This window comes from Toxotes jaculatrix, chromosome 13, assembly GCF_017976425.1.
Source record: "Toxotes jaculatrix isolate fToxJac2 chromosome 13, fToxJac2.pri, whole genome shotgun sequence".
Lineage (NCBI taxonomy): Eukaryota > Metazoa > Chordata > Actinopteri > Toxotidae > Toxotes > Toxotes jaculatrix.
The window spans coordinates 17,302,768-17,373,981 of record NC_054406.1 but is presented as its reverse complement, the minus strand read 5'-3'; the positions used below and the strand labels follow the sequence as shown (position 1 = coordinate 17,373,981).

General features: G+C 41.4%; 5 protein-coding genes across 5 annotated transcripts in view; 3 read left to right on the top strand and 2 right to left on the bottom strand.

Annotated features, from left to right (window-relative positions):
* The window catches only part of fndc5b (fibronectin type III domain containing 5b), a 13,513-nt gene extending 3,152 nt beyond the window's left edge, over positions 1-10,361 (top strand). Inside the window, exons 3-5 of the mRNA XM_041053672.1 lie at positions 2,081-2,279; positions 6,950-7,039; positions 10,222-10,361. Coding sequence (XP_040909606.1) covers positions 2,081-2,279; positions 6,950-7,039; positions 10,222-10,361 — 429 coding nt within the window. The remainder of the gene's footprint in view (positions 1-2,080; positions 2,280-6,949; positions 7,040-10,221) is intronic.
* Positions 10,362-23,215: 12,854 nt separating this feature from the next.
* ldlrap1a (low density lipoprotein receptor adaptor protein 1a) lies at positions 23,216-37,229 on the bottom strand. The gene is made up of 9 exons (XM_041054173.1): positions 37,072-37,229; positions 30,705-30,847; positions 30,246-30,358; positions 29,968-30,082; positions 28,752-28,824; positions 28,420-28,515; positions 28,019-28,146; positions 27,712-27,746; positions 23,216-24,227 (listed from the first exon to the last, which is right to left on the bottom strand). Exons 1-9 carry the CDS (start codon positions 37,154-37,156, stop codon positions 24,083-24,085), a joined length of 933 nt encoding a protein of 310 aa, XP_040910107.1. The 5' UTR covers positions 37,157-37,229; the 3' UTR covers positions 23,216-24,082.
* A 2,564-nt stretch (positions 37,230-39,793) lies between these two features.
* maco1a (macoilin 1a) lies at positions 39,794-50,342 on the bottom strand. Its single transcript, XM_041054034.1, has 11 exons — positions 50,108-50,342; positions 48,954-49,095; positions 48,379-48,505; positions 48,101-48,224; positions 47,763-47,941; positions 45,287-45,830; positions 44,803-44,961; positions 42,687-42,869; positions 42,468-42,588; positions 42,041-42,215; positions 39,794-40,518 (listed from the first exon to the last, which is right to left on the bottom strand). The coding sequence occupies exons 1-11, from the start codon at positions 50,185-50,187 to the stop codon at positions 40,316-40,318; spliced, it is 2,037 nt and encodes a 678-aa protein (XP_040909968.1). The 5' UTR covers positions 50,188-50,342; the 3' UTR covers positions 39,794-40,315.
* A 48-nt stretch (positions 50,343-50,390) lies between these two features.
* On the top strand, positions 50,391-53,326 carry srfbp1 (serum response factor binding protein 1). Its single transcript, XM_041052531.1, has 3 exons — positions 50,391-50,484; positions 50,909-51,349; positions 51,521-53,326. The coding sequence occupies exons 2-3, from the start codon at positions 50,930-50,932 to the stop codon at positions 52,823-52,825; spliced, it is 1,725 nt and encodes a 574-aa protein (XP_040908465.1). The 5' UTR covers positions 50,391-50,484; positions 50,909-50,929; the 3' UTR covers positions 52,826-53,326.
* A 1,689-nt stretch (positions 53,327-55,015) lies between these two features.
* On the top strand, positions 55,016-61,302 carry e2f3 (E2F transcription factor 3). Its single transcript, XM_041054209.1, has 7 exons — positions 55,016-55,132; positions 55,510-55,621; positions 55,930-56,170; positions 56,339-56,470; positions 57,291-57,405; positions 57,580-57,766; positions 58,008-61,302. Exons 2-7 carry the CDS (start codon positions 55,591-55,593, stop codon positions 58,295-58,297), a joined length of 996 nt encoding a protein of 331 aa, XP_040910143.1. The 5' UTR covers positions 55,016-55,132; positions 55,510-55,590; the 3' UTR covers positions 58,298-61,302.
* The last annotated feature ends 9,912 nt before the right edge of the window (positions 61,303-71,214 follow it).

The following is a 71,214-nucleotide window of genomic DNA, read 5'->3' as shown; positions in this document are numbered from 1 at the left end:
TGTGTGTGTGTGTGTTGGGTCCTTCACGTGAGCGTATGCAGAGAGAAAGTGATGACGCAGTTAGGACGTAGTTCAGATCAGAGGTTCTCAAACTGTGAGGAGTTAGATTTGAGGCAAAGAAAGAGGTGAAAAAGACAGATGCATGATTGAATCTAAAAACAAGTGGAATTTAGTTGTTGTGGTGTGGCTTGCTGATTGGTCCACATACCCACATGGTGAAAAGCGGCGTGGCGCTCATCTTATGGAGGCAGCTGTGGTACTTTAAAACCCTTTGCGCTTGATTGCTGTTATTCAAAATCTCACTCTTTTTTTGGAGTCATTACTCAGTCCAATCTTAACACAGTGATGTGATGTACATATTTTTAGATTCAGTGTGACTTGCCGTTTCTGAGAATATCATTACTTTTTATATCCATCGAATAAATGCCCATAAATCTGCTTAGAAATCATAGAGACAAAAACACTGCTTATCTCCTGAACGTGCCTGAGAATCATCACATTTCACACACAGCTTTCTTCAGTATAAAAGTGATCCAGTCATAGCCCGTACATCCATGGATACATTGAAAACAGGAACTGTAAGTAATAGTATAGTGAATCTGACAGACTTTTAATGGTGCCACGTTGCCAAAATGTAAACAAATATAAAAAACATATATAAAAACAACAGGACTCATGCAGTAACCCACAGCAACAGCACGGCAACTCACTGAATCCATTGAGATATTATATTTTCCAGTTACATACTCCAAAAAAAAACATTATGGGAAATGTAACTCCAAAACTTGGAGCATGATTATCATCGAAACACACTCACTGATCATTTTTCTAGGAACCCCTGTATACCTGTATGTTGCTGCAGTTATACAATCAGCCAATCATGTTGCAGCAGTGCCACAGAAATAATAGAAAACCTGTGCGATGTGGTGGAACAGGAGATTGGCAGCTTGAATGTGCAGCTGACAAATCTGCAGAAATGATGTGATGCCATCACGTTGACATGGAGCAGAATCTCGAAGTTTCCAACATCATGTGGAATCAATGAGAGCAAAGGGAGGAACTACCCAGTATTAATGTGGTGTTCCTAATAAAGTGATCGGAGAGTGTAGACGTAAGACAAAGGCAGTTGTGTGCATTTTTGTTTGAGGGAGGGCCCACGGTGTCAGACTTGGAAAACCACTTATGCAAATGAACAAAAAGTGTTGATAGGTCAAAGTTTTGCAGCCAAATAGTTGTAAATGCACTTTAAGATGTTGATCAAATGTAAATGTTGTCAACGTGCAATTTTAAAAGGTTAAGAAATTCCCTCCTTTAATTGCCTGGTAAATAAAAGTGCCCCTAAGGAGATTTACTCTTGATCTAGCAGGAACCAATTGACCTGAGCAAGCAGTCCTAGCTGGATAATAATGTACATTTCACGCAGGGCGTACATGGCCAGAGAAGCACTCTGTTTCTTTAAGCTTAATTACATTGCCGGAAAAAACCCCATGAGGCTTTACTTCAGCTTTTTCCCTGACCGTTAACCAAGAGAGGCATGTACATATTTGCACCATATCAGACCTAACCAGAGGGCAGCTTGCTGAATTTTCACTCAAGGGATCATCAGTAAAATCTGACTTTGCCACAAGAAATCTGCATTTGATAAAGCATGCATCCACTACATTTCTGCTAACAAGGTCTTTTGTTTTGCCTTTAGGGAGCAAAGTAAAGCCGAACCTCTGACTTTGGTTAATGTGATACAGGGTTTTAATTGCAGATATTGTTATTGGTACTTTGTGCTTTTATGTCAACAGTTTCATGTCAAAGAATTTACAAATAGTAAGTGGTTTCCCCACAATTTTGTTCTTGGCACTTTGGAAAAACATCAGAATCTTGCTAAATCAAAACCCACTGTAATCTGTGGTTTATAAATATCACTGGCCTGATGCATCGGTTTAATCCTGACCTGTGAGTTCTCTGCTGAGGTGGTGCCAAAATAAAAAGAGTTTCCCTGCAGGGATCAATAAAGTATCACATTACTCTGAGCTTCCTGGCCCTGATTTCTCCTCTTCTGCTCTTCTATTTCCCCACTTGCCTGCAGAAGAAGGATGTCCGCATGCTGAGGTTCATCCAGGAGGTGAACACCACCACGCGCTCTTGTGCACTGTGGGACCTGGATGAAGACACAGAGTACATCGTTCACGTCCAGAGCATTAGCATGGGAGGCAGCAGCCCCCCCAGTCAGCCCGTTCTCTTCAGAACGCCCAAAGAGTCGGAGAAGATGGCGTCTAAGAGTCCAGGTGAGGGAGGATAACACATATTTAGCTCTCTTTTTCTTTTTAAGTTTACTTGAGAATCTGGTAATATATCAGTGTTTACTTTTATTACAAACACAAGGTGTAAACTTATTTATTTTACTTACTTGAAGGAACACTGGAGCATAATTAGCTGCTCATTTGTCCCCATTTCTCTCTTCGCTTACTGTTGCTGGAAGCCTTTTCTGAACTGTCAAACTACAAACTGCTGTGATCAAGTTATGCATTACTTTTCAAACATTCAGAGATTATACAATGAAAATCAACATCAAAAGCCGATAAAGATGAACGTTAAGCATAAGCAATGAGTCTTTACTCCTGCCACAAACACACACACACACACACATATAGGTAGATTGTTAAAATTCAATATATGCAAGAGCACAGAAATGTAAGTATTAAAGCACACAGAAACCAAAGCACTCATGCATGAACACAGGAGCATTCACACAGAGAAAACAAACACTCTGCTTCTGTGTTTCCTTTTGCTGACAGACACACACACACACACACACACACACACACACACACACACACACACACACACACACACACACACACACACACACACACACACACACACACAAACCCACATGCTCATACAGATCCATGCATTCAGAGATTTTAATAGCAGCTTTTAACCAGAAACAATAACACAGCAGAGGACTAATGTTCTGTTTTTTGCTTCATCTGGATAAAGAAAAAAGTCTGTCAACCTTTCAATACAATAAAAATAAGTTCAACACAAATAAAACACATAAATTGCCGTCTTTGTACGAACCCATCCCCACCTTCCCTACGATGTATTGTTCTCATTCTCAAATGCAGAGGCTGCTGTTATCTGGAGCGGCTTGCAGTACTTCCAATTTTATCACGTCCGACCCAGTTACAGCGCCAAGAGAGCAGCTGCTTCAGAGGGACACAGCAAACGCTAAACGCTCATCAGCAGCAAGTTGATAAGAGAGGAAAGAGGGGACATTAGGGAGCAGTGTATTCCTTAGAAACACTCCTGTGTGGGAGCTTGTTGTGGTCCCTGTGAGGGGGAGGGGGGCGGGGGGGTGTTCAAGCTTGAAATGCACTGTAAGATTGTACATCTGAACTCGTCACTTTGTCTCTTCTGCAGTATTAAAGCAACAGTCCAGGCAAATTTTCAATTTTCACTTTCTTCGTCTTACAAATTAAATGTCAGTAGAGAAATAGTTACAGCACCGGACACAGGGCTTGATTGACAGGTGCAAAAATGTCATGGTGATTAGAATTTAGTACCAAGATGGAGACACTTGATTCATAAAAACTCTTGAAAAAGGTAAGATCGTGAAAAAAAACGCGATAATATAGCACACTTGTGGAAGACATCTTCAATTCTTTTAAGAAAAAAAAATTAATTATATGACTCAGTATTAGACAGAGCTATTTGTTACCGTGGTTATATTTTGCAGTGTTTGTGAGGTCATGTGACTGAAGGTGTTTACTGGGACAATTTGTCTTGATGTTGAGGTGCTCACTCATTTTGTTTGCTTCGACTTTGATGGAAGTTCCTGGTGTGCAAATTGCGTGTGTGTGTGTGTGTAGGTGTGTGTGTGTGTGTGTAGGTGTGTGTGTGTGTAGGTGTGTGTGTGTGTAGGTGAGTGTATGTGTTGGTGGAAGCATTCATTAGCTGTCCTGATTAAATCTCTCAGCCATTACTGCTTTCCTCCCCTTCTAAGCGGGTATTAATCAGCCTGACACCATTTAGTATCTGCAGGCGCAAAGCAACACAACCTGTCTGTGTCTCTGTCCGTTTGTCTGTTCCTCTTTCCTCCTGTCTGCCTATCTCTGCATCTTATAAGCAAAAACTGCAAAAAATGACAAAAGTCCTGAATGTGCTGAAGTTTTCATAATGTAGTGAAATATTTGGTGGCTAATGTCGAGGTATAAGGTTTTATGTCAGTTATTACATTATACAGGGAGCTGCAAAATCTGCAGTTTTGTAAATCAACCCTCAACAGCAGTAAAATATTACAGAGCCTCCGTACTGTCGGAACTGTTTCAACCTTTAATTTATCACTGACAGTTTGCTGAGCACCATGCAGCAACAGCCTGCTTCACAAACACACAGCTATACACATTCACATACAGTGTGGACAAGAATAGACAAGGATCTAATAAGTTAATTGCAACCTGATTAAAGCGGCTTTGATTATTGCAGTTGCCATGTACAGTAAACACTATAACAGGGTTATTTGACTTTTATTAAGGCATAATTTGTAACCTGATTTACAGAGCTGCTTTATACAGCAGTTGTTTGAATTGCTCTCCTGTATGAATACAGCTTAGTGTATTTTATTTCAATATTATGATTCTGCACACATGGCTCAAAGATCACAAGGTGCACTGACAGCAAAGTAGTGCATTTGACAAAAGCGCAGTATGGCAAGGGGTGTGTACCTCCACCTAATACTAAGATGCCCCATAAACCCATCATGCACCAAATGATAAAATAACACAACTTTGGTTGTTGAAGAAGTCAGATTAATGCAAATCATGTAAAGGATTTAATCAATAACCTAAATCTACATATATGACTAAGAGTAATATGATGTATTAGGCTGCATCAGTTTATTAATTTTAAAAGATAAATATTTCCTAGTTCCAGCTTCTCCAGTGCGATCTATTTTATGTCAGTGTAAATGGAATATCATTCGGTTATAAACTATTGGTGTGGCAAAACAGCACATTTACAAGTGTCACCTTGGATCCTGGGAAACTGTGAGGGACTTTTTTTTTACAACTTATTTATAAGATGGCTACATGTCCTCCTATCTCTATACACACTTTCCAAGGTAGCTGGTCTGCTGAAAAGCCTAACCTCAGGAAGTTTTTACATCATACTCAATCCAAGTCAGAGCCAGAGTTCTGCCTTCACAACAGAGACATGTAATCTGCTATTACCAACTTATTAGACTATAACCTCCCCTCTGTCAAGCTTGAGGCCTCAGCTTCAATGCAGAGGGATCACCATGGCAACAGGAGACCTGAGAGCAAGTTAGACCAGAAAAGTACCATTGGCCCTGACTCATCCAGACACTAAGATCAAAACTGTGTCCTGAAGAGGCTGGACTTAGGGAACAATCAGCCCTTCTACCATAGTTCACACCAACATGTAACTGATAATACATGTACGCAAATGACGCCAAGCTGTGTCTATGAAGTCAGATGAAACACCTCAGAAAAACATTATCTAATCATATAGTTTCTTCAGATGGCATCACTTTGGCCTCCAGTTCTACTGTAAGGAACCTTGGAGTCATTTATGACCAGGACATATCTTTTGCCTCACACATAAAACAAGTCCCTTGAACTGCTTTCTTCCACTTGTACAGTATTGTGAATATTTGAAATATCCTTTCTCAAAAGGATGCTGAAAAACTAATCCATACATTTGTTACCAGTAGACTGAACTATTGTAATTCATTATTATCAGGGTGTCTCATTAACTGGATGCCTCCTGCTGATCCAGAACGCTGCAGCGTGAGTACAGACAGGAACTAGAATAAAAGATCACATTTCTCCCATGTCTTCTCTGAATTGGCTCCCTGTAAAATCCAGAATAGAATTCAAAATCCTTCCCGTTTCTTACAAAGCCCTTAATGACCAAGCTGCATCAGATTTTAAAGATCTCATTGTTCCCTATTATCCCAATAGAACATTCTGCTCTCAAAATGCAGGCTTACTTGTGGGTCTTAGAGTTTCCAAGAGTAGAGTGGGAGGCAGACTCCTCTCCTGTGGAACCAGCTCCCTGTTCGGGTTTGGGAACCAGACACCGTCTCTATATTCAAGATGAGGCTTAAAACTTTCCTCTTTGATAAAGCTTATAGTTAGGGCTGGATCAGGTGAGCCATGAACCAGCCCTTAATTATGCAGCTACAGGCCAAAGCTGCTGGGGGAGCTCCCATGATGCTCTGATCACTTCCTCTTCTTCCTCTCTCTCCACATGCATGTATATCACACTACTCTATGTCATTAACTTTGCATCTTCTCTTTCCTGTAGCTTGTTCTTTTCCTCTCTGTCCTCATTCTGCAGGTATCTCTCAATCAACCCTTTAGATCAGTGTGTGGCTCTGAGAATATTCAAATATTCATTTCACCTCAAATGCAGCACTGTCCAATCAGTGACAGTGATGTCTTTATTCTGTTTTTTCAAGCCTTTAGATGTTACACAGTCCTAAGCCAGGGAAAGCATCCCTGGCTGGAAGAGGGGGACAGTTTGACCAGGGGAAATGAGGTTAACATGAGGCCTGCTGTTGGCTACAGAGAGTGAGAGGTTGTAGTGGACTGTGTTCAAACCTTTAACCCTGGGATCGGTGTTATGCTGCAGCTGCCAGCATCTTGTCAGTAAGAGAAACACGGTGAGTGACAGTGGGCAGGGATCCATCTCTCTCTGTCTCTGTGGACCTCTGCTCTCACTTAGCTTTAATTACACTGACCAGAGTGCAGAATTTACACCAGGCTGCCTCTCCGCTCTCCTTTTGCCTTGTGTGATTTTTTTTTTTATCTTCCCTTGCAGACTTTTGGAGAGATGGCAATTTCACATTTGCTCTCTGGAACAATGAATCGCAGTGTCCTCAGTGGCAGTTTGTTGACTGTGTCTGTGTGTGTGTGTTCTCTCTCTCCAGACGAGGTGACAATGGAGGAGTTTGGTCATGCCGCCCAGCTGAGGGCCGGAGAACTCATCATCATTGTAGTGGTGCTCATCATGTGGGCAGGTAATACTCTTCTTCAGCGTCACACATTTATCACTGTAGATCTTATAGGAATCCACTTTCTTTGGAGCAAATAAGCTCTCTGACTGGCGTCCTGTTGAGAGACGCACAAAGTGGCGGGGGTGTCATCTCTCTGTGATGACTATTATGTGCCCTGCAGTGCTTTTCAAATGATGTAACACAACACATCAATAGAAAGCAACTATGGAAATGGAAAAGAAACTGTACTGGGGGGCAAGAAGCTATTATAGTAACTTGTCAAACAGAAATGTGTCTTAGTAAAAGAAAGAAAAGAAATTTGAAGTCAGATTGATTGTTTTTTTTCCACTGGAGATGTATTTTAATATTATTTCAAGGTCTGAGGCTGAACTCTACCCTTAAGTGGACCACATTCGGAAAATAGTCATGTTTAACTTTGCTTTCTCTGAATGAAATACAGTGAAAGAAAGTGCTGACTTCCTGCACACTGTCAGCAAAGAGCGTGTTTTTTTAGAAATCCACTAACATTCCCTGATGGGAATGTTATTAGTTTTGCAGGTGTTTGTTCATAAACCAAAGTAGTGGACAAATTAAAATTTGGACCTGGTGATGACAGTAAGTGAAAGGTTATGTGATCACCACAGTTCATCCTGGGGGAGGAACATGGATGTCTGTACTAAATTAAATCCATCCGTTGGATAATTCAGTCTCCACCAAAGTCATAGACTGACATCATCATCTCTACAGCTGCTCTACTAGCAGCGCTAAAATGAATCTAAAGCCAGCTAAGTTATGTATTGATCCTCCAAGAGTTACCTTCTTACTCTAGTCACTTAAGTTTGTATTGACCTGACATTGATTAAATGTAATAAATTAGAGTAACCTGGAAAAGAGTAGGCTGTCAGTAAAGTCAGTTAAAAAGCCTGGTTTACTCCCAAAAACTTCAGAAACATAATGAGAGCATAATGATGTCAACAAAAAAACATGACATCAGTCACCTTTTTCTAACTACTGGAATAATTTAGATAGAAACTGCTGCTCAGTCAGAGAAGGAGAATGTAGCTTTCTGTTTAAACCATTACATAAAAGTCTATTTTTCACTTTTGGAAACAGTGTTAATGGGATTTATAGTTATCCACACTTCACATAACCAGGATGTGGACAATTTCAAGGTCACTTTTTCATCATCTCGTACAGCACACAGTCCTTCCATCTGTACAATAGTGTTTCAAACTGCAAGAATATGGATGCTTGTTATTTAAGCCTTCCAGTAACTGACTCTGTGTTGCAGACATCCTTTTGTGCTTCTCAGCACTGTTTTACAGATGAACACAGCTATAAATATTCCTTCCTAACCCAATTCACCAAGTGTAATGAGATACAAATATGGCCCAAATACTGTATATGGAATATACAGTAACAGCAAGAGGCCCAGCTCTCCTTCACCATTTGAGAGAGAGAGGGAGATTCAAAGGGAGCTGGAGAGGGAGGAGTGAGGGAGAAGAGTGAAAAACTGAGCATTCGGGTTTCGAGAAAAGCTGAAAAATAACTGAAAGTGAAGGAGGCGAATTGTGTTTTTCAGCTTTTAATTGGGCCTGTGGGGCATGCTGGGGGGATATCACAGTGAGATATCCCATCTCACCCGTTGGTGTTGCACCTATCAGATGAGCAGGGGCTGACATAAGCAGAAGCCAAGACTGAAGCCTGATCGGGCCAGATTCAACCCTCCACAGCCATGAATTATTCTCTTTTTCCTTTTTTGTTCTTGTTCTTTCGATCTCTCTTCGCATTTATCTCCCCTCTCTGCAATATTTTTAATCTTTTTGACTGAAGGCAGGCTTCACATGGCTATCTAAACATCAAGTTCATATCTACATCTGCACATTTCACAGTGTTCATGTCTCTCTCTCTCCGCTGAAATCTATCTGCTTTGACAGTTGCCTGAAGAGATAAATAACTAGTACATATCACCACCTCCTCCTTCTGTTATTGAAGGAATTGTCTTGGTGTGTATTAACATGTGAAGGTGTACGGGCCTAGAGAGAGTCCAGAAATGATAACAGTAAAGTCAGGAAAATAAAAAAAACAAATGCATGTTACAGAGGGTTGTCTTGGAGCTTTACGCTCAGGTCAGTTTAATATAATTTCAAAATGCTTTTGCAAAGTTGACAGCAAATATCCAAAAAAGTTTGTGATGCAAAAAAAATTGGCAAAACAATTTCCACTCAGTGTCCACTTACTTCCATTTTATGGAGCTTTTGCTCATACCACATAGTCAGAAATTTGCTCAGTTGTCAAATCATGAATCTATGGCAGCTCAGAGGTGCCATTATTCTCAGCACTGTTTTCTCATCCATGTTATAAGTTAAGATTGTCAGCCTCTTGATCTTTGACACAAAAGGTAACATTACAGTCTCCTGGAGCTTTCAGCCATATCAGCAGGGTTACACTAAAATTAATAATATAACATATAAGAAAATACATTAAAAAATCTAATAAAATGCCTACAGGACGAAGAAGAAGCTTCCAACTGTCTGTAACTGTCTTATATTACTGATCTGCGTACTTGTTTTCTTGCTGAGGGTTAGATATTGATACCACTCTCATATGGTAAAACTGAAGCTAGAGATAGCGGGTGGTTATCCTAGTTTAGCATAAAGACTGGAGACAGGGGCAAACAGTTAGCCTGGCTCTGCTTAAAGGTAAAATAATACTTCTACTAGCACTTTTAAAGACAACCATCTGTTTTCCCGTTGCCTTATTTTTATCTTCAGCAGATCCAGGGTAGCTGTTTATCCCAGTTTCCGGTCTTTATACTAAGTTAAGCAAACTGCCTGTTTGCTGTTGTTGCTCATTTAGGGGACAGATACAGGCACAAGCGTGGTATTGATTCTCAGATCTCGTTCTCTGGGAAAAAAAGCAAGCAAGTGTATTTCCCAAAATGTCTAACTATTCCTTCAGTTTAGTTCAAAATTGAATTATTTGGATTGGCCAGAGTAAAAATGCAAGAATATATGTCTGGAATCACGAGAATCTAATAAAACTAAACTAACCCAAATGTGACTTAACATGCAAAAGTATTTACCCCACTGAAATGTCCCGACGCTGACCTCTGACCTTACCATGGAAGAGAGCAAAATAAACCAAAAGAAAATGAAGCTGTAATGACTTGAACAAAATAATTACCATGTCTGTTTCTGTCTTAGGGGTGATCGCCCTGTTTTGTCGTCAGTATGACATCATTAAAGACAATGAGCCCAACAACAACAAGGACAAAGCCAAGAACTCCTCAGAGTGCAGTACTCCTGAGCACCCACAGGGGGGGCTACTGCGCAGCAACGTCTAAGACCAGCCCTGCATCGCCTTCTGCAATAACCAACTCCTTGAACCTCAGGACAGGTGAGGAGCAGGAAATCTTTACTGATTGTCTCATATCTCAAGACATCATACAAATACTTTATTTTATTCTATTTTTATTTCTATGCTTTTTGTTTTTCTTCCATGTTGTCATGATGCCTCTGCAACAACCTATCTGATCTCATAGCCATATATTTAGACAGCTCACCCAGTTTTTTTAGGATCTTAAACTGGTTTCAGTTGTGTGTGACATTTTTTCCAATTGATCATTTGCTATCACGGGTCAGACTTAAGAGGACTCAATAGCATGACTCAGAGACATGAGTAAAAGTTCAAAACAGCTTACCTTTAGGCAGAAGCAGGGAACGGCAAATGGTAGGCAAAGTCAGAGCGTGGGCAGTGGTCTGTAACAGGCAGATTAACCAGGCAAAAAGGCAAAAGGAACAGGCAAAATGAAAAAAAACAGGCCTATAGTCAAAAACAGGCAAGACTGGCTGGAAAGCTACAGCGTGGAAAGCACAATAGACAATGTAGCAGGGAATGAATGGAAATGGGCCAGCATAAGCACTAAGAGCTGATTAGGGAATTGGAAACAGGTTAGTAGATGGGTGAGGAAGAGTAAGGTGGTGGGAATGCTGGAGGTTACTGCAGGGCAGGAGGGCATGGCAGGGTCTGAAATTATAGAAGAGTTAGTAATATGGAAAAAAGCAGGGAGAGAATGAATGAATGAATGAATGCATGAACGAACTGTGACAATTTGTTAAACTTGTTCCCTGGACTGTGACCATAGTCCAGTCAAAGCTTAGCAACCATAGCTAGGTCCTGAAGGTCTGTGAAGCTTTGGATTTCTCAACATGCTTAACTGTTGCATGGGGTTAAGTTTTAATTGTCATTTAAACCAAAAAGCACATGCAAAAGTCTAAGAAATGGGGATTAAACAGTGTTTTTATCTGTATTTCTGTAATAATAACTAGCTCACTACCTACAGTAGTAACTTAATGTTACTTTAAATAAATGCTGTTATGTTGATTTGTGGAGTTAGGGGTTACGTTTGAAAAAGCCTGGACGACACATCCCCTAATTTCGGGTGATAAGGGCTTTCATTTCACTTCACCCTCTTTCTTTCAGCATCATATCATGTATGTAACCATCAAGTGTAGATTTAAAACCCTTTCACAGTCTTCTTGTTATGAAATAAGTCAGCTGGAAACATTAATAAGTGAGCAAGAGAAAAGGTTTTCAGATAATTCACTGACAGAGTTAATTAACTAGCTTGCTGATACAGTCTGTTAGTGTCAGTTGTCATTTCCAGCAGCAAAATCAATGGCCCTCGCTTAGAAATGAGAACTTGGACCCATTGTTTCAAAAAATAGCTAATTACTTCAAGTGGTAAATCTGCCAGTGTTATCATGGTAAACTGCAGTTTCTAGAGAGATACGATGGAAAGCCTGACAGGTGTAGCAACAGGAGGTACAGGGGACGGGGCTCGGTGAAGAGCCAATTAGTCTCTCACCAAGTACAGTAGTACAAGTACACTTTGTTTCTTCCAGACCCTGAGTCCAACAGAAAGCCATTCTCAGACACCATCATACTGAAGAACAGATTAACCATTACAGAAACTCTGCTTGACACAATGAAGGACTCTTGAGCTACAAAGGACACAAATCTTAACTTGTAGAAACACAGGCTGCAAAAACAGGACGCAGAAGAGGACGAAACCACTTTCAACCACTTCTTTTGTTGTGACCAAAAACTGGACTGTAGCCTGCTTTGAGTGGACAGCCTATACAGACACAAGACATAAAATGGCTATCGGTCAAAGCAACAGAGGGGACTTTGTTTCTTCTTGACAAGAACTGCTTGATTCATATGTTCTGGTTAATCTTCATCAGTGGCATCAAATCCCAGGAGTGGATCATCAAACGTGAACATGAATGTCTGAGTGATTTTTTTTTCTCTTCAACTTCAGGTTTGTGTCACTGGTCAGAGATGGCAGAAATGTAGTCTGCCTCACAGGAGTAGCTGGTCCTTTTGGTCCAGGTATCAGTCAGCACACAACAAAACAACCAAGGACTTTATCTTTTTCTATCTGTCCATCTGTCATTACCCCCTCTCTGTCTTTACTGCAGCCCTCTGTGTAGCAGCTCATCTCTCTCCCTGTCTGTCTGTGTCGGTGTCTCTCTAATAAGCACATTGTCGTTCGGTGCTCCTCCTCTTGTGATTGTTTGAGCCCTCACAATCCCAACCTTGATTAGTATCATTTTGATACTGGGTTGGTCATATTGTACTTTGAGTCTTGTCTCCTGCCTTTCTCTCTCTCTTTGTGTATCATCAGTTAAATGATGGGACAGTTTTTGTCTCCTCTCTGAACTGGAACCTTAACGCCCTTGTCAGGATCTTTTAAATGCTTTTTTTTTTTTTTTACAGCGCTCCATATTTTGCTTATATGAGTAAGGTGATGCTATCTGAGTACAGCCATGATTCAGATGAAGCTCAAGGATTGGCCAGGCAGTCTCATCAAAGCAGTGTCTTACTCGAAATCAAAATTTTACAAGAACATTCAGGTTTGAAATCCAGAAGTTAACGTTAGAGTCAAACTTTAAAAAATTGTACATCACTGCATATTCAGCACCATATGCTGTCTGTGGTCTGCAGCAGGATGTGCAGGGAATAAGGATGGAGATGTGCAGGCCATCATTCTTAATGAAATGTATACACAGGGCAAAGTTTGGCTGGGTTTCCACTCTGGTTTGGCTGAAGACCAGCAGGGATGCCAGGCTGTAGAGGCACACAGCTGATGCATTTGGCTGCGTGACTCAGCCCAGTTTTGAAATGTGAACCATACCCCCTAATCATTTGTCATTATCATTTATTTTTGACATTTTATGGGGGACCTGATTCATCAATTAAAGAAGTGGTTCTCAAAGTTTTTTCTGTCATCCCCTTTCGGAAGGCAAAAAAGTTCAAGCTCTCACACCCGCCCACCCCAGAAAAACACTTCATTTTCATCGATCATTAGCAATACTGGGGAAGCTACAAATAAAACAAGACAAGCTGAATTTTATTGAAATAAGCAAATGATTTACACACACAAGATAGCCCTGCTACCTTCAGAGCCATTTCTTTTGTTTTTGTTACCATATTAAACCTATTTATGCAACTTCAGCTCAGCTCCACTCAATATTCTTCGCCCCTGGTACAACCCCCCCTCACAGACAGGGTTACATGGCTCACAGCTGGAACACTTCTAGGCTTCAAAGTCTTTTGGTTGTATCATCAGTACAAAGTATTTAAAACTGTGTTAGAAAATATGTGGTTCTTTTAGGAAAAGTTGAAGATTCAAACTTTCATACATAAAACTTTGGGGTAGGCCTTGGGATAAGTGCTACAGACACGCAAAGGAAATCAGAAAGTTCTGAGAGACAGACTATCACAGTGTTGGTTGTGATCTTTTCATGATATTTGTTGACCAAAAGGAAAATATAGAATTACAGCAATCTCTTAAAAACCAAATGGATAGATTAATCAGTGAAGAGAGTCATTATTATTTGCAGCCCAAGTTCTTAAGTACACCCAGACGTCCTACCATTAGAGAGGGTTTCTGAGCATACATATTCATAACCCTCTCACTTTTTCAGTTACCACTTCATCAGGGGTTTTATGTGAAGGAGCAAAGGACTTCGTCAGAGTTATCCAGCTCAAGATAATGCTTCATTATCTTCTCTGAGGCTTCCTTTTCAATTATGATGTGTTATCCACATAATTGCAAATATATTGGACCCCAACTCCTGGATACCGATGCTCACCAGTGTGGTCTTTAGTTGAGTTCACTAAAAAGTCAGACAGAAAATCGCTGCAGAGCTGAACTCAGCAGAGCTGCAGCCATATTAGAGATAATGAGTGAATGTCTGAATGCCTCGCTGGTTGAGATGACTGCTAATCAGCACCACATATACAGACATGCTCACACATGCTGGATTTAAATACCGCCTTGCGTATTTAAATGCTGCCCTGTGCTAAGAAAGACAGCCAATACTTTCTCATCTCAGTCATCAGCTCTGTGAGCACAGCGATCCCTCACCCTGTCATCCATTTTTCACCCTCTCCCTCTTTTATCAGCCTCTCTCTTTCCTCCTCTATCTCCAGCCACCCTCATCCGCCTCCATTCTCCCATTTATGACTTTCCCCTCACTTTCTATCCCTCTGTCGCAATGCTCTCCTTCTCATATATCATGCCACCCCTGCCTCGTTTCTCCCCTTCACCAGTCTCATCCTCTCCTGTCTTCCCCCTCTAGCTTCCTTCTCCCCTGTTTCTCATTATATCCACTCTCAGACTCCCGTTAGCCGTCCTCTCCCTCTCCGCATCAGCTCTCCTCTCTCTCATTCGGCCCCAGCCCACTGCCTATCCCTCGCTCCTCTGCTCATTTATCACCTTTTCGTCTCAGACTATCTGGGATAGACACTTTACCTGGTAAACAAGTACGACGAAATGGAGGGAGGGAGGGAGGGAGGAAGAGAAAGATGGAATCAATGAAAGAGGAGAAGAAAAAAGGTAAAGAAAAAAGCACTAATTAAAAAGCACATGTGGTATCTAAGTGTAGTAAGAGCAATACTCAGCATTCAAAGAGTGTGGTGAGTGGCTTCTTATGGTTTTAGCTTTTCCAAAAATTGCAACAATTAAGAGTAAAAGTGTGTGTAATGGATTAAACTGTGTGATTATCTACTCTAATATAAGCTGCAAGTGTTAGTATGGCCAGCTGACTAGCCTACCACTTACAGTAGTAACCAAGCCTTACTTCCATGGCTAAGGAATACATTATTTTGAAGCTGGTCCTGGATGTTGTGAGAGTTCAGGCGAATGTTAGTGGCTAGGTCGTGCTCTTTGTTGGATTTGGGGAAATTTACCCACCAGTAACACCAGACAGTATTACCTCAGCTAGTGTTACATGTGCCAAACACAATGCTTAGTACTCATTCTAAAAGATTTTCCTCCTTTAACATTAAAAGTGAAAACAGACTGAAACACTGCAACAGTGTGGTCTTAGATTTTTCCTTATTCATGTGATAAACCTCCACCATATTCACTGCAAACTGCAATAGAGCCGTGCAGGAGTGGGAAGCCTGTCAGGTGGGGGTGGGGCTTGATGAAAGGTCCATTGGAAAACATTTAAAAGTGATTAAAAATGAAGCTAGACCCCAAAGTGAAACACTGCTTTTCAGCCTGGTGGTAAGTTGCTTTTTAATGTAGGATGAAGGTGGAAAAAAAAAATCAGCAGACTCATTTGTGCTTCACCAGTCTCTCAAACCATAGGAATGAGTGTAAAACAAATGTAACTAGAAAGAAGAGAGATTAAAAGAAAGGCTGCATAGAATGAATAAGTGACTCCAGTGATGTGGTGGGATATTAACTCCAGTTGGTTTCCAGTTGGCCTTTTTTCCACCTGCATACTAACAAAGAGAAAGAGACTACAAGAGCAGACTTGTTATTTTTTTTAAGCATGATACTTAAGATGTGATGATAGACGTGGGGCCTCATGGCCAGACCTGTAGAACATGGCAGCATTAAAGAACAGGTGGGTCCAACAAAGTAGACACTGTAAATTTGAATGCAGCTGGTTGCGTCTGAGAAAGTTAGAGTGGTTGTTGTTTCTTTGTCTGCGCCAGGTAAAAGACTCCACTCAGTAAATGTGGAAGGATTTTTAAATCATTACTGTAGGTCAGATGGTCGAACAGCTTCGTTTTTGACGCTGGATTCAGGAGGTCTGTGTCCAACCATATCTGTAACTTTCTGAAACTGATAATCTGGCATTCAGATCCACCTCACGCAGTGATTGGCCAGTTGTGCAGAGGTGAGATAATGAGTCAGGGTTTGAACTTCCTGAACCTCTCTTTCGTTCTTCAAACAATTTCTGTCACTTTTCACATGAACAACCGAGTGCAACTGTGAATGTCTTCCAGGAGAGACTGTATGAAAAAGTGTGCTCACTTTTAAGATATCGTGTCTCCACCCTCTCAGACAGCCAGCTTCTCACACCACCTTCAAGCGTAGCCGTTCTACACTAGTGGAACTAGTTCTGTTCGAACTGGAGCCCTCATTTTGTTCTCTCATTGTGATTGTGATTGATCAAAGGAAAGACTTTGTCCCTGTCTTGCCACACGCCAAAGTGAACTTTTCTAAATTTCTCATTAAACTGGGTGCATGGGGGTAAATATGATCTGAATCACTGAACATAAATGTGATATAGTGGGCCATAAAACTACAAATGTGCTTTGTAACTGTAATAGCATTGAACCTGAAGTGGTCATTTTCCTGCATTGGTCTTATTCAAGCACACGTATGCACACACACACACTTAAACACTCACTCATGCACCAAGTCCATTCTCAGACTGGCTGCCGTCCAAACTGACACATGGTGGGAAGCAGCAGAAGGCAGGTCTGGCCCAGACAGCTCTGTCTCTGTCTACCTGAGGCTGCAGGAGGCGACTCAACAGCTGCTCAAGGTGAACATCCAATGAGGCATGTGTGAATATGGAGCCTGAGACCGACAGAGACCTAAAGACAGATAGAAAGAAAGAGACAGAGAGACGGAGAGAGAGAGAGGGAAGGGAAATGAGTAAGAGAATCGGGGGAATAAAACTGGGAGTGACAGACACAGAAGGAGAGAGACGATCATCATCACATCCAGTGTGGTTTGCAATGTCAAAGCTCCAGGTTCATTCCAGTATGAAGAGACATTTGAATGTAAAGGGGGGAGTGTCAGGTGGGTGGCAAAGTCTGGGCACAAAGTCTAAATTTGAACTTTAGGGTTTGCTTTTAGGGGAAATACAAAATGGATATTGGGAAAAAAAGTATTGGGAAACAGAACATGTCCAAATTACATCTGATCAGTCATCAATCATTGCTCCACATTGCGTCCATGCAGGTTCTGGTAGCAATTAGGAACATCATTTTTTAGGTTCTCAGTGAAGTGACATCCTTGGATTTTGCTTGGTTGTTCTCACAATTTCTCCAAAGTAAGATGTTTGTAAGAATGTTTTAAGACCTCAGCTGATGAAACCATAAGATTAAAATCATCTTAAATGTTCCAGTAGCGTGGTTTGTTCCACTACAACACCATGAGCTTCTCAGTAACCCCAGCCTTAAACCAAACTCCTGCTTACCTAATGTCCATGTGCCAACAGAAGGCCACTATCTAGTCAGAGTCATCCCATTCATTCCTACTGGTTTGCCTGTACTGTAGATGACTGGACGAGTGACTACTGAAAACCTTGAATAATTACCTATGGTCCCACACATAGTAGAGAATGGGACTGTTTACTTATGGCATATATTTGTACTTTATGTCGAAGCAAATAACCAAGAAGCATGGATTTTACAGCAGAATAATGGAGTCAGTGTTTTATGTACAATCATGTCCGTGTTGTCCATTTTGATGTTCATGGGATAAAACCTGTTCATGAGGGCTAGCATGACTCTGCTATCGTTCACATCCATGGTATACACACTACCGGTCAAAGGTTTCACAACACCCCCATTTAGCCAGTTTTTATTGAAATTTAAGTCGTGCAAGTCCTGTGAACAACCTTAAAAAGCAAAGCAAATATAAGCGGTAAGGTTACCAACAACTGAAAAATCATGTAAACGTAATAGAAAACAGCGATTTTTCAGGGATGAAAAAATTGGTTCATTTACAGTTTTCCTGCAGCAGTGGAAATAAATGAAGCCTTGAAAGTTAATGCAAACAGTAGGTGTCCCAACTTTTGTTGATGACTTACAAACCCTCTGTACAAAGCCAGTGTTGGAACAAAGTGAGTCACTACATCCTCCAATGCATCATTAGGACAGTACTGCAGGAAGTAGGACTGTATATTACTGTCAGAATGATGAGATGGTTTGGGATGAACTGGACATAAGGTGAAAACAAAGCAAGTCCAACACATTTGTGGTAATTTCTGCAACAGAGTTGGGACAAACTTTCCAAACAATGTTCCATTTCCACTGTAGAAAGAAAGCCAGCTGCTGGATGAGTCAAAAAAATGATTAAATTTAGCTAAACAGGAATATTCCATGAATCATTGTGTTTAAAATCTCCAATTGTTTGTTTGTTCTATGCTTTAATTTCAGAAGCACTGAGACATTGAATTATGTAAATTTAAATAACAGCTGGAAAAATGGAGGTGTTCTCTGACCTTTGACCAGGTTGTGTATATATATACTATTTCTATGAAACTATAAATGTCTAATTATGTATTAACACAGAAAAGAAATAAAATATTTTCAATGCACCATTTATGTGTCTTGGTGTTTACTGTACAATCTATTAGCTAGAGACATGCCATGTGTTCGTGTCATGATGGAAAAAGCCTGGAAAAGCATTTTGACCATCACTACCACTGAAACACTGAAATATAATTGTATAATTGAACGATTTGTAGATTAGTTAATCAACACAAGGAAGCACTTTGGCATGAGCTGATTAACCCCCTTGGGGGGCCAAGGGACTAATATTCGCTGTTGTTCCCCACTAACCCCTGTGCCACATGCTCTTGTTGCAATGTGCATGTATCAAGTTGCTTTACTGTGCCCATTATGTGTGGTACACACAGCCAATTACACATGGCAGTTGTATAATAGTTTGGCAAGTGCCCCTGAGTCTATGCAAGACTGATACCATAAAGGTACTAAAGGAGGCAGGTAGTTTAGCTTAGCTGACTCAGTGGAGTCTTGTAATTCTACTATTCCTTTAGTCTGTTTTTACAACAAAGTGCCAGACGACTCATAAGGCTATTAGGTCTTATCATTTGTGATTTATACTGGTCATGCATGTTCCCAGACCAATTTGCACAAAGATGACTCTTTCTGCTGGCCTATATCTGATTTTAATTAAAAACCAAACTTCACCCCACATGCTGGCCTATACCTGGGCTTGGTGAGTGCGGCTGTTATCTCTTTGAATGCTAATGAAGGGTGTGGGTGGCCAAAGTTGGCCTCCAGCATATGGGGTGTGACAAGGTTAGATTGCGATGGATGTGGCCCAGGCCTTCAACCTGAAGGCTGGTTTATGAGGCTGGATCAGCAGGCGGTGTGCATCAATATAACAACCCCAAACACACACAGACACACACACACCCTCACTCCCACCCATTCTGGTCATCCTGTGGAACCGACAACATAAATTAGACTGGGGCTCCAGAGAGTGCACAACCGCAGGTGTTCACACACTCAGGCCCAAATACACACACACACAAGCTAATGGTGTTACGTCAAATAAAATGGTGATATTTGCTTTATAATGAATGGGATAATCAGTGATGGCATATGATGACTCAGTAGATTGTCAGAGGAGGCTGATGGAGCCTAATGAGGCAAACATTTCTGTTGTTGGTTCTAGCCTTGGTTGGCAAGACGTTTGTATAGTGTGTGTTTGGTGTGACATGGACGTCAAGAATGAAGACAAGGACATTAAGACACGTGCGCACAGTGCACAGAGGGACACACAATCATTCTTCTGCACCAATAGGACTTTAAACCTTGCTCTATTCCAAGTCTCTATAGTCCCCTTGATCTCTGCCTCTCCCTCCCTCTGCGCTCAGTGCTGTTATCTGAACATCCAGACGGAGGAACAATGCAAAATTAATGTCACCATTTCTCCACCCAACTGCTCCAATACATTACGGCTGGCAGGTCACATTATACAAGAAATTTATTAGATATGTGAATTAAGAATGGCATCGATCGCAGCCACTGTAGATTAATCTTCTGTGAAGCTAAAGCTATGGATTATTTTGCTTAAATGTTTATTCGATGCTGAGCCAGTTTTGCTGCAGTGCTTGTCTCAGCTATACAATAACACTGAGCGCACACCAGTGGAGCTGTTCATGTGAGTGTGTGGGTATGACATAACCACTGCACACCCTCTTTGACCCCTGCAAAGTCTGTTTACCCATGAGATTTTGCTGTGGAGTTAAAGTCAGAAACTTCCACCCCTGTCACTTTCTGCCTGTGGGCTTTGTGTTCACGGTGCACAGGGTTGTGCACACTGGGGGTCTGTGTGTGTGTGTTGTCAGCTCTTGTTAGTTACGTGAAAATGGCCAAGGCGAGGTGGAGCATCACCTAAAGTTCAACATTTTAGGACATACGCTTATTCACCATCTTGCCAGATTACTAGTCCTGCTCAGCATAAATATTGGAAACAGTTAGGGTGGAAGAGCCAGACTTTCTATGTCAAAGCGAGATATCCACAAAGGCTACAACAACATTTTGTTAGTTTAAAGTAATGTATTGATCTTATTACTTTATATACAACAGCTTATCTGTCTGCACACTTCAGCTAAGGATGTGTTTAGCCAAGCACAACTTTAATACTAGAAACAGGGAAACAGCTAACCTGGCTCTGTCCAAAGACACACAAGATATACACGACACACACAAAGCCTGTAGGTTGTGTGCTAGACAGCTCTTTGCCCATACAAGCCCAGCTTGTCATTTTTATACTTTCTTTTTTATACGGATTAAACAAACAAGACAAAATGTGCTAATTAGTGAGATTTAAGGTGTTTGGAAAGAGAGCGAGGCAGATTTGAGAGGTGACACGATTGCATGAAGTGGATAGAAAGATGGCATGACTCGACACAAAATCACCAGAGAAAGAGAAAAAGTTTCCAGATCTTTCTGTTGTTGTCCAGAAAGCTCTGGAGATTTTTCTGTTTTTCTGGTGAGTCCTGAGTTCAGTCAGATTCACTCACACAAACACACACACGGTCAGTGTGTACATTGTTATCTGGCTTGCTAACGTCTGTATACTTGGTATATTGGCTGCGAATAAACACAGAGTGTACAAACAGCCCTGCTGAGAAATATTTGCAAATAGTGCTGGGTGAAAAAGTGCTTTGCTTTTCTGTCTCTACACATCTTTTTAAAAGAAAATTATAGTTTGCAAATTTATTTATTTTTTTCAAACCTTTGGAAAGACTCAGGATATTTCCTCACAGTTTTAGACTTTTGGCCAAGCTAAGCAATCTCCTGGCTCCAACTTCACATTTAATGGACAGATAGGAGAGTAGTCTCAATATTCTCATCCAACTCTCAACAAGAAAGCAAAATGAGCGTATTTCCAAAACTATTCCTTTACACATACACAGATTTCATTTTCACATTTTTTCCCTTCTGCCTTAGGCTCAACAAGATGAGAAGGAACAAAGCTGGAACTTTCTCTGAGGTCATTTGTCCTTTGTACATTGAATAGGTAGTGTACAGAGGTTTATAGCAAAGACTTTAAGCAGACCAGATGACTGAAGACATACAGAAGGAGCTGGAATTTAGGATAAGGTCTTCCTTTTTACAGGTTTTCACTGGCGTGAGAAATTATTCGCTTTGTTGCATCAATAACAATATTTCACCCCAGCTCATTTTAAACGGTCACACAGAGTTTGCTGTAAATATATCTCATATTTTGCTGCTTTTATCCATCCTGAGTCACTTGACCTTGATGCCCAAAACTCACTTTGAGTCTTTAGCTCTTATTGCTATTTCAGAGTGTCTGTGTGTGAGTGTCTGTGTGTGCCTACAATATCTGTCCCCTTCCTGACAGAGAGGAGACGCTCGCCTGGCTGTTCAGTGTGCACGCTTTCATCGAACTTACAGACAGAGAGTTGGAGCTCCCTTTGAGGAAAGACTGTTAAATAATGCAGGTGGTTAAGTAAGCTTGTCGGGACGAATTGTAAAAAAGCCCCTGCTTCACTGAGCCACTGCCTGTTAGAGAGAGAAAAGGGGGAGGCTGCGTGACTTTCTGCCCTCCAGAGATCTGTTCACACACACAGAATACAGAACGTGGAAAGGAACATGTGTGTGGGTGTGTAGCAGTAGGGGGCGGGGGCTGTGATGAGGAAGATGGCTGAAGTTTAGTGTGTCCTCCTCCCCCTGCCATCATGTCCTCTCGCTGGTGGTTTATGGATCAGTCTGACACAAAGCATCCTTTGGTTTTTTTTCCCTCCCTATGACAACCTCTCTCTGAGCTAATCAAGTTACCTTTATTGACCTACACTGTCACTTTGAATTTAGGACAGCGCAGGAAGAGGACAGCTTATTGGACAGAATTAGACGTGTTGTAACATCATCGTCTGGCAATAGCGAGTACAAATGACTGTCTTGGTCCAGAGCTGAAGATGTGACCAGCATTAGTTAGAGCTATAGACCCAAAGAGCAGTCATCTCAGCTGTACTGTGTGGGCTTCATGTCATTGTTAGTGCAGGGCTGCCTCCTACTGCTGGTATAAACAAACTGCACCTTCACCCCCTGAGAACTGTGTGAATACAACATGTTGTTTCATAACCAGGGAGACCTAAAGGTGAGAAGTCACATAGAACAGACCTGAGAAACTGAGAATATATGCAGTGACCTTATAACTGTGGCTACAGGGTGGAGACAATGGAGACACCTACTGAGCACTTAACTCAGTAGGTGTCTCTCTGGATGAGAAGACTGATACCACTCTCATACCTGTACGGTAACAGCCAGCAGCTGGTTAGCTGTTTAGCGTAGCATAGAGACTGGAATTGGGGAAATGGCTAATCCCTGTTCAAAGGTAACACAATCCATGCACTCATGAGAGTGGTATCAATATTCTCTCACTCTTGGCGTGAAAGTGAATAAATGTATCCCAAAGTTTCAATCTATTGCTTTAAAAGCTAAGTGTCAGTGTTCATTCTTGACCTTGGAAGTGACTGAAAGCTCAAGCTCATCAGCTACTAAATGGACCTTGTGATGACATTATCAAGGCTGAACTGACTGTAGCCATTTTTTGTTAATAAATTACATTAAATATGCCAAAACAATTTTTTATTCATGAATATATTTTAATTCTATATAATTTTGATTGATTATAATGTTCAATGAAATGGCCACAATGGAATGTGAGCACATGTGGGCTTCACTCGAGAGAATGCTGTTAAACTGCAGAGGAGAAGTAAAGCCTGTGACAAATCGTCTTGAATGATCCACCGGCTGATTTAATATAAATGCAACAACTAAAGTGATTTTCAGATTACAGAAATAAAACAATCTTCAGTTTGGATCCAAGATGGTGGAGGGCCAAATCCTCACAGTAACTAAATCCAGTGATACTGTACGTAAACAACCTTGTTTTTTTAATTTAACTGAAAGTTGTAGCATAGCTGATTGTCCTGCTGTTATTAAGGCCAGTTTATAGTCTGTACATCAGTCTGAATTAAATCCTTCTTGTCTTCATCCATAAAAAAAATAGAATTATAAAACTATAAATTATAACTAAACACATATACAAAATACTGATTATGATGGGAAAACTACAGAAACAGAAGATTTTAAGTAAAGAAAAAGGACAACAAATGCTCATATATGATGACTTTGAGAACATACACACGTTTGTAAGGATGTTTGCAGTGTATTAACAGGAGAGACTGAGTAAAGAAGATATTATTGCTTTGGTGTGCAGGGGCAGCAGCCCGTGCTGTTTCCACAAAGAAGGGAAGTACTGTCCATGTGAAGAAGACAACAACAAGGTGAAGTGGCCAAACGTAACCTCACAGTTCTACACTTATTCCCTTATGGATTTTCTGTATCCTCATTTTAAATACACAGTGATACCTTGTTAATTCATAGGAAGACATAAAGACACCCCTCCTCCCCTTGGTTGTTGTGTCTCTCTCACTCTCTTATGTGTCGTGGTGGTCAGAAGCCGAAGATATCCTCCCCAAATGGGCTGAGATTGCGTGGAGTGTTTCCATTGGTGCTGTCCCAGTCGGGTTCAGTGAGCCAGTCTTGAGGCATCACCCCAATGTCCAGGACCTGGGGGTTAGTACGCGACACTGCCAGTCTAAGGAGACAGAGGAGTGAATGGTGAAATGGTGAGGGGGGAAAAAAAAGCTCTTTTTCCGCTTAAAATTTTATTAATCCTTGAATGAAAAGGTTTTTTTTTGTAACTGTCAGTAAATCCCATGAAAACACCAAAACCAACAAAGCTTAGTCTGTCTCAGCACCCAGCCCCAAGACCAGTGGCTCCTACTGAAAAAGCAAATCTTTAAAAACAGACCATAAATGTACAGTTTAATACTAAAATCTCCCAGAACATCTGGGAACTGTAGCTTTTATATCTGTGAATGTTCTCATTCATCCAGGTCATAGTTCTCTCTTTGAAAATTGAATCGAAGGCAAATGGACATATGTTTGTCTGGGAAGACGTTTCGCCTCTTATCCAAGGGGCTTCATCAGTTCATACGCATCGGTCTATCTAGTCCAACCCAAAACCCAAGATTTACAAGCTTTCACTGAACACATCAACTCTGTGGACAAAAACATCAAATTCACAAGAGAAGATGTCAAAGATAACCACCTACCATTCCTGGACTGTGACGTTCACCTTACTGAGGACAGGAGCCTCCACATTGGGGTATACAGGAAACCCACACACACCGATCAATACCTACTTTTTGACTCACACCATCCACTGGAGCACAAACTGGGAGTTATCAGAACCTTGCAACACAGGGCTGACAACATACCAACCTCCACTCGGGCCCAAGCAGAAGAACATAAGCATATAAAGGGAGCTCTGAAAACTTGTGGCTATCCGAGTTGGTCGTTTGGCAAAACAACACGCTCCAGAAAGAATACCAACAGGGAGGATGCTGAGAATATGGAAGATAAACGCAAAAACATTGTCATTCCATACGTGTCTGGGGTCTCAGAGAAACTCAGGAGGATTTTTAACAAACATCAAATTCCTGTATGTTTCAAACCCAGCAACACTCTCAGACAGAAACTGGTACACCCTAAAGACAAGACGCCACACAATCATAAAAGCAACCTAATATATGCGGTTAAATGCAGTGAGGAATGCAAGGACCTATATATTGGGGAAACTAAACAACCTTTGAACAAACGCATGGCCCAACACAGAAGGGCTAACTCCTCGGGTCCAGTCTCAGCTGTCTACTCACATCTAAAGGAAAAAGCACACTCCTTTGAAGACAGCAATGTCAAAATCCTGGACAGGGAGGACAGATGGTTTGAGAGAGGAGTCAAAGAAGCCATCTATGTGAAAGTGGAAAAACCATCACTAAACAGAGGAGGGGGTCTGCGACACCACCTATCCCCCATTTACAATGTAGCCCTTTCATGTGTACCCAGGAGAGTCACCAACTTAACCTCAGACGACTCTCAACGAGCGTCATCCACCAGGGACTCACCTGACCCTAACGACTGTCGTTCACATGAGACACAAACTAGGTCACATGAGCCTGACGACTGTCGTTCACTGGGGACCACAACAATGGTCAGGTGAAACCAGTACTTTCACATGTACCTTCTTGGTCCCACCCACAACAGGTTAAATACCTGGGTCTTACTCCACTTTCTTGGTCAGACTAGTGCGGACTAGATAGACCGATGCGTATGAACTGATGAAGCCCCTTGGATAAGAGGCGAAACGTCTTCCCAGACAAACATATGTCCAGTTGCCTTCGATTCAATTTTCAAAGAGTGTAGTTTTTATATTAAAGAAAAAAAAAGGCACATTTCCAATGAGCAGAGCGGTGGAAGGCATTCACTGAAGACTCTGCTAATCATAGCTGAGGATATAAAGAGGTCAAAGTCCACCACCCTGATGGCCTGTGGACAGAGGTTTATGTGGTGTATGTGGGACTGACAACAAACTACAGCACCCATGTTCATCATGATGAAAGAACAGGTCACTTAGTGCACCAGTGGTGTGTTTTTGTAAATAAATAGTTGCCCAACAAATAAATAAATAAATAAGATCAGGCTTTGGCTTCATGGACAGTTCTTGACAGTATCAGTACACTGCTGGTTTAGGTCTTTTCATGAACACAAAGAATATCACCCACCTTTTACTCAGACAGTGGAATGAATATGAGCTTGCAAATGACAAATTTATGTCTTCAAACTAAACGAAACGTGTTATGATGAACATGTGTTACTCTTCTTCCAAAAAAAGCAAACAAAAAGAAAGGTCTAATTAAAATGTTCTACACAGAAACAACAGATTTGTTAAAATATCTTTTTTTTGCCACTCGAGGGCTCAACAGGTCTGAGAGTCTGTTCATAATGAGTATTTGTACAAACAATAACCAGAGTGAGACATAAACCAGAATTCATGATCTTAGATATCAAACATGATGACTAACTAGCTTATTTAGCAGCACAGGGCAGTATGACCACTTTGTTTCCAGCTACATACAACAGCACTCAGCCTTTTTGCTATTACCTGCTCCTCCCTCCCCTCGTAGCCAGAACAGCTGTTGCTCCTTAGTTCCTTCCATAGAGGTTTGGGTCAACTACTGATTTAAATGCTGCCTCAACAACAGCTCAGCCTCCCAGACCTGTTTATATAACTAAAACCTCAGTCTGTTCTAATCCGAGTCCCTCTGTTTAGCCGCAAACAATCTTTTCTCACTGAGATAATAATGTAAACAAAGTCTGGGTGAAGGTCAACAGGATTACTTCAAGACATGAAGTTCATTTGAACCACGGGACGAATGGTGTAATCTGCCACTGAGTTCAAGTGACCCACTGCTCCACTTTTACACCACTGACCACAAACACAATAACTGCTCAACACAGCCCTCTGTGTGCGCTGGAGTCCCATTTCTCCAGTCCGTTCAGGACACACACAGACTATATATTACAGAAAGGGTTATGAGAAAAAGCAATTTTTGGTTTTGATGGAATGGATAGAGACGATGATATTTTTCACTTTGACTGCAATTCAATACTTTGAATCAGCTTCCTTTTCTGAACCCAGTGGACACTTATTTCATCTGGGAGGAAATAAAGGACACAGGAAGCTACACTACTGACTTGTAAACTGTGTTATTGGGTTTGGTGATGATTGAATGGAACGGATTAAGGTTAGGTTAGTAATAAGGACTACTACAGTAGGTAAGACTTGTGACAGTTGACAGTGATGCTCAACTTTACCTGGAAATGAACCATAGCTATCCAGAGCACAGCTGGAGACACAAACACACACAGTAGATTGAAGACAGTTTAAAGCTCAGCTGTCAACCAAACTATATGTCACTGATTGTATAATTTCTCTTGAGATTAGCCCTTCATTTCCTCTCTTTCTAGAGAATCAGAGGCTGGAGGATTTGTATTCTGCAGTACTCACAAATCATCAGTAAGTGGCAGTATGAAGCCGAGCAGTACGAGGATGGACTACAGTAAACTGAGGGATTTGACAAGGCAGATTTTGGCAGTGGGGTATTTTATAACAAACGAAAAGCTAAGGGAATCAACAAGGATTAATTCTAATAACAAATCTATGATAAATATCTCACCTGGAAAAGGCTTCATCCAAACCATCTTCTACTCCCTGGAAGAAAAAGAATTTTGGCTTAGTATACAGGACACACACATATTATAGTATAAATATAAATTAGGTTTATATACAGACTTACATTTTGATTTAAGATCAATATATTTCAAAACGTATTTAAGATATCATCGTCTTATTGTTTCCGTGACCTCCAGACATCAGACTTGAGTCACTTGACTTGTCTCAAGCCTAAAGAACATTAGGCTTGAGACATGTGAATGAATTGCCATAATCACAACTGTCAACAGCTGCAACACAGAGAATCTTACCCAGGTAGGGTTGTTATTGGTCTCAGAGGACCTGTGGTTGTCCAACTGATCCTCTTCTACGTTCCCATTGGTCTCCACTACAACATTCACAGTGTCCTCAAAGTCCAACAGGTTGTCTGTGGCAACATCTAGTTGTGAAGAGAGGGAAGGGCAATCGATTGCTGTTTTATCATACAAAGGTAAAATCACTCAATGAAGATAAAACAAAATGAGCAGGAGAAAGATCATGTTCACACCTAAATGAAAAGGTTCATTTTATTATGTTAGCATGTTAACATGCTAAACTAAGATTATACTTTTACCATTATATTATATTCTGCTAGTATTGTCACTGTAAGAATGCAGGCAATTCAAAGCACATTCACAGAGCCAGCAGCCTTGAAGTAGACTCTTGTTTTTACCTGTCCCTTTCAGGCTCCCCAAGCTGTTAGATCTCTCTGAATGTGAACTACTGCTGGCTTCTCCCGCTGAACCAGACTTTACTCTTTTCCCTTTCTCTAGGAAAGAGATGTAAAGAGACACAACACAAGCAGGTCAAGACCTGTTTACTGAAACTGTTCCTCAGATATCAAGGTCCTTGGAGCACCAGTAGACACAGACACTGATAAAAACAAGTCTTCCATGGACAGTGCTTGGTTTGTGTTTGGTTGAAGAAGGGGTGGGGGTAGGGGGGTTGGATATGATACGTGTGTGTCATTTCCAGGACTTGAAGAGTGAGGAGTGTGGTGCCTACCTTCTTTGGCCACTTGCCAGAGTTCAAAAGCTACTGTGAAGGCCTGGGCTACTGTCAGAGCCACTGCCTGAGCCTGGAGGAGAGGAGAAAAATACACTCTGTGACAGACCATGACTGAAAAGACTGAATTCATGTTCACCAACCGCCGTGAAACTCTGATACGAATGGCCTTCAACGTCAGTGGGCTGGTTTTATCATCTGATTTAAGCTAACTGGAGATAAACTGTTCACAAAAGAACGCTGTGACCCCAGAGCACATTCAGTACCAAAGTAGCTGAGTGGTTTAAGCTGTAGCCTGTTTACGATTATTTGTGATTATTCATATTATTATTAGTAAGAAAGTGCTAGTGAGAAAATGCGTAATGGGCCTATAATTTTCTCACTCATCATTACAGAGCTGACAGCTGCTGTAAAACACAAACAAATCTGCCTAAATGTCATAATGGTAAATGTATCCCCCTTAGAATAATGTCTGACCATCGCATTTGAAAACATTCTGACTTGAAATGCTAATGTAAGAGAGATTATTAGACCAGCAGAATAAAAAAAAATGTCTCAATGCTATTCATTCATTGAGACTAGGAGGACTGTATTTTAGAAATCACAAAGCAGATGTGTTTAACACACGTCAGAATGAAAGTATGTTTTTTTTCAATAGTCATATAAAAGTTGTCAGTGCTTCTTTAACAGAGGACAGAACGAAGTCACCAGCACTGTCTCCATAACCCTGATCAGAGAGAATGAAGTACTAAGGAAGTGTGGTATTATCATGTTATCCTGGGAGAAAAAAGGGATAAGTGTGGTAAGACGAGAGGAAAAGTGCCCTTCTGTTTTTCAGCACACAGGAAGATGACAGAAAGCTTGAGGAGCTTGACTTTCTAGGGTTTCCTCTTAAGGATGGAGGAGGAAGAGGCGAGGGAGAGCTACGGTGTCGGAAATACTCTGAGGAGGAGCACTGTTACAGGAAAGATGATGTCAGTTTCAACAAGTGTGTCTTGGTATTCACCTTAGACCAAAAAGCAACTGGAAGAATAAAAATCACTCAGGCCCTGCTGGGTGTCACAGCTTCAAACAAACACACTGTTGCTTTTTAATGGACCAAGAGGTCACTAACTCAGCTGATGTTGACAAAATGTGTGACCACTGTTCCGGCTCTTTATTCATCCTCATCTTAAATTAAACATAAAAACACTGATGTTCCAGTGAAACGACTCACCACTTTCCTCTTGGAGCACAGGTAGGCGTGGCACTCCAAGGTCCCATTGAGGGTGTTTTGAGCGATATAAGCAAACACTTTATCATGCAGTTTGTCCACTGTGCAGTAGGATATTCTGCAGGGCAGAGGTCATGGGTTAGACAAACAGCATACAGCATTTAAGCAGGGTTCACAGGATAAGGAAGCCACATGCCAGAGCAGCTACACAGCATTACTCTAACAGACAGCCTTGTAAGTACAACAACACAGTCTACAAACCTATGCTGCTCTGCACAAACCTGTATATGGAGACATTTTCCAGGAGTTTATTGGTCAGACTGTCGTACAGCACTATTCCCTGAGGGGAAACTTTAAGAGCAACCTTCTGAGGCTTCTTCCCACTGGCTTTAGCCTGTTAGAGGGACAAATGTAAACAGAAGACATTTACTCATTAGCATGTAAGGCTGCATTCAGGGGTTATAGTGTAGCCACAAAGCCTTTGCATGTAGCTGCTGTAGTCAAGCTCTAAGCTATGTCATAGCTGACTTGCACCAAAAAATATATCTACTTGTTGGAGCAACAGAGATAAAAAGTAGAGAACAGCTGTGACTGGTCAGTTTGAGCTGCCTGTATCATTTTTCAAACATGATTGTCATTTTGGACTTAAAGCAACACAGTCAATAAGTTTGGTTTGGTGTTTTAATAATCTTTAAGAAATCAGTAAACCATGACATTGCGATTGTTACTCCAGCTCTCACCGTGGCAACAATCCTCTTTACAGCAGCAGCTGATAGGTCCTCTCCCTTGGGTTGGTCCACTAGTGTCATGCCAAGGTGGCGGAGGTTAAACGTCATGCCCTCTAAGATGGTCTCCCGTGTGTCAGTCCAGTTCTCTGGAAGCTCTGCAGAGAGACAGAAAGAAAAAAAAAAAAAAACATTTTAAGGGAAAAGTGGGTCAATAAATTGATCAACAGGAAATACGTTCTTGCTGTAACCATTCATCAAGCTAAAAACACCAAATACGGGTTGGTTACAACTTCACAGACGCTAAGCTTTGCTTGCTCTTTCCTCCCTTTCATGTTCTAAAATTAACATTAGTCGTGAAAACACCCAGGGGGCTTGAGAAAAACACAAATCAGAGGAAATGTAAACAGCCTATGCTGAACTTAAAGATCTGAAGTGGAAACCACTCTGAAGTGGAAAGGCAAAAACAGGGTATCTAGGTCAGAGGTGATGTGGATGTAAAGTACTGTAAATATTTCAACTCCAAAGCAACTTAAAGTGCTTGACAATAAAAAGGTAAAAAGTCTGGAGCAAGGACACATGGACTCCTCTCACACGCTGTGATAACGGCAAAGTGTAGTTTTCCTTTCTGAAGGTAACATATCATATCTCTCCCAAACTAGACCACAGATATCCCTCTGAAAGTGCATTACTGTCTCCACATTTGTGTTAACTTCTACGAAAAAAAAAAATTAAAAGATAGCTGATACGTTCACTGAAAAAAGAATGAAAAGTTCCAAAACTGTAGCTGCTGAGAGAACAGCTTCTACCTCCATGCAGTTTCTTATCGTTTTTGACTGGTGCTGTCTGTCCCTGACCCTGTGTGTGTGTGTGTGTGTGTTTACAGAGATTTCCTCAGAGAACGAAAGGAGGGGAGAAGGGTAAGAGAAGGCAAGAGAGGGGAAAAAAAAAGCAACATCACCATTACTGAGAAATTCATCCGCCTAGCATTTACCTCCTCTGGGATGTAGCGCATACCACATACTCATGCAGACACATGTTCACACAAACACGTGCACATACAGAATAAATGAAGAGGACTGTGAGTTGTCAGATCAGACTGACAAGGAAGTTTTTTAAAAAATGTGGATGGCCACATTGTGGGATTGAAGCTGAATTGATTGAAGCTTTTCAACACTTCCTGAAAAATAGAACAGCTACTCCGCAAAAACCCGCCACTAATTTACTCTCTTTATGATGAATAACTTCCAGCTGAAAACACTTCTGGACCCTACTGTGAAAGCCTTGAGGGACAGGTACATCCGAACTAGAGACTACAGCCGTGCTAGCAACTCTGTGAGACTGAACTTTGGTACAGTCTACAGATGAAAAGTCAGGGGATCATCAATGCTGTTGCAATTCATTCTCTGGGGAACGTGAACATCTGCACCAAGTCGGACAATCCAATTCACAGACATTTCAATTACAAGCATGAATATGAACCTCATGGTGGCGCCAGATAAAAAAAGTCAGGGGTCCACAAAGTCAGCACGATTCATCCTCTGGGGATGATTCATCCATTAGCTGCTGACTTATTTAAGTCTGGACGAAAGTTATATACCAACCAATTGATACTGTCATCTGTAGCACCACTCAGAAGTTTACAAGTGTTACATGAATAAGTTTTTGTTCTTCATGATAAATACAATCAAGCTTAATACATACAAGATGTTCTTCTGTGCTATGTTTTGGGAAGATAAACCCCAGGAGAAATTATTAAAAAAAAAAGCTCCAGTGACCAGTTATGGTAGCTGGAGTGTCTTGGTCAGTTACCAATTTCTATGACAAGGAGTGGATTCAGGGTTTGTTTGACACAATGTGTAGTGATGTTTTTGGCTCAGGCTGTAATGTTTGCCCACTGGCTGTCACTATGGCTGTAAGTGGTGGTGGTGATTTGGCAGTTAGTGTGAAAAACAATTATGTGCACACAGTGTTGAGATGAAATTTCCTGCCTACACCACACATAAACACACAAAGAATTCAAATAATAGAGGCTTTTGAAAAGGTGGCTGATAACTGCAGATGTTTTGTTTTTGAGATTGAAGCACCATCTATAAACAAAATTCCAAAAATTCCAAGTATTCAATGTCAGTGAACCCCTGAATTACCACTTAAAGCATCACCTGCCAAACCCTAAAGACTTTTAACAGGTTGAAAGAAGCAGCACTGAAAGGCCAATATCATATTTCTTTGTTAAAAAAAAAAAAAAAAAAAAAGAAAAGGTGCCAGAACCAGTTTTCAGTTCTGTTTATCCAAAAAAAAAAAAAAAGGCAACAGTGCAGGTACCAGGCACCGCTCAGCCAGAGAATGTGGAGGGCTTTAGGGATCAAAGGTCAGCAACAGCGGCACGTAAAAGGAAACAGTTGTGTACACGTGTGAAATGAGACCAACTCAAAACCAGGTGACCCTGCTGTGAACACAAGCCAACCTCATCATCTGCTAGTGTTAAGGGATTAATTACAGGGTGTAAAAACTCATGGGTTTTTCTTATGGCAGCGCAAGTGGAAGTGTCTTAGATGAAAGAAGGAAAGACACAAAGACAGGGAAATTTAAAGGACAGATAAGACAACACCCAAGTCTTCAGCTCTTTAGTCATCTATCAAGTCCAACACTGATGGATGCGTATCCATTTCATGCAACAAAGTGTAAAAAAAAAAAAAGGCCTCTGTTGAACACTGTGACAACAAACGTGCTGATCCAAAGGGGCCCAACTGACAGGCAATTCACGTCCAGGCTGATTTGTGTGTCTGCACCAAACACTGTATCACTGTGGAAACCACCAACTGCAGTTCTACAACTCAGGGCCACAACAGGACTCTAAGCCAAATAGCCTTTTCTACAACCCAACTTCTGCCACTATTTAACTTTTCTTTTAATTCCAATGATTTATGTTCACATAGATCCAAAATAAAAAAAAAAAAAGAAAAAGGTTGAGAAAAAGAGTTGATGTCATGGTTTCTACTGATGCAGAAAAATATAAACACATTCAGTGATAACTTAAGTTGGCCTGGAAGTTGCTGCAGATATGAGGAAGCTAAACAAACATTTCAGAGGTATTTAGCCCCAAGTTCACTCATCAGCCTTTAGACTGGATGGACCAAATAAACAGACCCATGTCAAACAGACCCAAGTTACTTGATACAGAAGTACGTGGGTCCTTAAACACGAGTCGGTCAATCAGGTGAGATAGTTTCACTTTTTTTCCACAGAAATTCATTGGTTCATCTGTACTCTCATTGCTTTTAGAGAACTTATGAATGAGTTTTTTTTTTTTATTTCATGAAAACAAATCAAACTTGAGGACAAACGTATTCCTCCGAACTGCAGTTGTTCAACTTCAGCTCTCTCTTCAGTTCTGAGTGAAACTGCGACTTGCTCGACATTCAGGAACCTCTTGGTAAACCTACACATAAACCTCAACACCACCAGGAACCATAAATCACTCAGCAGGTTAAGACCCTGATATGCTAACATATTGTAATCCTTGTTCTATGATCCCAGGGGCTATCCACCGTAGGAGCGAGGCTTTTTAAAATAAGCCTCATCACACATCTTCACGTATGTGTACTCACAGTGCAGGCCAGCCAAGAAGCCAGCCTTGCTGTCACTGTGTCTGACTCGTTGGCTCCTCTCACAATGTTTCAGAAAACAAGGTTTCCATCCTCTGAGCCCGTGAGTTTGAACGTAGCCTATCACGTCAGACACCACCTGCATCTGCAAGTGAAGAAAAGCACACTGATCCCACATGGTTCTCATTGCCAGAAGGGTCTCTGACTCCTGGCAGGCGTGATGCAGGCAAAGTTCAATTCAACTGCTTCGCCCAGACATCAAACACATCATTTAGCCATTAGAGTAAAAGACCGACAGGAGTGTGTCACTGTAACTTGCCTGAAGTTGACTGAACACGTTTCTAATGTCTGATGATATCAGAGGACTGGGAAGTCTGACAACAATGGCAGAACATAACAGTGAAAGCAGAAGGGGAAAAGGCCTCACCCATAATCAGACTCCTCGCTGAAAGAGAAAAGATAACTGAGAGCAAATTTCGTGCTATGGTGAAATAACGGCATCATGACAGGGAAGAAATATTCCCATTTTGACAGGGATTTTGTCTCACTGTGGGCCACAGTCACACGCCTCCGTTTGAGGAAGGCCCTGGAAAAAGGCTATTTGCTTCAGACAAGCACCCTCTGGCTGGTCCTTGGCGCTGGCAGTGTGCCGGCGTAGGTCGTCTAGGGCGACCAAGCCAGGGCAATAAGAGCAGAGAAGTGGGTAAGGAGCAGGGAGGCCACTGCCATTTAAAAATGGGGCAGTCCTCGTGCAGTTGAATAGGTCTGTCCTCAATGAAATCCCACAGATATGTTAAGAAAAGTGACTAAGCCTCTAGAGTCCTACCGATGGCAATATCTGTGTGAAATGCTACGAAGCTCTCAGGTAGCTCTCAGTTAGCTGCATTCACCTGACATCCCCGACTTGGTCCCGTAAGCTGGAGTCAGACCTGGAAGTCGGGCATGGCCGATATGGGTCAGCGCTGGTGAGGAATGTGTGCCCTGCAGCCTAAAGAAGACCCTGTAATCTATCCTACAATACACTACTTCTACAACAAGTGGGTCACAAGCTGCATTTACAGGGAGCTTTAAAAGCTTTAAAATGATCAGAGGAAAAGCCCGATTTTAGTCAAAATGCCTCAGTCACAATAAACTAGCTTATTTTGAAAGAAATGGTATAGCATTTAAAAACAGACTGGTTTAAAACACGTACAATACACGAGAAAAACATTTAAATGCCAAGTTTTATTACAAGTTTCTTATTTTCAGACACTTTGACTTCTGTTCAGTAAACAGTAAATCCTGGCAAGTGCTGCTTCATAATAAAAGCGATGGTACAAAGCCCTTCACACTTCTATTGTACACGTTGGAGCTGTGCTTTATCACTGTTTAATGTGGAGCATTTAAACAGGACAAGTTTTAAAGCTCATTAACGTAAAATTTTGTAGAGAGAACAGTCAGCTGGGTGGATTGCAGTCAGGTCGGCCTATGTAGCCGCAGTCGCTGACAGCTGTGGAGAAGTAACTACATTAAAATCTGACCCTCATCCATTTACACAGAAATGTGATGGCAAGACAGATGTCTGCATGTTAGAGTGTATCTCGAATTCCTGAGGCATTACAAATTTTCCAGGTAGGCTACTAAAGTTACTTGCACTAATGTGGGATATTTATGTAATCCACCCTGTGTTTTCTACCAACTCTATATGCTTCATAATGGCCGTTCTGATGGAATTTAAAATAGACCAGCTTGAGCTCCAGCCAACAGGGGCCGTGCACTGACTGACCTGCAGCATTCTTGGCTTGTCCTCTTGGTTACAGGCAGGGGAGCTTTCAGGCTTTCCAGGATCAAGTGAGATTTAGCTTACAAAGTGGCCCTTGAGCTCTACAATAGGCGCCAGAAGTGGCCTTAAAAGTGTTTCGTGTTAATGTTGCAGTGTGGGCAAGCTCCTGCTCTGCTGAAGGGCCCTTCAGCAAGACACAAAATTACAGCAAGTTCTAGTTTTGACCCTGACCTCTGAACTTCCTCTGGTAACGTGAAAGGAGAGCGGACTGAGGATTGGGATTATCCACAAATCCAAAATACAACTGTAATGAGTAAGATAACAAGGCAGTTCAGTAAGTTATTATACTGGCAACAAACCTGTTGAAAATATTTTTCTTATAATCTTAAAATCTTTTTTTGTGAAAAAATTAAACCATTGAGTGTGACATAATTTCAATTATTCCAAATAAATCAGTGTTATTAAATGAAGTGTCATGTCTTTGTTGCTGCTGTGGTCTGCTTTATTCTGCCAAGATTCAAAACAACGTTGATTTCCGGAATAATTCCTGAAGCAGGACAAACCGCAGTGCAAACAAGCGGACTTTCCCAATCTCCACAGAATAAAGCAAAACAAATGTTGAGAAGACAACAGAACCAAACGTGAGGGGGAAAAGTCGCTTTAAAGTGTGATTTTTTTTTGTAGTTCTCTTCAATCCCTTTCTCAAACAAAATGAGACGTCAAGTTAAAAAGATGTCAAACTTACTTGTCTAACTTGTGTTTCCACGGTCGGTAACAAAATGTCAGTAATGTGTTATGTTTCGCTTTAGAAACAAAAAGTTTGGTAACTTTGGTAAAGTTAGCTGGCAAATATAATATCTACTGACTACCCCTGATTTTGGTAATTAAGGTAAAATGGGCTCAGCGGTCAGCAAAAGTCAACTTTGGCACGATGAAACTAGAAAATCAAGCTAAATAAAATCCACCGTTTCTACGTTTTTTTCCTCCTCTCGAGCTAACTATAATTTCTTACTTCTGTGTCTGCCGGCAGTCCACGATTGCTTCGCCATACTCGGGCTCCGGATAATAGCTCTCCCCGCCGACCTGAGGGCATCCATGTCGGTGTTTTAAAGTGCAGAGAGTCGGTGAAGTTCGCTGGTGAGTCCTCCTGGAGAAATGTTGTTGACCAGACTGCTGATGGGGAGGATGGACTTGTGGTGCCTTCCAGTGCTGTCAGAAATAGCGCTATTTACCAGGTCAGCGCACGTGAACGAGCCCCGGCAGAAAAGTAAGTGCTGCATTTGTGTCACATGGGACATTAGAAATCTCCAGCAGTCGGTTTTCTTCACATCTTCACACGAGAAAATATACAAGTTCACTGTCGATTCGTTTTAAATTTAACTGATAGACACTGTATAGTATCAAAGTGACTATTATTTCAGAATGGCAGTATGCAGTATAGTGAATGCAGTACTGCTGAGATGTGACAGTTCAGTGGTGGGGTTAGCCATGAAAGCACCATAATAGTTATCATAATAGTTTCTGATTTTGATTTGTGTTATTGTATGTTTGTAGTTTCAGATGCCATGTCTTTTTGTGGACTTGTATTGCATTCAGCCAAACAGCTGAAAATATTTGCCTAACATTTGTCAGCCCATTGTGACACACATACACAGACACACACATATATATAAATATCTATATATAAAGCCTATATGGTAAATCAGTTCTGTGGTTCCAGTATTTTCCGGACCCAAAGGCAACTGAATGGATCTTGTCCTTGTATTTACTAAGAAACAGGTATTTACAAGGAGCACCTGAAGGCAGCCTCAGGCAGGGAAACCACATTGAGTCTGATTTTAACCACTGGCAGATGGATAACATTGTTTTTTGACAGAGGATGTCAACAAATTGAATGTATGGCTGGTTTGCAGGTCTGAGAGATGGCAACATAACAACTAAATGTCTGAAATGTGTGTGTTGTTAGCTACATGGAAATCCATGCAACTTCTGAACTGAGAAAATGTGGAAGTTAAAATGGAAGTGTATGTTTGCATAATGACCTAAATAGCTTTTGTGAATTGTTAGGATTGATTAACCACATCTCAATATAGCATCATGAACTTCTTGCAGTAAAATGAACAAAATGTGTGAAAAGTTTGGCCTCTTGGTTGAACCTGAAAAAGAAAAGCTTGACACAAAGATCATGACACATACACAGACTGAACGGCTTGCATTGCCACCAGCAAGACTTTCTTTAATAGTGATGGTCAAAGTGAAAAGTGAGACACAGCCACCATCACTTTGAGTAAAGAAAATAAACATGGTGGAACAATGAAAAGATAAAACAAAGCACTTTTTTTTAAACCTCCCTTCCTTCTACACAAAATCGTAAAAGCAACTTGAGAACTGAATTCACAACGCCAGAGCGATCCACAAAAAATACTTTTTTTTTTTTTTCCCCCAGGTAGGCAACATGACAGCACAACATGGTCAAATAGTTCAGGGGTAACCTTTTCCCAACACAACACATTCACTGAATCCTTCCTGGTTAGAAAATATAGGAAATCAACTGAATATGATGGGAAATATCAAGGAGGTGTCACTCAATAAAAAGTCTTTAACAAATAAATAAATGTGTCAACAACACAATCAGTCCAACTGACCACCTACTGTGTCATCATGATCAGCCCAAAACCGTGTAAACACAACACCATCCAAATATGTTCTAATGACAAAAAAATAACAGCACTCTTCTGCAAACATTATGCTAGCTACATCGATCAAAGTATGGATGGAAACCCAACATCAACACTTGGCACTTAAGAACTGAAATGAAATAAACAAAGAAAACATTCCTCAGTAAGTTAATGTACATTGTTGTAAACAACTAAATGCCAACTTTAGGGCATGATAATAATAGACAATCAGTTTGGTTGGTGTCTGGCATACCAAGACCGCATCGCTATGAAATGACATGTATCACGTCCATAGTTATGTCTTCCCTTTAGGCCTGCAATACTGAGGACAATTAGCTGCAAAACGATTGGAGGTGTCTGAGGTGACACTTAATTCCTTCAGCCTTTGAATACTGAATTGAAATGATCGGAGGAAACTTTGACTCGAACAAATGAAAACCAGGCGTGTCAGAGCCGGAGAGAGAGAGAAAACAATGGTTTTCAGGGTTGACGCTTTTAGATCCCAGGATTGCAAAGTATGTGGTTTTTGCATCTGAAAAAGAGAAACTGCAAGGCACTGTAAAATCTGCAAATAATGGTAACGACCGGTTACCTCGACATCATTAAATCCAGTGAAGAACATGGCCTAACGGGTTCTAATTTGGTCCAGAGGGAGAGGAAAGGTGTCTGCAGCAAACAGATGAACGTTAATGTAACATTTTGGCAGTGCCAGGTCGAATCTAGCAGTAGCATATTTTTTTTTAAGGACAAAACTACATCTGCTTCATCCACTTACTGATAATCCTGGAGAATCCACTACTCCAGCATTCAGGGAATAAACTGTACTGGAATATCTGAGGAACACAGCAAACGCTTACCTGTTCAATATCACTATTTTAGAAGAAATGTACATTGTCGTAAATGAACTGAAACATTACAAAACAACCTATCACTGATTTAAGTTAATGGTGATATCAAAACATGAATAGTGTTACATTCATGTATCTCTCACAGGGCTTTACTTTACAGGTGAGTTGCAAATTCACATCTGAACTGAAATCATATCCTCTGTCTTAATATAAACCATCATGTAGCCAATTGTTTCCTTTTTTTTTTTTTTAAATTAAATGTCTGGGTGTCAGTTCACTACAGAAGAAAATATGGCTGTGGGGGGATTTATACTGTACACCAAAAGAGGACTGACATGAAGTGATGCATGATGGCTCTTAAGTAGACATTTGGCCAACAAATTGTGTGTTCCTTTCTCCCCCTTCAAACAGATCACGCTGTCTAATGGCTAAATCCCAAAACTCAACAGCAACAACAACAAAAAAACCCTATTGTACACAACCCCCTCAAAATAACAGTTCTTATAATAGAACCAAAAAAAAAAAAACAAAGTTCGCATTTGTATGGAGGGGTTGTGTGCACTGTGTGTGTGTAAGTGTGTGTGTGTCTGAGTGCAAAAACTGTCAGGGGCTGGTAAACTCAAAAAAAAAAAGAAAAAAAACAAAAATCAAAAGCAAACCGGAACTGAGAGCCTCACTAAAATAAAGAAAGAGGAAAAGTTCTGTCTGACAGAAAGTGTGGATGTCAGAGTCACTTTTTGAGGGGCTGGTAGACTGAGGCGTTGGGGTCCAGAGAGGAGGGACTATTGTCCATGAATTTGGAGGAATAGTGCGGGGTGACGGGGCTGAGGTTGCTGCCGTCTGACGAGTAGGACAGACTTGGCATCACTGCCATCACCTCTGCTATCTTCTGCTTCAGCTCTGCGATCTCCTGCTCCCTGTGGTGGATCTGGCCTGAATGAGACCAAGGAAACAGAGACATTATAAATATATGTGTGTATGTGTGTATATATGTGTGTGTGTGTGTGTGTGTGTGTGTGTGTGTGTGTGTATAGAGTCTTCTATATTACTAAACCTTAGGTTTGGCACCGGTGCTTGTTTCATTTCCCAAGCCCAGTCAGTATCTTATATTTTCCAGCCACTCTATGTATGGTAAGTCATTCTTTTACAAGCTAATGAGAATAGTGCAGTACTAATACTAACCAACTGTGACACTGCCATCCCATTACAGAGCTTTTTCATAGCAGATGTCTGACATGTCACAGCAGGGAAAGCACAGGTGTAATTAACAACACCAATAACAACTCACTGTCATGGCTGAACGAGACACCTAATAACACTGAGCCTTCGTTAAGGAGATTAGTTTCACCCGTGTTTTGCCTGCTGTGACGAGTCAAAATGTCTGCCATGGGAAAAGCCTCCTACAACTTTTACACAATAAAAAGATAACATGCCTTTTTCACTGAAACAGTTGTAAAGCATGGTTATAATTAATAAAAAAACTAATAAAGATGCCTGAATTCCATTTTGCTTCCGCAGGTTAAGAGGCCTGGTAATGTGAATCATAGCTCACTGTCATTGTTATGACTTATTGGGTCATTTAGCAAAGGACAGAGCCCTCATTAGTGTTATTAGTAACACCTGCAGCTGTTGTGATATCAACACTATAAGCAAAACACTAAACATATCACACTATTATTACCTATCATCTATCATTACTGCTTAGGGCTGCAACTAATAATTATTTTAATCATCTCTATTATTTCTTTTTGATTAATCAATGAATTGTTAACTATGAAATGTCAATCAAGTTGCTATATATCAGTTTACATTGACATATGACATATAAAAGCTCTTATTTGGGAACTTGAAACCTGAGAATATTTGGGAGCTTCAACAATTTTTCATGAAAAGTAATGATTACTTGGTTATTATTATTTTCTGTTGATTAATCAACTAATAGTTTCAACTCTATTATTGATACAGTTTTAGGAAAAAGTAGTTGGAGCTTTGTGGTTCTGTGGTAAAGGCTATGTTTTTCTGATTTTATCTTTTGAGGCAGAAATACAGTAATTGTAATTGGGCATCGAGTTACAGTACAAGGTCTGAAACTGTTACCCAGAGGAATTAGGTCATAAATGGTTACAAATCTCAGTATGGTTTGGTGTGGTAGTCACTGGTGCTTTGTTATATAACAGCTAATTATATATCAGCTAACTGTGTTTTATCACCCCATCTTTATCATACTAGTATGTGGGATGCAAATCAAAGCTTGTTCTCCCTCAACAAACCTCTGGTCATTTCTGTGCAGCCAAAACTTTTACTCACTGTTTATTTAGGCTACATTCAGAGTTTTGTACCAAAGATTCTGTAGCATTAGAAAAAAAAAGCTTATTTCATATAAAAAATTATGATGTTTTGAACATGACTGACTGTGACACGAGCCTATCACTGCATCCCTACGGTCAGCATCTACCTTGTGCTATCTCCAGCTGCCTCTTGGCATCCCCCAGTGCAGAGAAGAGGTCCAGTTTGATCCTGGTCTCAGCACTGAGGCTGTTCTCCAGGTGCTGGGTCTTCTCCTGCATGGCTGACAGTGCTGACATCAACACCTCTGTGTCCTTCTCATTCTCTTTATACTTCCGCAGCTCCTACATGTGACAGAAGTGGAAAGAGAAGATAAATGGGAAATGAGATAAATGAGATGGTTATGCTACATGAAACTTTTCTTCTTGTGTATATTTTGCAGACACCAAACGTTTCCCAAACAAAGCTTTAACTGTTGATGTAATCAGAGGGCTCAGGGCATCTCTTTGGAAACTGAATTCCTTCAGCAGCTTGGTAACTGCAGATACATATTGCTAATTACAAAAAAAATTACCGGTACTGTGATTCAGTCTTACCTGACACTTGCCCTCCAGATCCCTAATCTGCTCCTCCTTAAGTTTCATGTCCATGCTGAGCTTCTTACACTCTGTCTCCAGCTCTCTGATACGGGCACGAAGAGAGTCAGTGGACTCCACTCTGTTGAACAGAAGAGAAAATCAGCAATTTAACACTGGAAATAAGGCAAAAAGAGTCAACAGACAGAAAAAACTTCCCAACAATCATGTAATTAGTACCTGGAGGCAGCAGCTAACGCTACAGCTCTGGCAGCAGTGGCCTCCTCCATCTTCTTCCTTTTCCTCTCCTCAGCCAGCTGTTTCTCAGCCAGGGCCCGAGCCTCCTGCTCAGCCTTTAGCCTCTTCTCCAGCTGGGAGATGGTCTGTTTATCCTTCTGCTTGGCCTGGACGGCACTGTGGAGCCTAAAGTGTGACGATGAACACAGTTTTTTGTTTTTTTTTATAAGTTTGGTTCCTGTATTTTTACTTTTGAAATTTTAAACCTGGCTGTTGCTGTCACATTAATTTGGTGATCCCAAAAATCCTCCTATAGCGCCCCCAGCTGGTCAAAGTTTTTACTTATCCTGTGAAATATCTCAACGTGCTGTGTGGATTGGCACTAACTCCATGGCACAGATGTCCATGTTGCCCTGACAGTGTATGCTGACCATGGTAAACATTACACCAGCTTCACATCAGGATGTTAGCATTGTCATTGTGAGCATGTTAGCATGCTGAGGTAAAACCTCTTAGAGCTGCTAACACTGCTGTAATCACTAATATGCAAGGATCTATCTACTATCTATGACCACTGGGGGTCATCTATGTATCTTGATGCCCCCTGCAAATATTTTCATTGCCAAGTCCTTTGTGACGAATAAATAACTGAACAATACATACAGCTCTATCTCTGTGTTTGCTGTTAGTTTGCCCTGTTGTGTCTGACCTCACTGGCTCTTCAGCAACAGCCTGCTGGCTGCCTTCCTCCTCTCCTACATCTCTCTCTTTATTAACTACAGCTATCCCTTCCTGACCCTCTCTTGCTGCCTCAGCTGCTACAGCAGCACTGGCTGAAGCCTGGAAATATTTGAAACAAATTAAGTGGACGGCTAATCACACAGGCTGGACTGTTCAGCTTTCCCACACGTGTTTTAAGTTTCTAGGTTCTCTGTTTAGCTAACACCTCTGGTCCAGACAGTCTCTGTGCCTCCTCAGGATGACACCTTTTGAATTTTTGAAAATATTTTTCAGCATTCATCTGGACTGGGGGAGCAAACATTCAAATCAGAGTTAAAGAAGTAACATTAACTTTATCCACTCGCATGAGCAGTCGATACTGACTAGCAGCTATGCTAGCCATCAATGTGTTTGTGAGAGAGAGCGGGGCAAGGAGGAGCTGAGCGAATCAATGCACTGCGTGAGGCTGTGCAATGAAATGAGATTTACCCGTTTAAGGAAAAAAAAAAAAAAGGAGAAAATAGAAAATCAATATGTGGCTGGCCGCCACAAATAAATCAGTGTATGGGAAACACTGTTAATTATACCTAGTCAACTTTTAAAATAGGACTCAGCACTACTGCTGCTACACAGGTCTTAGAGCTGGGAATTTGAAGTGTTCCAATTTTAAAACATTATACTGTGGATTCAATATACAAATCAAATGAAATACTCTCAATTCAGTTACTACTGCTGTGAGCTAGATCATATTTTAAAGGGGTACTCCACCAATTTTACATGCAAAGGTCATGAGCAGAATTACTCAGCCTGTAAAACAGCTGTATAATGTGTTCTGTGACGGGGGGTGGGGGGTGCTTTCTAATCCACAAATTAAACCTCTGTGTTATTATCAGGGTCATCTCTGCTTAGAGACTATAGATTTTTTTATTCAAAAGCCTGAATCAAACTGTGGAGGTTCAAATGAAAACTTGCTATTAAGTGGCATTATGGGAAATGGGAAAGGATCCAAGTTTGTAACTTGACCCATACAACAAACTAAAGGTTGCAGTTTCTTGGCCTCTGCTGCTTCTGTTTTTACTATTATCTTTTAAAGCAGTTTATTGTAAATTCCCCAAAGGGATTATGGAAGTACATTTAATAAATTATTGGAGTACCCAACAACACCTGTCCATGAGGAACAGTCAGTTCAAGCTAGAGTATAAAGAAAAAACAGAGGAGGGATAAAAAGACAAGTAAGTAAGTAAGTAAGTAAGATACCTCAACCTACTTGGTCCTTACATGTGTTTTTTTCAAAGACTGAAGTCCACCCTTTGTGCGCTAACTTCTCAAAGAAAATCACATCTATTGTTGTTAGAGTTTAGTTAAGTGTACTCAATGATCAGCCTGCCCATGCACCCACTTGTTCTGTAGCAGCTCATTGTCCTGGCGGAGCTGGCCCAGTTCAGAACGAAGGCTGCGGTCTTGGCTGCCCAGAGATGAAAGCTGACTCCGCAGCTCCGACTCCAACTGCCTGTTGGCCTGAAGATCTGCCTTCAGTCGCTTCACATCCTGCTCCAGGCTTTAAGGCAAGAAGATGAGAGGGAAATGATAACATCTAATGAAAACCATAGGAAGCCACAACAACAGAGGAAAAAATATCCACTTTAACTAGTTCATACAGAAACAATTCATTAGTGCACGGATGGTGATGACCGCAAGAGTTAGCAAAACAGTCCTTCAATAAAGTGTCAGTTATGTAAAACTGAAACCAAAAGCACAACTAAAATGTAGCAGGAAGCATGTAGATGTTCCCTTTCAAATGCATCAACAAGCATATGCAGCCACAACAAGACGTACAGACAGAGGAACAGGTGTTTGAAACAGTCTAACAGTGTGAGTCTTACCGTACTAGAGCATCTGGCTTGCCCAGCTGGTTGTTTGGAATACAGTTCTCCACCGGATCCTTCTGACCCTTCCCCGCCCCCTTCTGCTTCTTCTCGTTCTTACTGGTTGAGGAACCTGGCGGCACGCTGCCATTTGTAGAACTGTGATTCCGTGGAGATGAATTAGAAATGCTGCCCCCACCTCCGCTGGCATTTTTATAGTTCTTCCCCGCCCCCCCAATTTCCTCTTTTGAAGCAGAGTGCGTGTTGGTGTCGGTGAGTGTGTTTTCTCCTGCCAGGTCGTTATTCAGTCTCTTTGCCCCAATGTAGTTCTCAATATACTCTGTCTCCTGTAGTTTAGAGTCCAGTGTGTGTATAATGCTGTTGTTATTGATCCCAATTGTGTTTTGTTTTTTGCCCTCACGCTCCTTAGCAGTGCTGTCCTTCCCCTTTTCCCGGTACTCCAGTTCTGGTAACGGGACTGAGGTGCTTTTCTTTCCAGGAGGTGCTCCGTTTTGGGATATTACTGAAGGTTCTACCTCTGAGATCCCTTTAGCTAAAGCAGCTGGAAGAGAGCAAGCACAAGTAAGTGTTAGTGAATGTACAAAAGCATGCTGGTCAGAAATAACCAAATTCCTAAGCCAAGTGGAAACATATTTGACCATAAACAGAGACCGAATGACAGCCTTAGTGACTGATAAAAACAGAGGAAATTTCAGACAAAATACATTTAACAGCCTCATGACAACAGACAGAAGGACTGACACAGGAACCCTTTCCAACTCTCTGCTAACTACAAAATAGACAAATATATGTCAGTTTGTTTGTGAAGTGAAAACAAAGCAGAAAACACACTGTTTTTTTCATATGACTTTACCACGAATTATAATGCTAAACTACCATGAAACCAACTGCTGACTGTGAAATGTGAAAAAAAAAGATCTTTGTAAGTGATATATTTTATACACTATCATCTGATAACCATAGCTACAAGTCAAAATGTGTTGAACTGGACATGTGTTGAGATTGTATCCTACTTTATCTAGAGCCGCAATTTTTAGTTATTTAATCGATTAGTGAATTGAAAGTGTTATGATCTCTGACATTACCTGCTCACCGAAGAAACTGATTTATGGACTAAATTCACCCACAAACCACTAAGAATGAGACAAGAGGCGGCAACAAAACAGGTGAGACAAACTATGAAAACATGCAGCCAGCACACAGACATTTATAAAAACATAAACTAATGTATTAAGTGCTGTGGAATATAAGGGAACATTAACATTTCTTTCAGCTGGCTATCTTTAGCGTTGCTCATCAGGAGGAGTGAGAAAGTTCCTGGACTATTGTTGGTAGTGCATCAAATAATCACATTATCTGTATTATAGCGTCTCCCCTCTCAAACTAAACTGATCTGTATTTCAGTGAACAGGTGAGTGAATCCAGCTTCTTACTGACTCACTGCTCAGCGGTGATCACCACAGGTAGCTGCAGTAATGCTAGGTTCGTACAACTGTACTAGATCAGATTATAGAGAGCGGTTCTGTTCAAACAGACAGACAGTTTGGAAATGCTAACTGGATTTACTGAGGTGAGTCAGTCTGTACTACGACAGAGCAGAGCGACATGGACACCTTGCAAAAGACACCTGCAACCATGGTAACTGTACACAAATATGACAACAGCTATGGACTTGAAATGAACTGAAGTCAAAAAAATTAAAAACCTAAGATGAAATGTGGTAGTTGTGGCTGTGTAGCAGTGTTAATTGCTACACAGCAACAACTACCACAACATAACGTATCTGTACAAAGACTTCCCTTTTGTCTTTGTACAGGGTTTGTTACAGTTTATGACATATGAAAACTACTTGCGGTCTTGACTAATAATTCTCACAATCAGTTACTTCTAGGTGAGCTCTTTGTAAATGTTGGAGAAGATAAATAAACACATATGGTAAAATGCAGCATGACTTGACTTGCTTTAAGTCACTGCAGTTCGGTTTCCACACCTGGGTCCATGTAATGCTGATAATGCAGGACGACAACTGCCAAAGCTGTCTAATCAGTGAGTTACCTGTCAATCCATATGACCAGCTTACAGCTTTCATTCTTTCGTAAAAGAGTGAACACAAAAGGCTATAAAGTAGATTTTTTCTGTTGGTCTAGACCAAACAAACCAACTTCCAGAAGGGAAATCCTTCTTAGAGTTATTAATTAATTTGGAAAACTTAGCTTTAATATATTTACAAAGAAAAACAAATGTTACACAACATCAGACATGAGACTGTTGAGAAAACAGATTGTGGGTAAATGCGTCCACTGGATTGGTTAACCAACCCAGTGATTCCTTGTCTATGAGTGCCTTTGCTTCTGGTTGACCATTTGTAGTCATTACTGCTTCTTCAGCCTGCAGAATATTTGTAGTGTTTTTAATCTGCCTTAAGTATATAAGTGTTGTATTTCATGTGTGTTTTCATCTGTGTGCGTCTCACCTTCCTCTGCCTCCCTCTCTTGTCTCTGCAGCATCTGTTGCTCTGGCGGTAAAGCCTGCTGTAGAAGCTGCATGTAGAATTCATTCTCCTTCTGCACTTCCTTTTGTTTCCTCAGCCGCATCTTGTAGCTAACGTAGCTCTTAAAGCCGAAGCCCAGAGTCACCACTGGATAACCGATACTGGGAGGAGAGAGCAAACACAGTGTCAGTTTTGGATAAAGATATCCCTGTATTTTTAAGCAATAAATACTGAAGGATGTGCTTTTTCATCATGGATTTTTTATATATCTCATGGGTATTACAGAAAATAAAGACAATAGGCTATACTATGACATTTACCAGTGAGCAGCAAAGGGTCGACACAAGTCTACATGAAAGTTCTTCAGATCTTTGAACCGTATGGCAGCTTCGATGTACACAAACAGGATCCACAGCGATACAGTGGGTAGACAGACTCCTCTCTCTGCGTGAAAGTAAAAATGAAATACGAGCACTTTAAGGTCTAGTACTGAAGAAACTTGGCAGCTGTGAATTCCTTGTGAACAGAGTCTTTCGGGTGAAAGTGGCCGTTTGGCTGGCAGGGATAAAAAAAGAATCCGCAGAAAACTTGGACTAACCTGTGTGCCAGACATACTGGACCCATACGTAGGTGCTGGCGGCGAAGAACAGCCATTGGACGGGGATGAAAAGGAGGCAGATGATGTCTGATGTAAACGCCACACACACGAAGAAGACAGAGAACGCCTAAGAGTAGGAGAAAAGAGATGGACAATTACATATGCCATAACAACTGTGCATAGTTTCCAGAGTGGAAAACGTACATACGCATGTGCACTCATATAAAAGCCTGTGCATACACATTAACACTTATACATTAACCTGTGTACTGCAAAACACACCTGAAAAATCTTGCTCGCTGGTTACCCACACACACTACCATTATCATGCACATTTGAGAAGTATGATTCTCTCTTTGCCACCTGGGTCCCATTTCATATGAGCACTACTGTGCCGCATCCTTATACAGGATACAGGTGTATTCCCATTGTACCTGTGGACTGAGATCCTAATCATTTAACCTCTGTTGCTTATCAGACCAAATGTGCTCCAGACCACCTCCAGCCTGAGTACTCAGAGGCAAATTTACGTAAGGTAGAAACAGGGGTCAGGGTCAAAACACATAAGCTCTTACCAGTCCCTGATATCTGAAGGAGTCGTAGACACTTCGAATGAAAAGCCAGAAGGGCCACAGGTACTCAAACCTGAACTCCAGCACAAAGTCGGCCAGTAGAACTAACACCCACACTACTAGGAACTTCAGGTACAGGAACGTACTGAGGGAGAAGACAAGACAGAGAAGAAAACATGACGAAAATTGTTAAAAGAGAGGCACGAGAAGAGCTACTGGATACGGCTTATTGAGGATTTAGATGGTATCATGACATCAGGTTTCCACAAAAGGCTAGTGTTTATATGAACCACATTTGCTGTGTGACTTGCAATGTCACCTCAAGATCGTACAAGGTTTGAAGCTTGATAAATACCAATTCAGCAGTGAGCATGTATACAAATCTAGATATCCCTAAGTCCAATAATTAGTTTCTGTTATCAAAGAAACTTGAGCAGATATTGCGGGCTTAGAGACATCCAAAGAAGTGAGAGAAAGAGAAAGGGGTAGAGAGAAGTTGAGAGCCTATGTATAGACTGTCATGTCTAGACGCGTTACTTAGAGCACAGCTGGTTTCCTTTTACTGGCTTGCCATCAATCAATCCATAGGAAGAGGAGTGCTATTTTAATATCGAGTCTCCTCAAATAATACGTACGTTTCACATGGCCCAGTTAGACCTGTCTACTTTGGCGGTTATTGTTTCACTGGCGACCTCTGCCAGACAAAGCACAGGTGAGAGCCCCGCCGTCGGCGTCAGCCCGGACTTCGAAACGAGCGCCCCTGACATTGCTGTTGTCATCTCAGGCTCGAACATAATGTCTCTCACAAGTTCATGCAATTTTTTTTTTTTTTTTTTTTTAGCTGAAAACATTTCCGATGAGCGGAATGTGCTACAAGTCATGCTGAATGCCCACAGAGTCTCACAGCGACCTTTAATTTGAATTTAGCCAGAATTTTAACTACCTAGCTTGAAACAAATCATGTATGAGATGCCACACAACTGACGTTAGGCCTATAATTCTGTCAATATGCGGGTATGTCCATTTAGCTACATAATGTGGCTCAAACCCGCGGCGTGCTTGAATATGAATGTAGCAGAGGCTGGCATCCCTGTCTTGACATATGCAGAGAGGCGCCATTGTTATACAATAACGTCCCTCCAGCCCCTTTTTTGTACCTGCTATATATACCCTCGGTGATTCGGTTCCGTTTTAACGGCCGTCGGAGTTTGCTGCAGTCCGCATTGCGCCGCTTCATCCTCCCCCTGTTGATTCACTTGTGATATCGGTCTGGTAACTGTAACTGGAAATGTCATTCGCTCATCCTAATGTTCACACTTCTTCAATTATCCACCATTGTTGTTGTTTTATGCACATGAAACAAAGAAATAAATAAAAACAGTCCGCGGAAGGCCCTCCCCTTTTCACGACACGCTGCGTCCCCTGATTATTCGTCTGACGTCACGCCGCCGTAAGTAGCGTAAGAAACATGGCTGCCCCCAGCGAGCTGAGACGTTTCTCTCAATTTTAAAGTTTTTGTGTTCAATTCTGAACGGTAAGTATGAAAATAGTGGTTTATAGTTATGTTATTTTGCTTTGTTTGCTGCATTTTGCCATGTTAACGCCAGTTGTGCGTAAAATAATCATATTTACACAGAACGTTACTTTGTAAAACTTATCCATGCTTGCTCAACCACGTTTGTTTTGGCAGACTTAGTCACACGTTTTTGCTCCCTCCACAGAAGTGTATTTTGTCTCGTCTAGTCAGCTAAGATATCACGTTAATAAATCACATATCATTTCGATAAATCAGTTCGTGGTGGAATACAAATACATGTGGGTGAATCTTGTGTGGGGGAAAATGCAACAGGACCCACGCCTGAAGATAAAAATAAATAAATAAATCACGTTGTAAATGAGTGTCTGCAGTTATACAATGAGAGCACGTTACTGATCTACATTGGCTTATGTTTTAACAGGTGATACATACCAAGGACAAGATGGAGAAAATCTTGCCATCTGCTGACGAAAAAGAGAGAGAGGAGGAAGAGATTGAGGAAGAGGGGGAAGAAGAAGCAGAAGAGGAAGAAGGAGACAACAATGATGAAGAGGAGGGTGGGGAAGATGAAGAAGAAAAGGGTGACAGAAATGATAAAATAATGGAAGAAGAGGAAAAGATTGCATTGCCTGCTCAACTGAAAGACAAAAAGCAGGATGATGTCTTGAACCTCAACAATGAGGTGGTGAAGATGAGGAAGGAGGTGAAGAGGGTGAGAGCTTTGATCATCAGGAAGCTGACACGACAGATTGGTGCCCTGAAGAAGAAGAAGGGGAAAGAGACGGAAATTGAGAGGAATCAGAGGAGAGCATCCAGACTGCTGGAGGAGATCCATGCCATGAAGGTGCTCGCACCAGACGTGGTAGGCTTCATAATAACTTCTGTTTATGAATTATTTTTGGAGTTCATTTTTCCTCAACATTTTCAGGACAAAGTTGAATGAGTGAAAATGTTATTTATTGTTTATCCCTGTCCAAATTGGGGAAACACTTCTTGAAATGTCTAATTGGATAATTGATTTTCCCTTTGCCAGGTGACCAAGGCAGCCTTGCAGAAGAATCTCAACTTTGAAGAGGTGTGTAAAAACCCCAAATCTTCCATTTCTGACAGGGCTGTAGCACGCATCGCTACCCACCCTCAGTTCAACAAGAAGATCGAGGACATCAAAGCTGCTGTGAAAGCCTTCAAAGAGGCGAGGATGAAGGGTGGCAAGCAGGAAGGAAAAGGAAAGGTGCAAAATAAAATTGAAAATGTAAACCTCCAGTCACCAGACAAACGGGGAGAAAGAAAGAGTGAGAAAGAAGAGAAGGACATTACAGAGCAGCTAAAGGAAATGTCAGACAACAAGGAAGGAGATGGTATCTTTAAAGACACTAAAGATTCAACTGTTGCTACACCTGAAAAGGACACAAAGAAAGTGGTTCATTCTGCTGACACTGCTGATGTTCAAACGGAAGAAAAACCAGAGTCTAAGAGTGTAAGACCAGCATCAACAAAAAGTAGTGAAGTAAAGGACAGTGTAAAAAATGAACCTCAAAGTAAAGATGCTGGAAAGAAAACCAATTCTGCTGTACTTCAGAAAAAGGAAAATGAGGAAGAGAGTGATTTAGAGTCATCAGACGAGGAAGAGAAAGAATACTTTGATGACAGCACAGAGGAACGATTCCGCAAGCAGTCCTCCCAGTCGGAGGAGAGTGATGATGACTTCTTTGTGGGAAAAGTGAGCAAATTCAAGAAGAAGAAACAAAAAAGCGTAGAAGGGGAGAAAAAGGTTGAGAAGGGGCATGATGTGAAAGGGGACTCTGCGGACAAGGTGAAAACTTCAGACAAGGTCCAGTGTGAACTTGATGAGCTGGAGTCCAGGCTGAAGTCTAAAGCGAGCTCCCTACAGTCTGTTTTCTGTTCCTCCCTCTCTGGGTCCAAGCAGAGTAGAGGTGGAGGTGCAGGCAGAGGAAGAGGTGGGGATAAATTTAGGGGGCAAAGGAATCCAAAGGGTGGCAATGGTTTAAATAGAGATTTTAGCAAACAATCCAAGTTCCAAAAACAGGTTACAGGAGCAGGAATAAATTCAGGGTCCAAGTACAGCAAGCCCTGCCCTGAGGGCAGAGGGACTGAGTCAGAGGGGAAGGGCTTTGCATCTGCTAGCAGAGGGAGGGGGCGAGGCAGAGGTGATGGTATAAGGCAAAAGACTGGGATGGGTGGAGGTGTCTTTTCCCGTCAGGCACCACAGCAGGCACTGCATCCATCCTGGGAGGCTAGTAAGAAAAGAAAGGAGCAGCAAGGACAAATCCTGGCCTTCCAGGGGAAGAAGATCAAGTTTGATGATGATGATGACTGAACATACTTTTTTGTTTTTCTGCAAATGCCAAGTACATACATATGGTTGAGTGACTCACATTTTTAGTTACCCTTGTTGTCCGGCGCACTAGTTAAATGTGAAATTTACCACTCATGATGTTCTATGGCAGTGTTTTAAAGGATGTAAACTGTTGTTTCATTCCTATGGCTAGAAGAGGGCAACAGCCTGATATTTCTTTATAAAACATCAGTAGAAATTTGTTGTTGAGATATTGGGATTCCCAAATATGGTTAAACTTCAAGCTGTGAAATGCATCACCTAGACATATAACTTTCCTGTTATAGGTTTACCATACTGAGAAACAGGGAATTTGTAAGGATGTGCCATATAGTTGTGTTAAGTGGGGATTTGGGAAGCAGTGATGTTTGATTTTATCAATTTTTTCAAATGTTTTAACTTGTACACAACTCTTTGCCTGCAACGTTCCAATGTTTGTCTGATCATTATTACCAGGAAACGTAATAAAACAGAAATGTAGCACATGAAGTAACTTTGCTATTTGTACTGTTTATTAAGGAAACGCAGAGCTATACGGCCATTGGTCAACTATAGCTGCGTCAGACGTACACGGTTGTGTGTACACAGAGTGACAGCCAATAGTAGTTTATATGCAAATAAGCTTTGAAACTGTCCCGGGGAATCTGAATTTCAAAATTATTTCTAAATGCGGTATAAATGGAGATGCTTTTAAAAATATAGAAATATAAACGGTTTGTTATATATCATACAAACGGCAAAAGAAGATAATTTGGCAGAATGTAGCAGTCGGGGCAAGATGAGAAAAGGGCTTTTTCCGGTCTCGGAGGGCTCTGACGACCCTCAGCCCTCTGCCCGGCTTGAGATAAACCAGTCCACTAAGCCCACGGACAGACTGAAGTACGCTGCACACACCCCCCGGGCCCGGGTCCTGGCAGATATGTAAGCGCAAGAGAGTCCAGGTAGGATTAATCAACCAGAGGCTAAATTTGTGTATTTAATACACCAACATAAAACTTAGAGTGGATGTAGAAAGGAGATATTACAAGTGCCTCGCCCCGCAGACACCGAGTCCGCCCTGTGCACATACATCACGGTCTGGGACTGCAGGGGACAGTAAGGAGCGCTGAAAAAGAAAATCACTGGTGCAGCCCTGCCTATCCTTCAGGACCTGCACTCTTCAAGAACCAGGAAACGGGCAGGACCATGTGCACCAAAACCACCAGACACAGGGACAGTTTCCTTGCTCATGCCATCACCCTCATAAACAGTCTATGCCTTAGCTACTCTTGTTTCTTCAGATAGTTACTACACCTGCAAATATTGTGTTGAACGAATACTCTTACACCACAACATCATTTGCATAAGTGCTCAACATTATTGTTGTTTGCATTACCACTGTACTGCACTATCTGTATATTGTGCATTGCCTATACATACTGTGTATTCGGTCTGCATATTGTCTGCATTGCTTGAGAGTCATCAATAGCCGAAACCAAACTCAGTCTGCGTCTTAACATACTTGGCCAATAAATCTGATCCTGACTACAGGCACTCGAAGGCTACCCGCCATAATAACGGAAACTCTTAGTTATTCTTCAGAATAAAGGGAGACTTTAAAGTGGCAAACCTAGGAGGAATAAAGTTAGATACTTTGCTCAAACAGTAATCATAGTTTAATTATATGGAAAGTACTAGTAGTAGAAAAAAAACCTTGTAGCAATCTTGTGCATGAGCTGGCTTTACATATAGAACAGGGCGTGTATGTTTAATTGTGAAATATTGCTACCATGGTAAGTAATGTGGGATTTGACGTGTTTTTGTTGGGAAAATGTGTTACAAATACATTAAGGGCTGGAGAAAAACATCAAGAACAACAAAACAACAATATGCTCCTTAAAACAAAAACCGTGACAGTTACTACCTGGAATTAGGCCAGTAAAAAGTCTGTATCACTGTTTATTGATACATCCTAGCATTGGCCATTATAGCTCTATGAACACTACTGTGTATTATGGTTATAATTATGTGCTACCTTAATTTCCTCACGGGGATTATATTATCATGCTCGTGCCAAAAAAAAATAAATAAATAAATAAATAAACGCTTTAATGGCGTGGTTTTATTTTGAAGGTGGAATCGTGAAGCGTGTGTTACGTTTGTGTATTTCCGGTAACTTTACGCGTGTTTTACCTTGTGTTGAGGCATCAGACCCGCGCCCGGTCGAAACATACTTTAGCAGACTTTGGTTTACGAGTGCACAGCACACATTAACAGTTATTTCTTTCCTATTGCTGAGGGAATACACAGGTAAGGAGATGACTGCATGCGGTAAAGTGTTCATTATTGCTAGAAGCAAACCACTGTTCAGGCCTTGGGTCAGCATGGGAGGGGGATGGGGAGATGTTGCTCCAACTAGCAAAACACGCTGGTGAGGGAAGCTAGCTTCTGTCCCAAACCCCAGGTAATGACAGACTTAAAACTTAACACTAAGTTACAAGTAAATACGATGGATTTATGGTAGGTTTGTAATTTATAATTATTTCAAAAGGTTTCCCTGTGAGCTACAGGATTCACTGAGATAATTGCAAACTAAAAGTATTACTGGTGCAACATTGAAATACCAAACAATTTAGATATATTTTAGGTATATATTGTTTTCTAACAAGCTGTGAAATTTATTTCAGGCAAAGAGAAGGCTGGAGCTGGAAGTTGGTGACCCGCAGGACCTTCAAGATGGTGGCAGGACTGCCAAAGCTAAAAAACCCATGGCCTGTCTGTCCCACACAGCAGAAAAGGGTAAGACTTTGTACTCTAATGACTGGTATTTAGGTTTTTCAGTTGACCAATGTGCTGGGAAAGAGAAGTGGTACAAATTGCCATAAACCAGGTGGCACTTCTGCAGTTTTTACTGTCAGTCTCCCAAACCATGGTGTAATCAAATGTTGACAGTTCACATGCAGCAAATACATGGCATAAGACCAGTGACAGATCATATTGTTGTTCCGACAGTGCGTAAAGAAGTAAACTTAATGTTGTAAACCCATTAGAATGGCTTAAGGAATCATAAAATAATTCAAAATCTCAATCCTCACTAATTTTTCCAGCTCCCGCCCCCGATCCCATAACATGCACCACCCTGCTGGAGAAGTCACGCTATGACACCTCTCTTGGCTTCCTGACACGGAGGTTTGCAGATATGCTGAGCCGCTCCTCCGACGGGGTGTTGGACCTAAACATTGTCGCCCAGGAACTCAATGCCCCCAAGAGGCGCGTCTATGATGTCACTAACGTCCTTGAGGGGATCCAGCTCATCAAAAAAAAGTCTAAAAACAACATTGAATGGTTGTAAGTATAAGCGGATTTGGTGGCGTGTGCATTTCAGAAAGGAGCTTGTCATACTAATATACACATTCTGGCAGTTTTGTCTTGCTTAATATGAATTGTTTAGAATGATTCAATATTAAAGTCAGATTTAATACTGATGTTTGTTGCTGCTTGAATGTCCTTTCACAGGGGTGGTCAACTGATTGCTCATGGAACTGAAGAGCTGAGGGCTCTCATTGAGCAGGAGAGGAAGCTGGACGAGCTGATCGAAAGCTGTACGCGGCAGGTTCACCAGATGTGTGGGGACCATCACAGTCAGAGATATCCTTTGTTTGTAAATGCAGCTTCATTTTAATCTGTGTTGTTGGAAGCAAACTTTTTTTTTGCTGGACTGGTTTGTGTAGGAGAAAAATGTTGATTTCCATCAGCAACCATGCTGTGTTTGAGGTGTTTCTGGAGCTTTTTATGTGTCCATCATTCTTCCTGCTAACAAAAAAGACATGTTTCTGCTATACAAAGGTATCAAAGACGCACATCTGAGGAGCATAAACACAAATCTCATCAGGTATTTTAATCTTCTCTTGCACACCTCATTTGTGTAATCATCAGATTTCACCAGTATCCTACTTATATTACTTATATACTTATATATGTTTTCAACTTTCAACTAACAGCTATTTTTATTATCAATCAGTCTGAATTTTCTCAATTAACTGATCATCGTTAGTTCATAAAATGACAGAAATAGTGAATAAATGCCCATCACTGGCCCAAGGTGACATCGAAAACGTCTTTCTTTGGCCAAAACTCAAAGACACTTAGTGATATATGAAAAGCAGCAAATCATCTCAGGCTGGTTGGATGGTTGAAATTTTTCACAAATTTTCTTTCAAAAATTATTGAAACAGTTAACTATTCTACACAACGTAAACATTTGGTCTGTGGTGGATTTAAAAAAATGAATCAATTCCTTGTTTTATTCTCCTTTTTTGTTGCATGCCATCCTGTTTTAGCAGTTTTTCTAATGTTAGGCAGCCTCTTATAGACAGACTGGCAGGTATGTTGGGATAAATCGTTGAGTGTGCCCTTATCTGTACACAAACACACCAGGTTGGTTATCGTCCTTGACATTACGGATAACATTTGCCTATTTGACGTATGAGGATGTTAAAAGGATCCCCAGTCTTAAAGAACAGACCGTGATTGTGATCAAAGCCCCTGCGGAGACAAAACTGGAGGTCCCACATCCAGAGGAGGTACATTTCTCAACATATAGTCAGCCGACAACATCTTTTTTTCTTCTTTTTGCTTTGGTTTTTCTGGTGTAGCATTAACTCAAATTAGCTTATGTTCTAACCAAATATTTTCAAGACACTTTTCTGGAAGTGTCTGTTGTTAAGAAAATCACCGTCTGCTTGCCCAATGTCCAGAGCCTCCAAGTGCACCTCTGCAGCACCCAGGGGCCCATCGAGGTGTTCCTCTGCTGTGATGACCCCATCCATATGGATGCCGCAGACGCCTCTGTGGGCAATGGTAGCCACTTAAGCTCGTCCGCCAATGGGAAAGAGTCCGTCCCCATCTCGCTTTTCTCGTCCTTCATCCAGGTGTCCTCCAAAGGTGAGTCTTACACTGAAAGATCCAGTGGTCTCAAACAGGTATGTGAAGGGGTACTTTACTGCCACAGAGAAGATGGCAATTACCCGTGAGCTTTTGCGTGTACAGGAACCTTATAAAAGTGTTTGGTTCTAACTCTACAGTGGGATTGCTCACTCAGTTTTTTTGGGGTATTTAAATCTTCGTTGCTCACCTTTTCTCCCCATCCCCTGTCTCCTTATCCAAACTCCCATTATTTTTCCAGACGATGCTAACAATACCTCCGGAATCAATAGTATCTACAACCCGCAGTCCAATCCAACACAACATTTATCACCGGTTTCTGTCACCCCTGTCTCCCCCATGCCCACCTCCCTCACCTCCTTCCAACCCCCCTCTGATGACCAACAGAGCTTTGTCACCCTCACTCCACCCCTGGCCTTCTCTCTTGATGGGGAGGAATACCTCCTGAGCTTGGCTGAGAATGAGGGCATCACTGACCTTTTCTCCTCTGTTGACATGGATCAATTGCCCGTGGATATGCCCCTCCACTGAGCAGCCTTTTTGGAAATTCAATAATTTTGGAGGGGATGGATATCTTCACACAAACAGGATATCACGGGGAAGCTAAATAAAAGAACAAAGCGCTGCTTTGAATGTGATTTTTTTTTTTTTTTTTTTTTACGTTTGCTTATCCTGAAAAATGTGACTGAGATTTACTGACACTCAGGTATGTGAAGGAGGATGTAACCCGAAAGCATCACATTGTGACGACCATATACTTTTAAATACCAAGTTAGATCTTCTAACTACTCACTTCTACTCGCTGTCTTTTGGATTTGAGATGATATACATGTTGTCAGACAGAACACTGTGTTTCAGAGCTTTAATCACTTACATGTGTGGATTTCCTTTTTCGAAGTTCAAACTGTGCTGTCTGAACACAGGACTTATTCTTGACCCAGCAGTGCTAGTCCCTGCAGTGATGGTCTCGAAAGACACCGTGGATCATAGTTTGCGTTGTGAACACAAAGGAACCTTCACAGCACAGCTGGAACATGTAAACATCTGTGTAGCATTATGAGTTGCTGATGTTTTCTGCATTGAAAGCAGGCCCCTGAGACTTTTCTGCTTGTGTTGGACTTTGGCAAAAGGTACCACTGCGGATGGCGTTTGTGCACACTACAACTGTATGTTTAATAATGCTGTGGTTTTTATGGTAATTCCTCGTTTTGTGTCCGAGTTTCCTCGCCACTCAGCTGCTGAATACTGATACTAATACAAGATTACACTCTGTGCCTCTTTCCAGAGGGTTAGTCCCTCATCACCTTGCACTGATACTGAAATAACCCTCACGCCTTGTGTTTCCTCCACTACTTGGGATGCACTGATCTGTTCCTGCCTCATCATACCTCAGCTCAGGTTATCAGATAGCAAGTACCCATCTGAAAACAGTGATCCCAAATTAAAAACTATATGTCACAGCGTTTTTTTTTCTAAGGTATCATGAGGCCTGGGATTGCTGTAGCTCTTAAAACTGAGTTGATGCCTCAGTATGTCTGAACGATGTAACTGGATACACTGAATTTTATAATGACACTGACAAACTGTATTTAAAGGGAATCAGTCAAGTCATAGCTGATACCCGATTCATATTGGATTGATGGATTGATTTCTGTCTGCTGTGCCAGTGAAATTACAACATAGCTCAGTCTCTGACTGGCTTTTTGCTTCATAGTTTTCTCAGGGCTCTAGGAACTTCTACTAGAGGTGCAGTTTTATATATTAGAGGCTGAATCACTCAAAACTTTATGGTGCTTCCCAAAGTTTGACATGATACTTTTTGAGTTCCTGATTTGATATCAGTGCTTTGTCCACAACATTATTGCAACACTCCTTTTATTATCAGTGGAAAGTCTTACAGTTTTCCATTTTACTGACCTTGTTTGAGACGTCAAACATCTCAGCAAGTAACTTTCTCAGGTAGCAAAACAGCTCGTCTTCACCCATGTTGCTGTTTAGAGGCATGTGTTTTGTCTATGGACAACACGCTGAAAAACCAAAAGCATTGACTTGCCTGAGAAACCTGTCCTTGATTGCAGAGAAATTTTAAGTGTGACAGTCCTTGTCAGGTGAATGCAGCTCTCGTAACATAAACAACTGTCTGTCATCAACCTTGGGGAGTGACAATACTTCTGTTGATGAATAGAGTGATTTATTGTCTGATACTGAACCCTTGTATGCCAGCTTGAGCTTCATCTCTTATGAATGCAGAAGACTTGGTTGCGCTTAACATTTGGTCAGAATCTCAAATACTATGGTCACTGCTGGGAAAAGCTTTTAGCAGTGAACTGTCAGAAATGACAAGGTTGTTTTTCTTAACATTTCTCCTAAAAACCAAGTTCAGGCAATGTGCAGAGCTCAAAGCATTAGTTATCAACAGAAAAATAATCTGCATCTATTTTGATTATTGACTATTTTAATCTTTTTTTAGGCAAAACGTCAAATATTTGCAGGTTTCAGCATCTTAAAAGTCAATAAACAACAACTAATCATCAGCTGAATCCATAAAGATCTAAGCCACTGTGAAGCACTGAATGGCTAACAGCTGTTGAAATGGAAGCTGATTGAAGAATAGCTCTGAATAACTAGCCTGTTTGTGGGAGTAATGTTACGCTGAAAACCAACACACGACAGATCTAATGTAGACTTGTGTTGTTTTACTTGCTGCTCAAAGCTTCATGTCCTGGATTTTCTTACATCCAACGAGATTTTTCCTCAGTTGATGACTGTGCACCAAGGCTGTGCCTTATGCACCTTTGTGCCTACAAGACCTTGAGGTCTAAATTGCTTTTACGTAGCTCAATTTCTTAGTTCTGGTGAAAGTACTGTATGAAACTGAAATAAATGGAGATATGCCTGGTGATATGAGCTCAGAAAGTACTTGTTCACTCATCGTCACTCATTCCCATAGTGCTTTGATAATTTCTGTCTCTGTTACTTGGACTCCAAAACAAATCACTCATTTTTTTTAACAATCACTCATGAAGGCATTTACAGTTGTTCTGTGTTCAGTTTGTTTGAAATAATGACTAGCTTTTAATCAATTTAGGAAATCATTAAGTTAATCCATTGAAGAAATTGGTCCGTTGATGTTCTCAGTTGTCTGAGGTATTGAAGTTACAGATGCAGTGTACGCCTTTATCTTTATATGTTTTTCCATAAAGCTTGATTTTCCTCTGTCCTCACACTGCAGTACTAATCTGTAATTTGACCGTGCTACACTAACCTCGAGATTGAAACACTGTTTGACCAGTTATCACTGACTGACTGACTTTATCTCTGAGATACAGATAACTTCTACATTAAGCTGTTTCTTGTTCCTCAGTTTACAGTAAAGGCCACAGTTTTGTGTAATAAGGAGATGTTTGAACAATATAAAAAATGAATAAAATGTTCCTGGTAACAAAGTTTATCTAGCATTGTTTTCAGCAGCTGTGATTGGCTGAGTGATATAATACAAGGTTGTGGGGTGTCTTGTGCTTTTTTTTTTTTTTTTTTTTTTTTTGACTGGGAGTTTACTTACTGGAATTTCAGTATTAAATTGTGACACATGCCCCTGCAAAAATGAGGATATTAATTCATTCTATCAATCATTTAAATGTATAATTGGTTAATTTTGTGTGACTTAATTGACTTATCTCATTAGTCATATTTGTTGGCCATCTAACAGTGTTGTTGTTATAAAAATCTGTAAGTCATTACAGCTACAGTAACACTAAACCGTGTCCAACTAGTTCTTGTTACGTGAGTGACAGTGACAGTTTATTCTTGTTAAAAGTTGCTTTTCAATGTTTCGTACTTGGATAGTTGTAAATGAGCATGATTATCTTTTTATTAACTACCACCAGATAGTCATTGTAAAACAACTTTAAATATTCTTTTAACTAAGTAATTCGATGGATTACAAGACAGTTTAGTTGAAAGGAAGTCAGTAATTAATGCTAGATTTTTTTAGAATAGCCTTCTAAATTCATACAGTTGCAGTTTAACAATTAAATGAGTGCATCCAAAGCATCTTACTAAATATTACAGCTTGTTTTGTTGCAGTCCCAACATGTTTCGATGCCTGTTTTGGATCCCAAACTGAAAGTCAGCGTGCAGATACTTGCGTTTTCCTAACAGTCATTATGTTTGTCATCATTTGGTGTTCACTTAGTCCACTGTGCAGTACTACATCAGTAAAATTCCAAATTTCTTTGATAACACCTCAATAACCGTCAAACTCTGTTTCACCTGCAGTGTGCAAATTGAGCTGACTCTTGTGCAGTATGTATGGAGACACTAGGAGGCAGTGTGATCCCACACAATCCCTGACCCTCGCTCACAAGCTCTGAAACTATGTGACAAAGTGTTACCCATCCCTTTGTAAGAGCTGACTGTTTATGAATTTGGTATCCAGAGGAAGTGATCACACATCCAGTCCTCAGTTAAGATGCATAAGCTCTGTGTGGCTTTGTTTTTTGCTGCCAAAACGTAATTCTAAACATATTCAAATGAATTAAATGGCTGTAGATGTGAAAGTTATAGAAAACCTTTTACACTCTTCAAGGAACTTGGATAAAAAACAAAAATAGGTTTTTCAAAAGGAACTCCAACACATGGGGTTTTGTTTCAGCCACAAAACATGACCTCATGTGCTGGTAGGGCTTCAATGTTTTCCTCCTCATCATCATCATCACTTCAGCTGGACAGATGCTTGTCGATGTGGTGGTGTGGCGGTTTTTTCTTTCATTCAAGTTTCAACAAACAGCATATTCTGATTTTCAAACATGACAAAGTTTCAGGCATTTACAGCTGATTAATTAATCTTTTGAATTAAGTTCAGGTCAACGTACTGACTGAAGAAGGTTTTATAAAATCTGTCTTCATGCCTTTGTCTGCAACTGACAACAGGCCTGTTAAACCTGTAAAGAGCAGGAGGTTACCAGTGGGGGAAAAGGTTTTAAACTTTGGTGTTATTGACAATGGCTGAGCTGAGTCGATTCTAAGAGGCTGTCTATAGAGATATAAAACAAGACATCAGGGACAAGCTTTGATGTCAGTAAGGCTGGTTGTCTTAAGGACAGCATCCTAGTTCTTACAAATGGGGTGAAATATATTTGGCTACTATAATTTGTGTAAGTACGTAAAAACACACAATCACACAGACACAACATTAAAGGTATCTGACAATATTAAAGAGAGGTTTTGAACATAATTAGGATTTTTAGAAAAGATATGTTTATTTATGGACATAGTCATCAGCCCAGATGGGTTTTATGTTTCAATTGATAATTTATCCAAATGAAATATCTTGAGGTCATGTAAATGTGAAATATACATGAGCTCTGTTAGAAAATTGTTTATAGGATTCATGTAAACTCTCTGATGCCCATATACATCTTTGAAACTTTCTCTTATTTCATCCAGTTTAGAATCCAACTGTCTCTGTCCCTGCTTCTCTTTGTCTGAGCCATAGCATCTAAGAAAAACACATCAGTGCCCTCAATATGATGATGTAATCTGTCGGGAGCCGTCAGTATCCAGACCTGTCCATAGATGGCAGTGTTGTACCTCAAAATCCCACTTCATTCCCGTCAACCCAGTTCCCCATAAACAGTGGCACACTCACTTTGAGTTCATGGAGAGTCACTGGATCACTGCTATTATTGATTCATGTGTGTTTCTGCTGTTGTTTTTTCTGTCCTCTCTGTGCCACAAAGATTTGCACATGAAAAAAAAAACAAAGTGAATATTGAATTGGGTGATATTGAATTAGGCCTGACGTCAGCCCTGTCTCGTCTCAAGAGGGGCTCAGTTAAAGATCAGCCAATATAGCTGTCAATCAGCTGATCAATTGGTCAATGAAGTTTCATTTTTAGAGTGCTTTCCCCTGTCACCTAGGAGGTTTTAAAGTGCTGCACAAAATACACAGATGGCTGAGCTTAAAGGACGAGATAGGACTAAGTCACCACTTACGACGCTGTCCCTCAGGGGGTTTAGGAGCGACTCAGAGCGGGTGCAATCCACTCTGAAAGTGTAGGTTGATAGTCTTGTCCAGTTGTCCCCCTCTCCTCAAAACGTAGCACTTGTTTTTATGCTGCGCTCTCTTCAGTCAGGCTGTTTTGACTGCTGTAATGCACTAAGGCAGGGAGTGAGTGAGAGAGAGAGAGAGAGAGAGAGAGAGAGAGAGAGAGAGAGAGAGAGAGAGAGAGAGAGAGAGAGAGAGAGAGAGAGAGAGAGAGAGAGAGAGAGAGAGAGAGAACAAAAATGAGAGAGGGTTAAAGAGGGAGCACGATAGCAAGAGAGAAAGGGAGAGCGTACTACTCGTCACTCATTGGCTACCGAGAGCACGCCGTCTTTTTGCGTTGCGCCCTCCCAGCCAATCGGCTGCCTTTACAATATTTTGGGTTTATGAATGAAACGGATAGTGAGAGAGCAGGACAGGAGTAGTTTGATTCATCACCCGTAGCTCATGGTATGCAGAGTATACCGGAGTGAAAGGTGAGCTTATTCCCTGTGCAGTCTGACTAAGATGCTTCTGGGCCTGTGGAAGGTGATCAACAGATTACCATGACACTACCATGTTAAAAAAAACACCTGCAGGCACCTCCACCTGTCTTTATTGTCTTATAAAGAAGTAACTGCAGTATCAACACTAGATATGTCAGTGCATATGCAGTCATGGCCTTAATAGCACTGACACTGACAACCTAAGTTGCAAGTATTGATTAAAGAGTAAGTTGTATGTACAGCTTTTGTTATACTATTAATTGGTTCTGTTTCTAGTCTTCTGTGGTCATTGCACTTCTTGGCCTTTTTCCATTAAAAGATTGCATTAGTCACACCCTAGACAAACAGATAAATAAATACATCTGACATTACCTTGTACTCCATATATCATACCAAAATACAAGGCAAAGTTACACTCTCAATGTCAGCAATCCTATATCAAGACAAATTAAATAGAAATCAGTGCTTGGCATCAGGAGTTGTAATTTCAGAGAAATTGAGACCATAAGGCAGACAGTCGTAGCATTCAGGACAGTGGTGAGCTACTGCTTTATGGTATTGAACTAAAAGGGTCAGTAGCTTCAGATTATAGTGGCAGAAGATTAGAGCATCACTTGATTTGGCGACGCTTGTAGTTACTGTTGGTAACAGCAAATGTGGTTTAATGGGGGGACAGCAAAACCATCAATATGTTTACAATAAGTCTTTCCAACACAGGAATGGTTTTGGGTGATTGGGCCAGGGCTGCATCCAGCTGACCTGACCAGCTGTGCTGAGGCAAGAAACTGTGCAGTGTTTGAACTTCTCTCTGAAGATCTTTTATAATTCTTCGCTCACCTACTTATGTACAAACGTATGTACAAATAAATACAACACCATGAATGACTTTGTGGAGAGTGTTAGAAGATGTACGACCCATTTGAATGATTGTTGCCTCTTGCCTATGTAGACAGGCTTTGTGCCCGACACTTTTGCTTGCACATGTAGTTGACAAATCTACATCCTCCCTATCACTCAGACCCCTGGCTCGTCACCCTCCATGGCTGCATCTGCTGAGGCATCACAGTCATTACCAGGAAGCTCAAAAGGACAGTTGTCTTGGCCATCTGAAGTTGGGAGACTCAGAGGAACTAGAGTCACTGTTTCCGCTTTGGGTTACCGCTATGGGTTTCACAATGAAATATGATCTGTTACATGCTTGGTGTAGACAGCTGAACTAATTAAAACTGAGTTCTTCTGTTCCTTCAGAGGAGCAATGTGATGATGTATCTGAAGCAAGTAGACACGGAAATATGGAGGAATGCTGGAGCGACAGTCTGTCACATCTGCAAGAGAGTGTCACTGTGGAGTAACTGAGGGTGTAAATGCAGTTTTGCATCAGTGAAAGGGGATTGTTGAGCTAAAACAGGGTGTTAAGTTGGTCTTTAAGTTTGGTGTTGCTGTGGCCTGGTGGTCCAGGGTACATACTGTTTCCGGCTGAGAACCTTTGTTGTCACACCAGTTGTTGTCTCCACTTACGGTCGTTTTTCTTCTTGCTGTACCTGGAAAGGACATACTCTGAGTAATATTATTGTTATGTAAATTACCTGTATGACTTACCGTTATGGTGTCCCGCTTTGATTTATTGTTGTTTATTAAGTTAATAGTGCGACTGACGCTAATCTGTCAATGGGTTTTTCTGTGTTATGTTAGCACAAAGCTAACCGCTATTTTACCACGCATGTTGTGTGAAGAAAATAATAATTTAAATTTATGTTTATGAGTTTGTATTTATGATTACACAAGAAACAGGCAAAACGAAGTCTGACATATTTTTATTCATTATGTTTTATATTCCAGTTTTACAAAAAAAATTATTTGCAGTTAAAGCATCAAAAACGTACGTGAAGACTGCGATGTTTCAGTGAGAATCTGTTAAGCTATCTGCCATGTTTGAGTTCAGCACATTCTTACAAGGGCAGAATAGTAAAAAGAGTGTTTACCTGATGGGTTACCTACAGAAAAGTGGATCTTCGTGGAAATACACAGTCTCTTTCTGACATTAAAGCTGCAAGATGAGTGATAATGAAGACACATTTGAGACAAGATCAGTGTTTTCTAGCTCCTCACGTAGCAGTCAGCGTTCTACAGCCAGTGCCATTGCAGCCAGGGCGCACCCAAAAGCAGAGGCTGCACGTGCAAAAGCATCATTTGCACAAAAAGAAGCAGGCGTGATGAAAGCTCAAGCATATGTTGAAGAGCAACAACAAAAGACTACAGCTGAGGCTGCCAGAAAGAAAGCGGAGCTAGAAGCTAGTCTGCACACACTGAAACTAGAGAGTGAGGCTGCAGCTGCTATCGCTGAAGCTAACGTTTTGGAGGCAGCTGCTGAGAATGAGCATGGACTGCTAGATACTGCTAGCCTAAAAAATGAATATACTGAGCGTAAGTGCGTTGAGAATCTGAGACCTGAGCCTCATCAAGACTCAAAGCCACCAGAACCCACAGCAATGGCGAGACAGCTGAAAACAACATGGGGGAAGGTAAAGACGAGTCAAGCGAGGTCAGCAACTGTGAACTCAGCTACTATGACTTACCTGCTCATCAGGTAAGTCATAGTACCAAACTGTTCCACAAAGGGCCGTGTGGCTGCAGGTTTTTGTTCCAACCAATGAAGAACACACAGTTTGACCAATCAGCTGTCTCAAGACTGAGATCAGTTGATTAAATGAGACAGGAGGATGATTCTACTCCATATCACCCTCACTCTCAAAGTGTATTCAGGATTGGCTCCCTGAAATGAGAACGCCCGTACAATGCAAATCTACGCAGTTAGAGCCATCAGGCGCAATCACACAACACAAGACAAACCAGCAGTAGCCACCAACCTCCTCAGCGACATACTGGTGTCACTTCCAGAACCAACAAACCCAGTTCATCATCTACAACTGATCTGGCCAAGTATTTAATTCGAGATGAAAAAAGAGATGATAAGCTCTGGTCTTGGAAGACTGCTACGGAGAACCCAAAGCTATAGAAAATGCACTCCTCAAGAAGCTGGATGAGTTTCCAAGAATCTCAAATCGAGAAAGTCAAAGACTGAGAGAGTTGGGAGATCTTCTCTTGGAGCTTGAAGCTGCCAGGGTGGATGGATTCCTGCCTGGTCTCAATTACTTGGACACTGGCATCACTCCAATCTTCCAGAAGCTGCCATATTCCCTGCATGACAAGTGGGTCTCTGTAGCATCACATTACAAAGAGAAATATCGCTTACCATACCCACCTTTCTCCTTCTTCGCTAAGTTTGTTTGTAATCAAGCCAGAACAATCAACGATCCAAGCTTTGCCCCACTCACAGGTGGTTCGAGCATGGGAAAGGTGGAGCAGTCCTTTAAACGCAACACAAAAACACCAGTTTCAGTCAAAAAGACAGAGGTCTCAGTGAACTCCGATAGCAACCACAACAGTCCTGCAGAGAAAATGATGGTTGATCCCGATAAGACAGAAGTGTCCAAACTGTTCCACAAAGGGCCGTGTGGCTGCAGGTTTTTGTTCCAACCAAGCAGCAGCACACCAGACTTGACTCATTTAATCAACTGATCTCAGTCTTGAGACAGCTGATTGGTCAAACTGTGTGTTCTTCATTGGTTGGAACAAAAACCTGCAGCCACACGGCCCTTTGTGGAACAGTTTGGACACCCCTGAGATAAGCAATGTCCACTCCACAACAAACCACACCCCCTTAGGAAGTGTCGCGGTTTCAGGAGCAAATCTTTGGATGAAAGGAAAGCTTATCTAAAAGAAATGCAGGAGCGACAGCCACCCTACAGCATTACACCCAGGTCCAGCTCCATGGATGACTGGGAGCCTTGTAACTATGAGAGAGCAAGGCGGGAAGCAAGATGAAGGATACCCTCAGACTGTCACATCAAAATACACTGACATCTGTGGGTCATGCTCTAAAATCTGTCTTGTCAGAGTGTATCCAGCACGTCAGAGAGAGAGAGAGAGAGAGAGAGAGAGAGAGAGAGAGAGAGCAGTCAAAGCTTATGTTGTTCTTGATGAGCAGAGCAATAAGTCCCTGGCAAGATCAGAGTTTTTTGAACTTTTTGGTATTACAGAGGGCATGGCAGCATACACCCTGAAGACCTGCTCGGGTGTCACTGAAACCACAGGGAGGCAAGCCAACAATTACATCATGGAGTCACTAGATGGTAAAATTCGCATTCCACTTCCCTCTCTGATCGACTGTGACATGCTTCCAGACGACAAGTCGGAAATCCCTACGCCAGAGATCACCAGACACTACAAACACCTCAAGCAGGTTGTGGACAGGATCCCAGCTCTCGACCCTTCTGCATCTATCCTTATCTTGCTCGGCCGAGACATACCACATGCACACAAGGTTCGAGAACAATGCAATGGTCCCCATAGTGCCCCCTACGCCCAGCGTCTCGACTTGGGCTGGGTGATCGTAGGAGAGGTCTGTGTTGGAAGAGCCCACAAAGCGGAGTGTGCTAATGTCTACCAGACTAATGTACTGAGTAGCGGACGTACATCTCTGTTTGACCCTTGTACCAACAATATCCACATCAAAGAGAAGCCGGATATTCCAGTGCATCACCATCACTTTCCAAAGGCTAACGAGCCAAAAGACCTGTTTGATGAAGATGATAGCCTTGGCAAAGGAGTCTTCCAGCAAACACCGGACAACGATAAGCACATGTCTGTAGAAGACCAAGCCTTCCTGGAAATAATGGACTGGGAGGTCTGCATGGATCATTCCAACAGTTGGGTGGCATCACTACCCTTCAGGGAACCTAGGCGTAGATTCCCTAACAACAGAAAGCAAGCAGTCAAGCGTCTTGCGACGTTATGCCGCAGGCTTGAGAGAAAGCCAGAGATGAAAGAACACATGGTTTCCTTCATGCAGAAGATCTTTGAGGCAGGTCATACTGAACCAGCCCCACCACTCAGCAAATAACAAGAGTGTTGTTACTTACCAATCTTTGGAGTTTATCATCCAGACAAGCCAGGCCAGGTGCAAGCAGTGTTCGACTCCAGCGGCAAGCATGACGGCGTCTCCCTTAATGACATCCTGTTAAGTGGCCCTGATCTGAATAACATGCTTTTGGGAGTCCTCCGCTTCCTCTGGTTTGAGGACAATGACCCCACAAAAAAGATCAGAGTATCGCATGACTGTACACGTTTTTGGCAATAGCCCCTGTCCTGCTGTTGCCATATATGGTTTGAGGAGAATGGCCCTGCAAGATCACGAAGAATATGGCACAGAGGCAAAACAGGGAACTTTTATGTTGATGGCGGACTTACCTCATTCCCCACTGACGACAACGGCATCCTGAAAGTCCTGAAAAAGACCAAAGAAATGTTAGCCGACTCAAACATACGACTGCACAAAATAGCATCCAACCATAACGCAGTGATGGATGGATGCATTTCTGCCCGAAGAATGTGCTAAAGAAATGGCTTCTCCTCTAAAGGGGAGAAGCCATTCACTCGTAGGGGCATTCTCTCTACAGTCAACAGTGTATTCGACCCGCTGGGATTTGTGGCTCCAATAACAGTACAAGGCAAGGCTATTGTCAGAGATCTGTGTACAGAACATTACGACTGGGATCCCCGAATACCTGGTGAAAAAGAAACTCAGTGGAGGTCTTGGAAAGACTCACTCAAAGCTCTTGAGCAACTTCACTTACCAAGACCATACTTACCTGTGTCCCTGCTATCCACACAGCACAGGGAACTATGTGTCTTCTCCGACGCATCAAACACAGCTATCTCTGCAGTGGCCTACCTCAGAGCTGTCGACGACGAAGGACACAGTCATGTAGGATTCTGCATAGGAAAATCAAAATTAGAACCACATCACTCCCATACAGTGCCTCGCCTGGAGCTTTGTGCTGCTGTGCTTGCAGTCGAGCTAGCCGACATGTTAGTGGATGAGCTAGACATTAAGATTCACTCAGTGAAGTTCTACACTGACTCTAGAGTTGTACTAGGCAATATCTACAACACCAACTGGAGGTTCTATGTCAGAGGTGTCAAACCTGTTCCACAAAGGGCCGTGTGGCTGCAGGTTTTTTTTTCCAACCAAGCAGCAGCACACCAGACTTGACTCATTTAATCAACTGATCTGGGTCTTCAGACAGTTGATTGGTCAAACTGTGTGCTCTTGATTGGTTGGAACAAATACCTGCAGCTACATGGCCCTTTGTGGAACAGGTTTGACACCTCTGTTCTATGTGTATGTCGCTAACAGAGTCGCACGCATCTGGAAGTTGTCACACCCACAACAGTGGTACTTTGTCAGCATGGAACACAATCCTGCAGATCACGACACACGACCAGTACAAGCTGCACCCCTGACAGAAACAAATTGGTTTTCAGAACCCTCTTTTCTCAAGAAAAACAGTGGAGCTACCCCTACTCAGTCAGACTCCTTTGAGCTTGTGGAACCGGACACGGATACAGACGTGCGTCCATTGGTTGCAACCTTTGCTACAAGAACTTCTGCAATGCTGCTTGGTTCACACAGGTTCACACGCTTTTCTAGCTGGAAAAGGCTAACACATGGATTAGCTAAGCTCATTCAGAAGGTCAGATCCCGTGCTACAGCTCTGGAGGGAGATACGCCAAAAGCAGATGAGCTTACGTAGGCAAAAACAGTAGTTGTTTGAACTGTGCAGCAAGAGACCTTTAAAGAGGATCTCAAGAACCTGGCCAAAGGAGAAATTGTCTCAAAACATAGCCCTCTCCGGAAGCTCAACCCCATCCTGGATACGGATGGTGTGCTGAGGATTGGCGGCCGCATGACATCAGCTGCAATCTCCTGGGAAGAGAAACATCCCATAATTATCCCTAAAAACAGCCACATTGCTACATTGTTGGTGCAGTATTATCACAAGCGAGTTGCACAC

Bases quoted from the DNA above. Each gene is read 5' to 3' on its own strand.
- ldlrap1a (XM_041054173.1), bottom strand. From the start codon at position 37,156: ATGGATGCCCTCAGGTCGGCGGGGAGAGCTATTATCCGGAGCCCGAGT. The intron at 30,848-37,071 runs GTAAGAAATTAT...GTCTCTCTGCAG, and splicing joins GACTGCCGGCAGACACAGAA to AGCTTCCAGAGAACTGGACT. The intron at 28,147-28,419 runs GTAAAAACAAGA...CTTCACAACTAG, and splicing joins GGGGAGCCTGAAAGGGACAG to ATGTTGCCACAGACAACCTG.
- maco1a (XM_041054034.1), bottom strand. From the start codon at position 50,187: ATGAAGCGGCGCAATGCGGACTGCAGCAAACTCCGACGGCCGTTAAAA. The intron at 45,831-47,762 runs GTGAGACGCACA...GCTCTCTTCCAG, and splicing joins AGAGAGGGAGGCAGAGGAAG to CTGCTTTAGCTAAAGGGATC. The intron at 44,962-45,286 runs GTAAGACTCACA...CTTGCCTTAAAG, and splicing joins AAGCCAGATGCTCTAGTACG to CCTGGAGCAGGATGTGAAGC.
- srfbp1 (XM_041052531.1), top strand. From the start codon at position 50,930: ATGGAGAAAATCTTGCCATCTGCTGACGAAAAAGAGAGAGAGGAGGAA. The intron at 51,350-51,520 runs GTAGGCTTCATA...TCCCTTTGCCAG, and splicing joins AGGTGCTCGCACCAGACGTG to GTGACCAAGGCAGCCTTGCA.
- e2f3 (XM_041054209.1), top strand. From the start codon at position 55,591: ATGGCCTGTCTGTCCCACACAGCAGAAAAGG. The intron at 56,171-56,338 runs GTAAGTATAAGC...GTCCTTTCACAG, and splicing joins AAAAACAACATTGAATGGTT to GGGTGGTCAACTGATTGCTC. The intron at 57,406-57,579 runs GTACATTTCTCA...CCCAATGTCCAG, and splicing joins AGGTCCCACATCCAGAGGAG to AGCCTCCAAGTGCACCTCTG.